Raw genomic sequence first — 72,089 nt, forward strand, 5'->3', positions numbered from 1 at the left:
ATATTTCCAAAATGGGACTTGCATGAAACGCGAAAATTTCCAAAAACTTACCGTAATGGTGGCATAAATTTGACGTTTTCACCTGGAATTAAGACGAAAAAGAAGAGATGAGAAGAGAAGAGAGAGAAATAGTATTTTCTCCCTCTCTTCTCTATTTCTCTAATATTTGGAGAAATTATAAAGAATTGGGACATTGCTGGAAAATCTATTTACCTCGCAAGAGAAATATGACCAGACGACGTCGTTTAACGGTTGCAGGTAAAGTTAACGGTGTGGTGCTACATTACGTGTTCCGTTAACTCCCCCGTTATAAATAACGGTAAAGTTAATGAGTGCCACGGTGCCACCAATAAGAGGATCGTGAGGGCTACTTCCAAACCCACATGGCATAGGCGAGTAATTGGTAAGGCCTGAGGTGACTTGAGAATAGATTTCTCAGCGTTGCGGGTTCGATCCTCGTGTGGAGCATATTCTCTGCTGAAATATTGTGGGAGTATGCTCTGGGGGTTGTGCCATGTTGATAACTCCTTAAGGTTCCTGTCGCTCGCACATCCTTTTATTTAACCTACGCATGACCCAATGAGCTTCTGACTCATGTGGAATTGGGTTCCCTTCGATGTCAACTCTTTTTCTGAGGGCTACTTCCAAGTTTTATGGCCTCTATACTTTTTTTTTTTTTATTATTCGCATGTATAATTTGTGTAATTTCACGCTAATGTAAATAATTATTCACTAAAATTTGTTAGAGTAGATGTCCTGCAAGCAAACTATTGACTAGAGATTTTATTGAATCAAATGTAATAAACAATTTTTATTTTAATATAATTACTCTTTTACTCAATTCTGGCATTTACTTTATCTGCAAACTCATGCAAGCTGCATAGATAAATACCTTGAATATACTATTGTAAATAAATATGAGGTTGTACATGTGATGACAATCATGAAACACATATTTTAATTACTGTATATTCTAAATTAAGTTCCTAGTCGATTGGGCCGTCCAAAATAAGGATAAGGATCGCTCGAACTCGAGACTAGAATTTGTGATGTTGTGTACCAAGTTTCATTGATATGGACATAGAGATGTTCAATCATACAGATTGGTGCTCATACGATGAGTTAACTGAACTACCCTCCCTCGGATTTCCCAAGTGGTTATTATTCATCGAGTGGATAAATCTATGGTTATGGTTGTACACCATTAGTCCTTACGACCCGAGACAACACTGAGGCTCTGCAAGCTAGGATTGTGCTTTGAATCGTTTACCGACTCCAAGAGGGTCATCAGGTGGCGAGATTGGGTACAGTTACAACACATGTAGGAGCTAGTGTATTGTAGTCGGGAATTCACCGCTTACCTATGGGTGTGGATATCCTATGTGATCTTATGAGATAATAGTGCATGGAATCTCTGGTCAGAGTATAAAATTTGCATTAGGGTAAAGTTTTCCTAGTTATACATACGATGACACTATGTATTCTCTTAGATGCATCACATTGTTGTCGAACTTCACATGCAACTCTCGATGAACCAATGGTTGCAGAGTCGATCGGGATATATGAGATGAAGGGACCGTACTGTACGATAACCATAATCGATTGGTTCTTGCAAGCACTATCAGTGATACTTAGGAAATCATGGGGCGATGCTACTAGACGCTCTTACCATGATTCGATGGATTCAATCAAAAATGAATTCTAAAATTCTTATGATCAAGGAGTTGATGATGCATAGAATGAGGCTAATAAGGGTAAGCCCGTATAAAGGACAATGTCCTGCATGATAAGTTATTAAAGTAATGGACTTTAATAAATTAATAATATTTTAGTTGGACTACAATAAGACCCATTAGTTATAATAATACATAGTATTAATTTATATAAGAAAATAATATTATACCATGATAAAACAACTTACACACAAAGGCAAAACTTGCAACGCATGTATATGTATCTTTCGAAAATAAATTTAAAAGGACATGCAGATTTCGAAATTGAATCTTGAATTATCGCTTGCAGATTTCGAAACTATCAATCTTTATTGCATGCATAATTTTGAATTTTATATATATATATAAGTTAGTGGAGCTAGTTTAAGAGACCCTTTTTGAATTGCAAAATAATTTCGAAGGTTTGCTGAAAATTTTGAATGCAACCTTGCGAAATTGCTCTCTCAATTTTGTTATAGGAATCGGCCAATCCTAATTAATAGGAACTCGTGTCATTATTCCCTTTTGTTTAATCTCAACGCAAAATTTTCTTTTTTCTCTAGTGCGAGTTAGAAGAGAAATATGTAAACTGGTCGTGGACTTGATTCGGAGATTAAAGAAGGAGATACTCCAGTTGATCGTTCGTAAAAAATTACAACAAGAGTTATATTCGCTAATCTCGGTATAGTTGGTGTCAAGTGAAATATTCACTAAACATATAATTTCGTAAACATCTTATGAATGTCAATTAAACCATACGAGTGTTCAAGAATGTTTTGAATGTCAAAACGAAAAATTTTAAACTTTCGCTGTGACTTTATTATTTAAAAAATTATATATTTTAAATTTATATATATTCTTTTGGTATATATCAAAATTTTTAATTTCATACTGTTGTCATACCATATCATTCTGAATTCTTCGGTATATCAAAAATTTTGATAAATTTTGTATTTTTGCGATCAGCAAACTCGGTATAGCGAACATTTCGATATTTTTTTCTCACCCATGTGACCTTAATTATAAGGCACAACTTCATTGAAAAGTATAATGTAATGATTTTTTTTTTTACATTAAATTCAAGTTCAATCCAACAATAATATGTGGATCTATCCCTAATTATTATTAGTATTATCTGTAAAATCCATAAATAAGTTCCTTATATATAATGAATAATATAATATTTAATTCTAAAACTTTAATATATTTTAAGAATTTATCTCGATCTGGTTTTTCTTTTCTTTTCTTTTCTTTTTCTTTTATTTTTTTTTTAAAAAAGATTGATAGTGTACAACACTTCAAATACTTGTGAATAAACGTCAATGTATAAGTTTATTTTGTTAACAAAATTTCTTACTCCTGTAAAACGCAAATCCTTACATTTATATTCAACACAAGAACTCTTTGTTGATCAATGAAATCCGGACATCTCCACAATCCTTACATTCATATTCAACACAAGAACTCTTTGTTGATCAATGAAATCCGGATATCTCCACAATGGTATAATATTGTCCACTTTGGACACAAGCCCTCATGATTTTGCTTTTGAAATCACCCAAAAAATCTCATATTAATGAAGATATCATTCCATATATTAATGCATGGTCTTTTCCTTGATCTTTCAATGTGGGACTTTGGTTGACTACCCAATAATCCTCCTCTCAAACGAAGTCTCACGATCATTCACATGGTCCGGGCCTCCACTCAATTCGTCCTCCAATCGAGGTCACTCCTCTTCACTGCGTTGAGACACACGTCTTATATGAATTCCTGAGAGCATCACACTCGAGAGCTTATCACGAATTTTTTATCGGGAGCCCTCACCCTCATTCGTTTAAGTCTCTGAGGATTCCACCCACAATGGCTCAATCAGACCATGACTCGTTCTCACGGACGGCGCCATTTCTTGATCAATGGAATCCGGATATCTCCACAATGATATGATATTGTCCACTTTAGGTACAAGCCCTCATGTTTTTGTTTTTGGAACCACCCAAAAGGCCTCATACCAATGGGGATATCATTCCATATATTAACTCATTGTCTTTCCCTTGATCTTTCAATGTGAAACTTTGGTTGACTACTCAACACCCTTAAAAAACCTGTTTTACAATTTAATTTTATAAAACACGTCTCATATGGGACCCAACTCATATCAAAATCATTTCTCCTCACAAGACCTACCCCACACTCAAATACCACCAGCGCCTAATTAGATGCACACAATACATAATGAGTTATTACTACAAATTAAAAAAGCACACCTAAAGTTTAAACCCCACTGTCCCACACACATCTTTAGTTTCAAAAGCGAAAGACATTGATCAAAAAAAAAAAAAAAACACGAAAGACATGACTATTTATTAAAACATGAAGCGTGAGTGCGTGACAAACGCCGGCGTTCTTCGGAAACCAGGACAACAAAAATTTAAGATTTCAACGGTTCAAAACTTTTGGAAAAAAATCAATTTGATTTCAATAAATATAAATAACCATTCAAAGATCCATGAACAAAACATTATGATGATATGTCTGGATGACGGATAATAGAACTAATACCGGAGGTTAATCCTCATACTATAGGTATCGTTTGGCTTGAGTAATAGGATAAGTAATCCATAGATAAGTAGTATAATGTAAATTAAAAATAAATAAGAAAAAATAATTAATACATTATTTGATTTCATGGATAGATTATAATTTATTTGATTTAATTGATATAAAATTATTAATTAATAAATAGATAAATAAATAATATGACGAAAATAAGGCGAAATTAATTGGGATAAGTTATACATAGATTAATAATACATCAAACCAAACAATGTCAATTGTCATTTTAACATTTTGGGTTAACATTCTTGTTAAGCCAAAAACATCAATTGCCCACCCCATGCATAAACCTCTCCGGCTTAATTAAGGAGAGGTATTTGCGTTCAAATACATGAGAAGATAAGGAAAAAATATCTCATCTTGATCAATTTAACATGATTTATTTAACTAAATAAACTCTGTTTGACCATGATTTGGAAATATAATCTTCTTAATTTTTCCCATTGTTTTGTTTTTGCATTTCTTTTGTATTTGAAGGTCATTTTGCAATTTTTTTTTGAAAGATTGTCATAAATAAAAAAATTTGGTTGATCAAGATCATTTTTCAAACTCTTCCTCAATTAACATATATGATTTAAGAAACATAACATATATATGCTTTTAAAGATGTGCTCGAGTTTATGAAATAGATGAAAGCTTAACATTTTGTCATGAGTTCGATTTTTTTTACAACACTTTTTCAGACAAACTGTCATACAAGACTTGACTGGCATGGATCGCAAGCGATCCAAAGGCTCGTTCGATGCTGGGTGTACAGGTAGTGCCGTGATCCATTAGTTGGCTGACACGTGGAAATGGGCCATGTTATTTATTTTGTGAATGTAATTCTATTTTTCAAACCCAACCCTAACCCATCCCCCAACCAGGGTAAACAAATCCCGTAAATAATTATCATTTCCCATTTCTCATATCTCATTTCCGAGTCATTCTTGGTGGAGCTATCGCCCAGATCTCAGAACTCAGCCACCGTCTACGAGTTCCAGTCTTCATTTTCGCCCCAGACTCCGGCTCCCATCGAGTTGAAGGTCAAGATTCACTACACCGAGGCCTTCATTGAAACATCGTGAACTCCGACTCCCTTCTTCTCAGACCCCGGTGCTGCCTTCCACGCCCCCGTTAAAGCTCCATTTTTGATTGAAGGTATTACTGAAATGTTAGCTAAAAAAATGTTTATTTTGTTTATTTGAATTTTTTGGGAGTTTCGAGATTTGGGTGTGTTTTTTTTAAAAAAAAAAAAAAAAAAAAGAAATTTGCGTGTCTTCATCATTTTTGTTTCGAGATTTTCTTGGAATAGAGTTTTGTGGTGGGCAAAGTGCAAAGTCTATGCATTTGGTTCATTAATTTTTATCATCAGGAACATATATTTGCCGTGTAGTTAATTTTATTTACCTTTTCTGAGATATGTAAGCAAGCACTGAACAATTGTGGGACGAAGTTTTACTATATGCTAAAATTAGATTATTGAAGCCGTGGGTACAATTACACTGGGGAATTAGTGCAGCCGGCTACGAGCTTCATAAGCCATAAAAGTATTGATCATTCCGTCTCAATTTGCTTGGTGTAATGATTTTGTAAATCAAGTTTGAGGAAAAGTAGGAACCATGATGCATTTCATTAAATATTCAGTAAATATGTTTACATGCTATACTTGTGTAATTTGTTTGTTTATATTTAAGAGTTAATGGGGATGTGTATTGGTTAGATTTAGCATTGATGTGAAGTCGTTTTTATTGATTGTTATGTCTTAATTTGCTTGGTACTATGATTTAGTAAATCAAGTTTGGGAGAAAGTGAAAACCATGAAGCATTTAATTAAATATCCAGTAAATGTGTATGTGTATGTGTATATGCAATAATTGTGCAATTTGGTTGTTTATTTTTAGGAATTAATGGGGTTGTGTACTGTTAGATTTAGCTACTAATGTGAAGAGCTTCTCTTGTGTAATATTTAGGGATATGGATGTGAGGTATCCTCAAACTCCGTGGTGTAAGTGCAACGTTAAGGCTGATATTAGGGTTGTCCAAACTGAGAAACCATCCAAAGGACGACTGTATTATTGTTGCTCTTTTCAGAAATGTGGGTATTTCTGTTGGTGTGTCCCGGAAAGTGTACGTGGTGTTGAGGTGTCATCTGAGATGGGAAGTGGGCAGCCATCGGCTTCAATGCCATGTCCAACAACCGAAAGATCGGGCAGTGGGCAGACATCGGCTTCAATGCCATGTCCAACAACGGAAAGTTCGGGCAGTGGGCAGCCATCGGCTTCGATTCCAAGCCCAACTACCGAGAACTTGAATGTCAGTGGCAATGAAGACGTGATATTGGAATTCAAGCTTCTAAAGGTTCGATCTAACCACCAATGTAGCTGCAGGCGTTGATGAAGTTATGTAAGAGTCCTTAGGGTTCTTTTTGTTAGGTTCATGTAATTTGGGGATTATGCAATTTGGGTTATTTGATGATGTTCTGTAATTTGTGGCTTTATGCCATATTGTTAAGAAGTTTAATGAACTATGAAGTTATGTTGAATGTATTTTTCTGTAATTCGATGTTAATGTTCTAAGTTTTAATGTTAATGAATTGGTTGTTAATGAAGTGATGTTGGCAATTTTGTCTTTTGAAAATGTTTAGTGATGATAACTTCATAATTGGTTGCTATTTTCTCGCGCGCGCCCGCCTTCATTAATGTAGGAAAAAAAGCATTTGATGAATATATAGAGAAACATCTGTTGCTGCTATGTGAAACTCTGAAACATCACGTTCTTGCGCCTACTATAATAGATTTGCATCAAGTGATGTTTTTACCCATTGAGATTAACATCCATTTTTCATTTTGTTTTCTACCTTGCGTTTGAATCAGCACAATGTATAGAGACAGAGTTGACCATATTTTTATAATTAAAGGATTAAAGGCGTCATGGCAGCACGTTTAACAAAACCTTAACGTGAATTGTTTATAACATAACTACAAATTGTATCAAAGACCGTCATTCAATTGCAAATGCATTGGCATATCCAAGAAAGCTTGCATCACTTACAATAACACACAAAAACCAGTACCAAAAGCATCAACCACAAAAACACAAAAAAAAAAAAAAATCGTGCAGCAGCATATCCACAAAAGCTAGATACAACAGCATCGTATCCACTAGTAGTTTAATCTCCAAACAGCATCAGCTTCTTCTACGTCAACTCTTCAAGTGATGGTGTGTTGTTATCTTCCATTTTTTGCACCATGCCATAATACAAAAATAAAAGCATAAGAACAAAACCATCAGCAACAAACCAATATTTAGTAATGTAATGTCTATGTAATAGTTTGAATTAATATACACAACTATAACTAATAAACAGGGAAAATATGAGTCAAAACCTGCAATAATATGAGTCAAAACCTGCAATTTATCGATGTTTTTTTGCACCATGCCATCAGTTTCCATGAATATTTCCCTACAAAATGTAGAAAAATTTAAGGACAAAACATATTTTTAAAAATTTTAATGTTATTTGATAAAATTGTTTACTTGTGACGAATGAGGACCCCCAAAATGATATGGAAAAAAATTCATCTGACCACTTGGATATAAATTTGGGTTACCCTGCAGTTAAAATACAATTGATGTAGGTCTGAAAAAAAAAATGAAATTATTTGCTCCAAAAAATAAAACTATGCAGTATATATATCATGAATATTACCATTCCATGGGAATATTGAGACAAATGTTGAGTGTATCCAAATGGAAATTGAATTTGAGATGAAACGAGAGGATATTGTGATATTGTCAAATTCGAGTTTTGTGACGAAATATTGTTCATTTCTTCTGTATTGGTTGCATCTTGGGAATTTTTCCCCTTTCTTTTCGATCCTTTTGAACCTAACAAAACCAATAAAATTACAAAAGTCGTGTTAGATTAACCGTATTACAAATATATGAATAATTTTCAAAACTTACATGAAATTTCAGCTTTTCCCTTTCCTTTTCCCTTTTTGCTCTTCTTTTCCCAGTGTCGTGTGATATTGGCATTTGTAACTCCTTTTGCTTTGGCAGTAAGTGGGTCACGTATCGGTTCTTCATTTACGTGACCATCATTTTGAATATCCTCACATGGTATCTCATCGTCTAAATTCAATGTCTGGACGAGGTCGGTGATTTCATCTTTCGCAGTGTCAACCAATCTAAATAATATTGTTCTTGCATCATCATGAGATTTGCTCAGTTGAGTTAGATCATAAACTGATCTTATTATTTGGTTGACAAAAACCAATTCAGATACGTGACCACCAATACCAGAACCACTATCTTCAAAAACAGATTTCTCTCTATTTCTCACATTCTTCGTCCATCTTTTCAAAATATAACGGTTGGGCAAAACAGTTACATCCATAGAGTTAAACACCATCAAAACATGCTTACACAAAATTCCCATTGTCTCAAACTTATGACAAGTGCACTTTATTTCTTTAGTCAGCTTATTGAACAACACACACCTCACCCTAGAGTGTTCATCATGAGATTTTACCTTTATCTCAATCCAATTCCAATCATTATCATAACAAGATGATGCCTCAACATTTTTGCAATTCAACGAATTAATCAATTCCATTTCAAATAACTGATATATGGAAATCGTATACACATCGGCAGCATGAATCAACAATGGATGATTTTTCAAAATCTGTCCTGGCTTACCATGACGACATCGGGTATCCTCAGCCTTCTCTTTCTCTCGCCATTTATTTTGAATCTTTGTATAATTCATCACAAATTCATACAAAGAAATCGTTTTATTACCTGCTTTTTTCAACGCTCTATTTGTGGCCTCGCTCCTCGAAGTAGCCAAAAGTCCAGCACTAAATTTTTCATTACTAAAAGCAGTGGCCCATTTGCTCCTAAGTTTATACATCCCATTCAACCATTTATGACTATCCAAATTATATATACAAATCATTTTTCTCCATGTCACCTCAAATTCATCCTCAGATTCACAATAATTCATGCACTTATACCACAAGTTTTTAAATGCTGAATTGCCATTTAAACTACCAAAGTGAGAAGGAGCATTTTGATTTATATGCCATTGACATAAACGATGATGTGATTGAGGAAAAACTGTTTCAATGGCATTCATCATGGCTTGACATTGATCTGAAAATATAGTCTGAGGTTGTTTCCCATTCATAGAATCAAGAAATGTAGTAAACAACCATTCAAAAGAACTTTCCGTTTCATCTGACAAAAATGCCAAGCCAAACATCACATTCTTCAAATGGTGATTGATACCAACAAAAGGAGCACATATCAAATTATACTTATTTGTTCGGTACGTTGTATCAATCGACAAGATATCACCGAAACATTCATAATCAACTGCACATCTATAATCCCTGAAGAAAAAGTTCATCACTCTATCATCATCATCCAGTTGCATATTCCAATAAAAATAATTCTCATTGTTCGTCTTATTCGTAAAGTATTGAATAAGTGTAGTGGCATCTCCATTCTCAACTTTGGTGTGTTTTTTCAACCGACTCATGTGATCATATGCATCCTTCCTAATAAAACCTAAGTTTTCAGGACCACATGCTTCATTTTCCATAAAAGAGACAGCACTAGAGACAGGAATTCCAGCATTCACCATGGCTTCTAAAGTAGACTTTTTTGCATGTGAAATATTTCGTGCTGATCTTAACAAGTAAGATTGATCATGTGCAAACATCTCATGATTATGCTCCTCCACAAATCTACTTACCCTCCATTCACCCTCTTTTTCCCTAGTAATTTTCAATTTGGCCTTACAATTAGTTCTAGTGATCGGTTTCTGATAAACTGCAACCTTTTTACTAGATCTTTTTTCATCTTTCGAACCTTCACATGAACAATTAAATTCCTTTGACTGAAGTTCATTTGTATGTGAAAAACATCGTTGATCACCCTTCCTCACACTAAATCCCTTCGCATGTGCGTATTGACAATACAACAAATAAGCATCTTCCACACTCTTCACAATCTGACCCACTTTTAATTTACTCTCTAAAACATCGGTAATAGAGTTTTCAATTTGTACCTCATTCTCTTGCACGGAAAAATCAGGAACTTCACCTTGCATATTTGGAATATCCCCAATTTCGACTTCTTCACTGTAGTCTCCCTCCAGAACTTCTAGTGAGTTATCATCTTCCATTTTCAAACAAGAATTGCAACTGAAATGAAACAAATAATTTAACCATTGTCATTTTGTATAGCCACAAATATTAAACAAAAAAATGTAATCAAATAATTTCACTGTTAATTTAAAAGATACGACATTCTTACAGGCCAAATGCTTCGAAGATATTAAAAAATCGAACCTGTCCATATACATAATATATTGAAACTTTGTTCTCAACATGTACATAAAAAAATTATTAGATTCATGATTGTGAAACAAAGAGATTAATTGCTTCAGTATTCACAGCAATATAAGTAATCAATAGGCTCATGTTCGCACACATAAGCAAAACCAAACATCAATTAAAAAATTGTTGATATCATAAGAAATTCAAATATCCATGTTCGCACAGATAAGCAAAGTTTAACAAATCTAAGCCATGCTTCGAGAATTATACAATCCTAGTCTTTTACTCCAAGACCCAAACACACATCATCCCGTTCGAGTTTGATACCAAGAATTTCACAGTCTAGATAAAACACAAAACTCATGTATTATACATACCTAAGAAAAGTTTAACAAATCTTGGAGATAAGGATGAGCTGACTTAATAAGAATCAATTAATCAATTCTAAGATAAATGTCACTGGACATCAATCCAAATTCCAACACCTAACCGATTTCACTTGTTCCCTGAAAATTTAAGCATTACAACGTATATAACTCTAGGGGCATAGAAAAGAAAAACCCAATAACCTATATTAATATTAGTCAAAACATTAATTTTTTCAAAGACTTGCCTTGATCTAGAACAGCAGCATGTACTGTGGGAGCAGCGGCGTGCCGACGTGCGTCGGCGTGGCGGGGGGCGGTCGTTCGTCGGTGTGGTGGCCGTGGGGCGAAGCTATGTGACGAGAGAAAAGTGTAGGGGGCCAAAGATATATAGTGCAATGTCGGACTCAGGGCGGCAGCGATGGGAGACAGTGTCGGACTCAGGGCGGCAGCGGCGGAGCGTCAAACTCAGGGCAACAGCGGCGGCGTAAGATGGTGTCGGAGACGAGAGATCTGGGCTGTGGGGAGAGAAGAAAAAAAAAGCGGCCAAAATTTGAATTGTGTGAAATATTGGTTCCCTTTTCACGCGTAATGTTTAACCATGGTTCATGTACAGTCAAGTTTTTATTAAAAAACAAAACAAAACCCACTTGCCACGTGTCAAATATTGAGTGGTTCACGGCACTACCTTTAGCGGTAGCATCGAACCAGCCCGATCCAAAGTGACAACATTACCTAATACATCGAAGGACTATAGTTGTCAATTCACACGTCATATATGTATGTGTGTGTATATATATATTATAGAAACGATAATGTTATTCCAGTTGAGCTCAATGAGCGAGCTTTGGAGCCCGAGGCGATGACATATTCGGAAGTTCAATTCAACAAAATTATTATAAAAGTCCTCTATTTAAGCATATTCATATATAAATTAACTCCAATAAAACTCCAGAGATGCACACACAATACATTAATATATGTATTTATATAAATTATTACAGCTTGAGAAGCTCAAAAACTAAAGTTATAGAAAAGAGTACACCACACACACATGTTTAGTTTCAAATTAAGTTAAAGTTATTGAAGCATGAAAACATGCACCGAATTAATTAAACACAAATTAAAGGGCTTATTTCTTCATGAAATCTCCGGCCATCTTCATGAAACCCGCAGCGCCGCCTTCCTCGCCGCCGCCTCCGGAGGGCTTGTGCAAGAAATCTCCAGCCATCTTCATGAAGTCGGCAGATCCGCCGCCACCATGTCCTTCGCCGCCAGACGGCTTGTTCAAGAGGCCCTCCGCTTTCTTGATGTAGTCCCCGGCGTCGCTCTCCGCAGCGTCCTTCACAGGTTCTGTGGTGACAGTGGTGGATGCTGCGGCGACTGTTGTGGTCTTCTCTCCTCCGGAATCAGCGACGGTGGTGGTGGTGGTGGTGATGGTGTGAGAAGTACCGTACTGGCGGAGGTAATCCTCAGCCTGGTCAACGTACTTCCCAACCCCCTTGGTCTCGTCCATCTTGGCGTAGTCGCATGCACCGCCGAGTAGATCGGCGGCGGCGGAGGCGACCTTGGCCTTGTCGTACTTGTCCGACTGCTCGTTGCCGAACTGGGCTTGCGCCGCCTCCGCTACCAGCTTGGCGCTGCCGAAGAGGTCGGGCTTCTGGTGGTGATCGGGATCGGTGGGCTTGGATTCATCAGATTTAGCTAAGTTTGAGAAGAAATCCATGGCGAAAATGGAAAGCAAAAGATGTATGTTTTGTGGGGAAGAGTGGAAAGGAGTGGGAGTGGATAAATAGAGAAATATCACAGTTGAAAACGTTGTTGATTTCGGACGCGATTATGACGCGTTTGGTCTGTAGGTTTTGGTTTTCTTTTTATTTTTTTTAAGATAAATTATATATTTTTTAAATATTTAATATTAATATAATATATAATAAGTTTTAATCTTTACATATTTTATTATAGAAATAATTAAGCTTTCATTTCCGTCACTCTACTTTAAGACATAAATAATTTTTTTTTTTTTTTTATAAATAATTTTGAGCTATGGGATACACCGCCGTCCCTCACGTGTGCATTTATTGATCATAAATGTGTTGAATTACTTGCTGCCTCCTAAATATATTTGGTTTCTTCTTTTATTTTTATTTTTATTTTTATACATATTAAAGATATAATTGGAAAGGAAATTTTACGAACATATTTTATATCTTATCTTGATTTTATTCATTAAATTATTGATTGCACATTTTTAAAAAACTTTGTTAATGTTAATATAGAAAAGAAGTATAATTTCAATATAAAAAGAAAATACAATTTAACCAACATAAATGACATAGGTAGTGTGGATTTTGAGATTGAGTCTCTTTTAAAAATATAAATAATTTATAGTACAAGAAAATCAATATTGGAGTGTGGATGGGAGGTGGGAAGTGTTGATATAATGATATATCTCGTGAGCTATATATATATATTAAATGCCAAACGCGCCGTTTGTGTATTTAGCATCATCTAATATTGTCGGCAAGAATAATACAGTGGTGGATATCAAAGGAGATCATGCTTAAGCAAGAATATGCGAATCATATTTTTTTAACGAATAAATATAGTGAAATTGTATTGTCCATTGGTTATATATATAATATCTAATCTATATTATAAAAGATGTGTAGGTTAAAATAACTACGTTGGGAACACCAAAATAATTTATTCCAAAATTATCATTTTTTAACCATTATTTTACTAAAAACTTCCCACTAACTCCATGATTTGTTTTTTTTTAAGACTTTTTTTTACACACACAATTTCACAATTTGTGTATGCATTTTTTACTAGTTATAATAATATTGTTGCGTAATAAAGAGCATATGCTATGAAATATTTAATACTTACTTAATATATACAAACATAAATTATTTTAATTCGCAACCTACTTCAATCCCATTCAAAGAATAGCTGGTCTCTTGTCAAAGAATTCAATGTTCCAAGAAACAATTTTAAATTTAAATCCATATGCAACAATATATGTTTGTATTAAAATTTAATATAATAGTAATAAAATTGTAATATCAAAATTGAAGTAAAATTATGAGAAAGTGAATTAGAATATGATGTTATGATAAAAATAAATGCATCTTTTAAAAAAAACTATATCATCAATACATATTTGATTATATTTCTACAATAAAAATATGAGGAAAAATACAATTTTGGTCAGATAATTTTGTCACATTGTAATTTTTGTCATCTATATTTTCATATTTTAGTTTTAGTCATACATGTTTGATTTTTTGTCAATTTTAGTCCTTTTTTTTATTTTCACATCAGTGTCACATCAGAAAAATGACTAAAATTACCAAAAAAAAAAATATAGATGATTAAAAATTAAATATAAAATATAAAGGACCAAAATCGCAAAAAAATCGACTTATAAGATCAAAAAAGTAATTTTCCAAAAAATTATTATTCAAACAACCCAATTATATATATCTTTATATCTTTTAGTCAAGCTACTGCTCATAGCGCATTAGTTTCTTCATATAGCATGAAAAGTCAAACTCCACACAGGACACAACTTTTAACAAGTTATTAAGACATGTTTGATACGAAAAAATGAGATAAGAGTGAAATGATTATTCATATCTCATTTCTTGTATTCTTATGTTTGGTACTCCATTCGTTTCAATTATATATTCTTGTTTTTCACACAGATTAAGAAATTTATTTAAATAGTACTAAATTATACACAAACTTCTCATTTTATCCTATTTAATGTATTCAAAAAATGATTGCATAATTTTCAAGATGTAGTCAATAGAGATATATTAGTAAAAGAGTATAGAAAATATTAATAAATATAGTGTAAGACTATATATATATTTGGGATAAACTAAAAAGAAAAGGTGATATACATAATCGGGACGGAGAAATTATGATATTGACATGAAAATGCTCATTTCAATACGAAGGGTTATTCAACTAATTTTGGATGAGGTTTCTCCTGTGTGTATGGGCTTTCCAGTGGTGTCTTCAATTTTTCGATCGGAGCTCCCGTTCGGAAACGCCCAATTTTCGATTGGGTTAGTGAGTTCGCCGTCCGAGTTGCCCCGATTCACACCTGTATTGACCGAGTCTGTCACGATGGCCACCGGTTCCGTGCTCCCCTCGTCGTCGCCGGTCGTCGGTGGTGCTCCGGTGGGTGACTAGCGGGTTGACTCGGCCGAGTCACTGAGTCAGCCCACTGTGGTTGACTCGACAGTCAACCCTTCGTGTTCGCCGTGTTTGATTGATCCAGTTGCTGGTTTGGCTCCTCCTGTGGTTCCTAAGGTCTTTTTTAGGGATATTGTGGCGCCCTCGTCTCCTAGTTCGCACAATTTGAGCTTTGATGGTGTTGCGGACCCGACGATTGAGGCCCTGTCTCCGACTTTACGTGATGGAATACCCGAGATTTTTTTTTCCGGATCAGGTTATTTCCTCTTTATCTGAGCCTTTTAAATTTTCTCTGGTTGGGAGGATTTCTGGGAACAGGGGTGTGACTCCGAATTGTGATGTAATTGCTGCTATTTCTCGTATGGGTTTGAAGGGTTCCCATACTGTGAAATTTCTTCCTCGTGGTTTTCTATTTATTAATTTTTCTGCTGAGGAGGATTATCTGTTATTTTGGGGTCGTCCTGAGATTGCTATCCGATCTGTCAAGATTCGATTTTCTAAATGGACTCCGGAGTTTAGATTTGAGGAGGAGTCTTCAGTGGTGCCTATTTGGGTCAGGTTTTCGAATTTGCCCCTTCACCTTTATGATAAGAAAAGTTTGTTTCCGTTAGCAAAGATCCTTGGTAAACCGGTAAAGATTGATGATATCACTTTTGACGGTTCACGGGGTTCGTTTGCTAGAGTCTGTATTGAGATGGATGTGCTACTGGATCGTATTGAGCAGATTTGGGTTGGATGGGGGGATTTCTGTCAGACAGTGGATGTGGTGTATGAGAATGTACCACATTTTTGCTCGCACTGCAAGTTGTTGGGTCATTCCCTAGAGGTTTGCTCTCGGAATGGCCCATCTCGCCGTAGGAGACGACCTAGAGGCAAGGGTAAGTCTTCTCAGGTTCCACAGGTTTCTGCCCCGCCTCCTGGGGGTCAGACTCAGGGTAGTCAGCAGGACTTGGTTCCTCCCTCCAGTGCTGGCATTTCGACTGATGCGGATGGGTGGTCTTTGCAGCAGGGTAGACAGCGGCGTCCTCAGGTACAGGGCCGTGTGCTGCCCCAGTCTTTGAAGAATTCATTTGAGGCCCTCCGGGATTTCAGTGAGGATTTGGGTCAGATTTCTTCTGCTATTGGTACTAGCTCTGCTTCCGACTCGCAGTTGATTATAGAAGGTGAGTTTGGATAGGTTGTGGTGGTGGACTTGGCTACACCACAACCTGATGTTCCTGCTGCTGTTCAGGGTTCGGATTTTGTTACTCCGGCTCCTGTTCGATCTCCCATGATTGATGTTGTTATTGATAAGGAAAAGAAGGTGAAGACTATGGCAGCTTCTCATGTCCCTGCGTCTCACTCTCCTTTCCTATCTGTTCGTACGCGCTCTCAGAAGCGCTATGGTTCGCTGACTCAGTAGCGCAGACGGAGTGCTTCTTCTGGACGGCCCCTTGAGTTGCTGTTTGATGGGAGGTATCGTAGTGGGCGTTCTCTGCAGGCTTCTCCTTGCTCATCGTTGTTTTGATTTGTTTTTCAGGGCTCTTGTAGTTTGTTTGTTTTATGATTTGATATGTATTTTGGACTCCTGTAGTCTTTTTTTTTTTTTTTATGTTTTGATGTACTTTTGCAGCCTTTGGAGAGGTCTTGGTCTAGTCCCCCTCTCTCTCTGGTGTTCTGCTAGTTTGTGTTTATAAAATAAGTGGCTATGCCACCTTTCTTCCAAAATATATATATATATATATATATATATATATATATATATATATATTATTGTGATTTAAATAATAACACTAATAAAAAATATTATTATTTATATATTACCATTATTATTAAAATAATCGTAAATAATAATAATTATTATTATTAATCATTATATATTATTATAAAATAATAACACTTTATAGTAGTTATTATTTTTATTTTTAATTAAAAAATCATTTGATTATTAAAATAATATTACTTATTTCAGTATCAATAATTGGAATGTAATAAAATTAAAGGTTAATTACATATACCTCCCATGAGATTTATCAAAATATTATAGTTTACGTTATGTTTTTAAAACTAAAATCGATAAAATTAACCTAACCTAAATATATTTTATTAGGATATCAAATATCTGAGTTTTAGTGTTTGACAAAAAGTACTTCTGAAACATCTAAGACTCTTTAAAATTAAATGCGGAATTTTTTTTTTAAAATAATAACAATACATATATGCCCATACATATATGTATCACATTTAAAATAAAATACTACTTCTTAGTAGTAACTTAAATAAAAATAAACAAATAAATAATTAAAAAGGGTTTCATGCATGAAACAAAAATAGTAAATAATACATGTTTGAAACTCTCATATGGGGAAATAATAAAATAAAAATATGCAACTTGTTTTAAAACTCAACGTCATAAAAATAAATGTATCTTAAAACATCATCTAAAAACTGCAACGGTCACGGGGCCACTGTTCCGTGAGCTCATACATCCTCACCACCGGTAGGAGCTACATAAGTATCATCTGACTCACCTGCACCATATAAGCGTAGTGAGCCTAGGGGATCAACATGTCTAAACTTGGATATCAAGGTTTAAAATAACGCATCACATAATCATACTAATATATATACATGATACATGAGCATGCATGAAAACATTTTTCATAACATAAATGCTGAATCATAAATCTTAAGCATAAACATCATCTTTCTTCATCATACATAACATAGTTGAGCATGATATTTTTGAAACAGTCTATGGTCCTATCCGTAAGTGTGACGCTTATCTCTGCCGACTGATCAGTCTCATGAACCAACGTACGTGGCGGTGATAAATCACCTCCTATGGTAGTAAACTACCTCATAAATCATATGGTGGATAACCACCCTTATGTCACACTACTTTAATTTCCATCATGAAAATATTTTATTGCTCAACACATTCATAATCATAAGTATGTAAAATTTCATGAATGCATGCACTGAAAATTTCTCCTTGATATATATTTAATTAGTTTGTCATAATATATACTTATACTTAAAATATTTTCATGCACTAAAATAATTAAATATATATTTCGGACTTAGGGATTTTTCATGGTTTCGGTCCAGTCTGCTGGTCTCTCTACTAAACCCCTTAACTGACTTAAAGCCCATTATCTAACTTAACCCCATAATTCATAAATAATTTTAAAAATTATAATTTTTACTAAAATAAAATACTTAAATGTTACTGGGCTTAAATAAAATATTTAGGCCCATTAACTAATTAATTCATAAAAATTCCTGGACTGGCCCAATAAAATCACTGACTGACCCAAAAATTCCTATGGGCCCACAAGCCCATAAAAATCATCGGGCTAACTTAAAAATAATTTTAAAAGCCCAAATAAAATTATTTGGAGGCCCAAATAATTTTATTTCTAATTAATTGGCCCAAAAGCCAATTAAAACATAAATTACTTAAAAATTAAAAGACTCGAGCCCGGCCCACCTATCCCAGACCCGGACTGACCTAACCCGACCCACTACACCCCAGACCCAACCCGGACCACCCAGACCCGACCCAGCCCAAACCCGTTACCCCCCTTTCCCCCTCCCTCTCGGCTGCGTGCAGCAGCCCTTGTAGGGCTGCTGCCGCACCAGTCCGGCCGCGACCAGCCGGACCGCCGCCGGCAGGACCTTCCCAGGGTCCTGCCGGTTCGAACCCGGCCCTGGCTCGGCTGGTTCATGGCCTAGCATGAACCAGTCGTGGCCTCTTCTCTAGAACCCTAAATCTGTCATGCCTTGACCCATCTCGATCCCAGCCTTGAACGAAGCCAACTCCAGCCCTTAGCCAGACCATGGTTCCCTTCCTAGGACCCTAACTCACCTCTGACCCGAACCCCAAGCCCCTGGACCGAGCCATGCTGAATAAAAACGTGAGCCATGCCAAGTAGACACTCAAACATGCATCAAACATCCATAAAATTGCATAATTTCAAAATAACCATATGAAATCTGAAAAAAAAACGTCATGCATGATTAATAGCTTATATGGTGGCCAAAAGAAAGATTTAAACATGCCTTTTTAATTGATTGACGAAGGTTGATGCGTATACGGGTCTCCGGAACGACGAACCGACCAAAATCTTCACGAACGAGGTTTGATCGGCTATGGGGCTGTGATTTTTCTGAAGAAAGCGTAAAGAAAGGTTGGAGAGGAGGATGGAGCCGGCTGTTAGGATTTGGAGTAGATTAGGGATTGATTTGTTTTAAATTTTGGTAGATAATAGGTTTTAAAAAAAGATATTACTAATAATATAAATATTATTCCATAAAACTAATATTTAAAAACCCCTAATAATAATAATAATAATCTGATGGGAAATGCTAAATCCCGAAATATTATAATAGGGAATTTTTAAAATTTAATAAAGGTCATTAAAATTACTTATTTTGGCTAAAAATCAACCCTTAAATAAATATATAATTAAATACTAAAATTTTCCTGACAAAATACCTTAAAATATTATTTTAAGGCTCATAAACTCATAAAATATTTTTGGCTAAGAATTTTGGTATCTCGTCCGTCCACGGTCCCGTCTACGCGATCAAAATAATAAATTCCTTAAAAATCTAGAATTTCCATAATTATGGGTTAAATGCTAAAATAAATTAAATCATGCATATAAATCACATAATATCACATAAATATATTTAACCCTTAATTAAAAATTAATTTCTCCTAATTATGCATGCGAATTTACGTTTTAAAATTTCCGGGTGTTACAACTTCAAACATCAACTTGATATATAAACAATTGGAAGCAGATTAAGAAGCAGAAGCAGAAGTAGAAGAGAGAGCATATCAGATCAGAAGAAGTAAGAAGAAGAGCAAATCAGCAGATGCTCTCCATGAACCAGTTAAAGCTATTAACCAAAGGTCTCTAGTACACTGATTAGACTCATATCTACGCAGCCAAAGTGTACCTTCTTACAGTGAACTAAAAGAAAAGAAAACAGTTAGTTACCAACGGATGTATTTGAATCAAAGATGATCGTTATATTGCACTTATAAATAGATACCACAGCCAACAGAAGAACGATTCGGCTCACAAAAACTCACAATCACATACAATATCAAAGAACTACTGAACACTTTCAGCTGTTCATATTCACACAAGAAAAGTTCAAACGCTTACATAGAAGATCATACAGAAGCCGAACAGCACCAGCACGCGCATCAAGTCTATCAGATCTTTTAGGATCAGCTAAGTGTTGAGTTGTACAAATGTTGTATTTGTTACAGTTGAGTTACTGTAAATCTCTGTAATCTGATTTCAGTTGAGGCTGAAACCAGTAGAGTAACTAGGAGTCTCAGCAGTAGACAGTGGGGTAAGTCCTAGCTGAGGTGGGCCATTGTGTCAAAGTCTTCTAGTGATACCTTTTGGAAACAGAAGAAGAGGTGACGTAGGAGCAGTTGAGTCTTCGAACATCCAGAAACAAATTGTTGTGTTGATTACTTTCTGTTGAACACACACACACACACAACTAGTAGAGTCATCTGATGCAAGTTCAATCTCCCAGTTGACCTTTTTCCGCACAACCGTATATTTGTTGGTTGACTCTCGAAGATCTAAGAGAAAAGTTGACCTTTTTTCGTACAACCGTATATTTGTTGGTTGACTCTCGAAGATCTAAGAGAAAAGAGAGTTCAACGCACAGCTAACACTATTGAACTCACTAGTAGTAGTCAGCTACTGCTTCATGCAACAAGTTCTAGAATAGTAGCAGCTCACTACTCGTTTTACCCCAGCAGCAGCAGCTTTTCGATCTTGATATATTTATAATTTGATTTTTTATTTTTAAAATTAACCAAAATTTTATCGATTTGTTTTAAAAAATACATCACATAAAATATAATATTTTGAGTTTTAACATTCAAAACCAAAATAAAATTTTCATTTTTGGTTCAATTTTATTTTTATATTATTTTTGTATTTTTTTCCTTAATGTTTTTTTTAAAAAAATTCGTACATTTAAATTTTAATGCACAAAAAGTGGTAATTGTAAGGTATCTAAAAAACGCTGGGGAGGTATATGTAATTTTTTAAAGCTAACAGATGTAAATGTATGCTTGATATAAACATGAGGGGAGGTATATGTAATTTTCAAAGTTAGATAGGGTTTTTGTAATTCTGATAAACCTCAAAGGAGATATATGTAATTAACCCTAAAATTAATTATTATCACAATTCTATTTTTATTTTACTTCAAAGTTGATTTCATTTCAATGTATCAATCATGCTCTTAGTTTCTTATATGAATGGTATCATTGGGTTATATAGGGATTTTCAAAACAAGTGTTAGGTAGTAATAATTGTCGGAACGAAGATCAAATATTGATATTTGGGTTTGTTGTATGATTCATAACATTGAGTTATATTATTTCTACTAGTTATAATTTTTGGCAAAGTGAAAAACACTCGAATCTACAATTGGTTTCATCGACAAGACGAGTTCAATTCACGTGGATTGCAAGAATTGTAATTATTGAAAATGAGATAATTGGAGTGCAATAAATATTGCCCCTGCCGAAAATATTATCAAACTGAGGCACCTAAGTTGCTGCACAAATTAAAATATTTTAGCTTTTGAAAGTGCAAGGGATAAGTGTCATAAATATTCTAATTAACTAGGTGTTTAGTAGGATCAAAAATTAAAAAACAATGCTTCGAAACTACCGAAGAGTTCGGAAGGTCTGAACTACAGTTCGGAAACACCGAAGTGGCCATTGTTGAGTTCAGAAGCCAAGGGAGGTTCGAAGGTCCGAACCCAAGATCGAAAGTTCTGATCAGAGTTAGGTCATGCAGTGTGTGAGTTGTCAACCCCACACGGACACGTGGGGATCTCGAACTAGAGTTCGGAAGTTCCGAACTCAGGCTTTCTCTTAGGTGTCAAGACGCACAAGACACGTCAATACATGCATTATATTGGAATGTCCGAAGGAAAATTCGGATCTTCGGATCAGAGCAGTTCAGAACGTGGTATGCACGCGCAGTTCGGAACGTCCGAACTAGGGTTCGAAAGGTCCGAACTTTGCCTATAAATATGCCATCCGAGGATCATAATTATTGCCAATTCACAAAGCTTCTCTCTCAATCTTGGTGTTTCTTAGGGCATTTCCAGCCTTATAATCGAGGCTTAGGCAGCAGCGAGGTGCTTCCGGGGTAGCAGCGGAGCCGTCTCCAAGAGTTGGAGCCTTCGACAGCAAAGAGCTGACGACAAACACATGTGTAGTTCAAGATACCTATTTGAATTTGAGAGTATATATTATTTTAGTTAAGGTTTTTAGATCAGTTTTAGTGATATGATAATTATTGTCTTGTAGACTTGGATCCTAGACTTGTTTTGCTAGGACTGCCTTAGAAACGTACGTAAGTACTGACACAGATAGCCAGCGTGTATGTATGCTTATATGTTGCATTTATGTGCCTTGATCCATGTTTTAATGTTTTATTATATTATGTTGCATGTGCATATTTATGTTGACCCATATCTCATTTGAGATAGTCTTTCGAGTAGGATAGCTCAGCCCTATACCTTTATTATATTGTCGGACACCGGGAGGTGCCGTGATGACAGGAACTGACGCTACAGTGATGTTGACGAGTGTGGGGAGCTACACAGGAGAGTTGACCCCAAATTGTACTGCACACTCATTATCGCCTAGACCGAGTAGGACTTGATAGTTGACTATTACCCAGCCATTTGGTGCATCATTTTGGTTTGTATACTCGTACTTTATGTTCTAAGTCTTAGTCGCTCACGTCTTTGTTGTTATTTTTTGGACACCCTATTCAACGGGGCAGATCTTAGGTTGTACGAGGCCGGTAGTGATCCGTCCCAGATCACTAGTTAATCAAAGCTTAAGCATGCAAAATAACTTAAGAACAATTTATCAGAAAATCCAGTGGAAAAATAATACAACTAAAAACTATCGGCAAGTATACAACCGGTCTCAAAGCAATTACTACAATGTTATACAACCCCATCGAATAAAATACTAAAATCCCATAATGGAAACCTGATACAGTACAATCCTCCCTGCTGAAGTTCAACGACTGCTACCACTCGGTCCGTCCAACCTAAGCTCTGTCCCATGGAATGGGGTGTCCAGAACAAACACCGAGGACGTGAGCTAACAACACCTAGTACAAATGTATGACTATACACATGCTATGAATATTAAATGCAAGTGAAGGTTACCGGAAACCTATCTATATAGAATCCTGCTCAATCAAACGCGCCACGGTATGTAGTATGCTGGGCCGTCGCATCAGAAAGCACTCCATATCATAAACCGTGGACATAACCGAATCCAAAACCATGGCATCCATCCACAAAATATAATGGGGCTGAGTGACCTCTATACAGGTTATAACAATGGTAAAAGTCTCAACATGATAATGCATGCAACATAATATCCGTGACATAATCAATGCATATATCAATAATTCCACATAAAACATGCAAACATAGAATATGCATACTCAACCAGAGTATCTCGGATAGTACGTCCGTACCTCAATATAAACAACCTAGTGATATTAGCTCTCTAGTCCAAGCCTATAGACAGATAATCATCGTATCACTAATCGTCAACTAAAACTTTAATTAGACTAATAGCTACTCGCTAAAGCTAATCAGAGTCTAGCGATATACCTGCATTCGTCAGACCTTTGATGGTGATGACCTCAAAACCTAGGCACAACTCCGCTACGATCCTGGTAGCGTTTCGCTATCAACTGACGTCTGAATTAACGCCCAAAAACCCAACGAGCTAGAAACGAGAGAGAAAAAATAGGAATGAGCAATTGAAATGAAACACTCGGCCTCCTATTTATAAACGATGATCGGAGCTTCCGATCCCAAGTTTGGAACTACCGAATGCACTTCGGATCTTTCGATCGTGCTTCCGAACTTTCTCCTCCGAACGCGTATCTCTGATTGGACAACACGGCTGCCGACAGTAGTTCGAAACTACCGATCTCTAGTTCGAAACTTCCGAACTTCCTCAAGTCCAATCACCCAATCAAAACACATACCTTGTCTGAATGTCACAAGATCGGAACTACTGATATCAAGTTTGGATCTTCTGAACTACCCGGAGCTTCCGAACCCCATCTCTAGCTACAGAAGGGATCAGAACGTCCGATCGTGCCCTTGCTCAAGTTCGGATCTTCCGAAGTCCCAAACACTTGACATATTTCGGACCATTTCCGAGCGTTCTTAATCCGATTTTCAACTCCTTAAGTTCATTTGATGATCTCTTAATCGTATTTAAGCATTTGGTTAATTAGTTAGATTAGTAGTCGGGCTATTACAATTATTGCACCCTAATAAACATGAAAATAGTGGATTTGAAGTTTATGATGTTATTTTTCTAAACAACAAAATACATTTAAATATATTTGAAATTCTTATGTCCATGCATAACCTAAATTCATTCGGTTAATTCGAAATCCAAAATTTTATTACATTAAATCATTTCTATCTTTAGTGAAAAATATGTTCATCCTTAAATTTTATTATAGTTTTATTTTCTTAATTTTTTTTATTAGTTTTAAGATTTAACATCATCATCATCATTTTTTTTTTTTGAGAGAAATCATTGTTATTAGGCTAATTTGCCTTAATTTATTTCATATGAATTTTTTTATTCATATGATTTATTATCATTCTTTTCTATCAAAAAATATTATTTAATTAAAAAATCCTAATTTTTCGTTGCTAGTCTTATCGCTTACCGCTTCACAGGGGAGACCACTCTGTGAAGAAACCATGGCTTCCTCTCTGCTAGCGTCTTCTTATCTGAAACCATCCCCTCCGTCTCCGAACGTCGTTTCTACCACCAAATCTACGGCCCCTTTCAAGCCATATCAAGCAAAGTTCTTGCCATTCGTTTCTTGCAGGAGAAAACTCGAGCAGCAGCCAATTTTCATTGTAAATGCCCAAGAGTTGGTACACTCTCCATCCCTCGTTCAAATCATGCTTCAGAAGTCTGTGATCGCTGTTGCAGTATCTCTTGCTATCGTTTTCTGCTCCGGAACAGGTGATTGTTTACCCTTATATCGTGTCGTTTTTATGCACTTCGTTTATGCTACATGGGTTTTTTTAAAAAAAATTGCATCGGGTGTGTTTGTAGAAAGTTCCAAATGTATAAAGTGTATGCTATGTGGAGTGTTAGTTGGCAGCGAGCAATTCTTTGAACTTCCTGTCTAATTCTTGTTTTGGAAGAAATTGAAATTTGAAGGTAATATGAATCGAATGCAGTTGTTCAGTTTGTTTGAAATACGTAGGGTGAAATTTTGAATATAATGTGCAAACCAATTACTCTATAGATAGAACTTTTCACCTCCAAAATAAGAAACTTTAAATCTCCCCTCCTAAATTTCGAGGTTCTATAATCTATACTGAGCATCGGTTCACCAGGATATTTGAGTTTGTGAACAAAACATTGTGATTGCTTATTTGCTTCACTTGATATCAATAGATGCCATGTCCGTGCGGTGATTAAACTGTCTGGTATTTGCATACAAGAAGTTAGCTTTAATTTCAGATAGTACATTATGAACATGTTCCCACGAGTGCCAGTAAGTGCTAGCTGATCATGTTCTACTCTTGACGACAACATTTATTGAAGTTGAATTTGTTTGTCTGGCGGGCGGGCGGATGATTGTTTCTCTCTTTCATTTTTATCAAAGTTTTTGTTGAACAAGATGCCAGTTTTCTTTTCACTTACATATGTTGCAACGATCCTGGCGTAGGTGCCAGCAAATAATAAAATGTGTAGTTTGCAGCTCATGCTGGAATTTTTTCGGGACTCTCTGGGATCGAATCAGTTCCTGGTCCTCAGTTGCCTTCCATTGATTTTTTATCCCGCTATAACGGTATGTATTGTCACATTTCAGTCTCATTCCAATGGAGCTAGTAGCTACATAAAGCTTTGTTCATGAATTTACGCCATCTTTTTCATTATTTCAGAGGAAAATCAGAAGAAGTATGCTGAAAACGACGCAAGATTCAAAGAATCTCCCATCCTCAAAAAATTACTGGAACAGACCAAATTAAACAAAGAAAAGTGAGCATTCTTCATCTCCTACCTAGTCTTTTTACATTTCAACAACTACAAATGAAGATACCAAAAGTAATCAAGATCGATTGCTTGTACATAATTAATGTAATTACACACGCATGATTGATTTCATCAAATCACCACTACCAAGATTATCCCTTTTTAGGGACTTCACTTTAATCAGTGAAGGAGCGCTGAAGATAAATCTTGGTGTCGGATTTTGCAAGATAAAGGATAAATGGGTTCAAACCAAATCCGATAAATTAAAGGCGCCAGCCAAATATGAGCATTTGCATTAATGGCAATCATATAATATATATATATATATATAAATTTGATCATGGTGTTATTTTTCAGAAACCGGCAACAAATTCTGGATAAGTATTGTGTTCGAGGAGCTGAATGGGGAGTTGGAGATTGCTCTGCGGATGCTATGTCTCCGGAAGAACGAGACGGGTTTATTTCCATGCTGAAGAAAAGGGCTGGAATGGAATAAAACATAGCAGTTGTATTTACACATGTAAATTAGGTGAAGTGTTAACAGGCTGTGCTAGATCAGAACAAACATGCGAACCTTCATTATATTGCATGCATCTGAATGATATATATACCATTCAATGAACAAAGATTTAAAGAGTTGGACTTGTTCTTGCTAAAATTGTTGCTACATGATTCACTTAGAATTGCTATTTCGACAGAAGAATGAGATTTGGCATGCACCATCGGATTTCAAACAGGACGAAGCTAGATACTTTTTCGACCGGGGAGAGTTTTTTTCTCAAAACTAATAATCGTTAAAAAACCGAAAATATAATGATAGTATTTCCACAATAATACAGTAATACTAACTAGTAAGTTTGGCACATGCAATGCGTGTGTAAAGAAATATTTTTTGCCACGATCATTTTTTTATTACTTCCGATCAACATGTTATTGGAGAAAAAAATCATTTGAAAAATTAGAAGTCAAATGAAAAATACGATGAAATTGAAAATCCGTGAGGATAATTGGAGTTAGTGCCTAGTGGATTAGTTAATTTATGTAGTTTTTTTGTTTAAAAAAATGTGGAAGAAGACGTGGATGGGTAGTGGGGTAATAAGTGGAAAGGTGTGAGATTGGGGGAATGAAGAATAAAATATTAGATAAAAACAAATACAAATGTGCGAAACCAAAGGGTAAAATGGTCAAGAAAACATGGTGTCCCCATATTAGATTAAGAGAAACGGTTTCTAAAAGGCTCTCAACTTTTATAAGATAGTGTAGATAATGATACGTATTATATTCGATATATATTAAAACTCGATTCTAAAAAAATATAAATTACAATGAATTGTTTTAAAATATTGGAAACTGTTGGTTTAAATTAATTATACAACAATCAGAACTCCTAAAACTTTAATTATTTTATCAATGACAAATTCTTAACAACCATTATCTTCCATATCATTTCTAAGAATCAATTTTCATATAACTCGTAACCAAGCGGATCTTATGCAAGAGCAAGCCTATTAGATTTTTTTTAAAATGACTTGATTTATATGTAAACAGAGACGGAACCATGATTTTTTTTTTCAGTGGCTAAATTTTATATGCAGAAAATTTATAGAATAAAAGATTTACCAAAATATGAACTATACATATTATGAAATCTTTTAGTCTCTAAATTTATATATCATTTAGTCTTTTCATATATTTTTAAATGTATCAAATATCAATATCATAATAATGATATTTTTATTATGTTATAGTTTCCTAAACTTAATAGAATATTATATTATATTACAATAATTTGGGTTTTTTTTAAAAGAATTAAGCACATGAGATCTAATGTACCAATGAAAAAATTTTATGTTATTTTTAATTAATTATATTGAAGAGTTAACTTGTTTATATTATTTTAAAAATATGGTATTTTTTATAATTCAATACACATTATTTTCGCTTTATTATGAATCAAAGATGAAATTAGTTCAATAAATAAATAAATTTAATAGATTTATTATTGTAATGTGAAGAGATAAATCTGCATATTGAAAATTAATTAGAATAAAACTTATATAGATGTCTAATTTAAATACCGAACAATTCATACCATAAGAAAATAACTACTTCACTAGTTGTGCTATGATAATTAAATATTATTAATTTTATTTCTCGTAAAACTTACTATTATAAATTAAATTTATATGTATTATATAATTTACTATCCATCACAATATAATTGCTAGACTTTGAAATTTTTAAAACTTCATATGAAATTGTAGTTAGCCCATATCAAACATTTGGATGAGCCCAACAGTAGGTTCGTCCCTGCATGTAAATTTTTTTTTATTTTGTAATGATTTTTTTACAAAATAATAACATATATTTCATTCAACATTTTTTAAAAATATATCTGAAAATTATTCAAAATCAATAATTAAATACGAAAATATTATTCGAGTATTTTTTTTTTTGAAATAACCAAGACATATAACATTAAACCAAATCCGGCAAAATTACAGAGGAAATCAAAGTAGGATAGGGTGTAGCCCTTCCTAATAGACCTGACATGAAAATCGCTTTTCTAGCCAAAGCATGGACAGCCTGGTTCGCTGATCTAAACAAAAAACAAAATGACAAGATGAGAAATCCATAGCTAGGATTTTACAATTTTATACTATTAAGCTTAAACTAAAAGAATCAGGCTCCGAATTGTTCAACGCTTCAATCACTAGCAGTGCATCGAATTCCACAATGATATGCAAATATTCTAAGCTTTTAAGACAACTATGAGCTTCTCGGATACTCAAGGTTTCAGTCACCGTGGAGTCGAAATGTCTCTGCAATTTACTATGTGAAGCAACTATCACTACGCCATTATAATTACGAAGAATGCAACCATAACCAATATGAGGTTGTCTTTCAATCACAGCCGCATCGACATTACACTTCAATTAATACATGATCAGGAGGCTTTTTCCAATTTCGGAACCCAATCTATGTAGGAGAAATAGAGGGTTGTGCGGAAACCTACTTAGCCATTAACAATTGAGAGTGGATATTAAAAGCTGATTGAAAAATAACAGTAGCTAACTTGCACCTTCCATTTCAAACCACGTCATTTCAATTTTTCCAAACACAACACAAAATAGTTGCTGCTAAATCAATCTCGTTATGCTCACAATGGTTAACTAAATGGTTCCACCAAGATGATATGGACAACAAAGAAGAAAGATTACTAACTAGTGAAGAAAAACACCAGTCATTTCTTACAAAAAGACAAGATAACAAAGCATGAAAATCGTCCTCTGGTTTATTATGACAGAGTGGGCACCACTCGACCCATCGCCACCCTACGACGTTGTAACGTTTTTTATACTCACTAAAATTTGATGGTCCGGATTCGATTCAAGCCCAAAGCTTCAAAACGAGAACGAACATGAAATCAAGCAAATATATTAGAGGGGCCGGGAGGGTATCTCGGCGTAGCCCCTCCAATGCTCAAGTCAGAGACGTGAACAAATAAAATAAAGAAGAGCTTGAACGGCCCTAAAAAATGAGAGTGAATTAACTACAAATGAAGAGAGCAAACCTGTATTTATAATAGACAAAGTAGGAGACCACGAATACTTTGTAGGGGACCACGAGTGTGTAGTTCACGCGCCTTTCCTTTAGAGCTCACCCTCGAAAGACAACCCAAGATTCAAAACCAAGCTTACCATGGTAGGGCTCGTCCACCCTAGGGGTCGCCCACCTTAGGGGTCGCCCACCCTAGGCGAGCCTCTCCTCTACTTCCTTCATCTACACTCTCTATATATAATTTCACATCTCCATTCTAAAGCTTTTGACTCACCTTAGAGACCCTATGCTAGGGTCCAACTTGATGGGTCTCTCCCTCACCCCTGGGGAGCCAACATACACCTTGTTCAACACTTCCCTCATGTGCCAACTCTACCCTTTAGAATGAGACTCAGACTTTAGTCTTTGGTTATGAGTTTTCATTGGGCTCAAACATCTGATGAGCCCACTCATAGGGTATCAGCTTTCAAAGTCGGCAAAAAAAAAAAAAAAATTCTCCAAATGAAGTTTCTGATCTTTGTTAAATTCTAAATATATTATATTAAAATATAAAAAAGAATATATTTGTATAAAACATTTTACTATCCCAATTTGACATAAATTCTTAGGGATTCTGAAACTATTACTGTGTCAAAAAGGGGAGAAAACTGTAATTTTACTTTATCTTTAAATATAAATATTTAAAAACAAAAACAAAATTGTTGAAAAAAGAAATTGAGGGGCTGGTGGCAAATAGTCCCCACCCCAACCCCCTTACTTAACCCGGGAAGATACCAGAGCATATTATGATCATATCAATAGCCGCTCCCAACAAGATTTTTAACTCTGTGCTACTAAAATAAAAATTCAAGAACATATTTGGTTATGTTTATATATAAGATAATAAGAAGCACGACATGTGATGGAACCAAAAAGTGTATTATCTTATATTAGAGAAAATGTGAGTAGGTTGTGGAGGTCCAGAAGACCGGTTAATATCCGAATACGTCCAAAGAGTTAACTTCGTGGGCCGATTCTTATATCACAAATCAAAGCGTGTTGAGTCGAGAGTTGACCGAAGAATACATTTCGATGCTCAAGTCAGTATCCACGAAGCAAAAATTTCAAAATATTAGACTATTTAATGTATGTTAAAATGAGATGATTTAAGCTATTTATAAAATAAATAATATTTAAATAAGAATTAATCCAGTTTTATGTGCTCAATAATAACATGATATCATAAATTCGCAGCTGTTTTATTTTGATTCACACTAAATAAATTCTCATATAATAATATGTAAACTATGTAAAATAAATTGTACTGAACAAGTCACCCGATAAAAAGTTGCGAAAGACATGATAGCATTAGTTAGGCTTGGGAGTTGGGAGTGTCTTGCTATATCGATAAGGTACAACCAGAAAATTCCTATATGAGAGTACTAGTGGACACCAATTACATCCAAGGGCAAACATGTCAAATCTGAGATTAAAACGACAAAATTCCACAAAAAAATGGCCAAATTAATAATTCCAAATTACACCCCACACCCCTCCGTTCTCGGCCCCAAGAAAAATTCCCGTCTAATCATTACTTCTAATCTCTGGAGCTCTTTCCTCCCTGTGGATTTCGTTGCGTTGCTACACAAATCTCAAATCCATTCCCAGGTATGATCATTTTGAATTGTTTTTTTCATGATTTTTAGTCATTTCCGGAAATCTTGTTTTTTTCTTTTTAATAAGTTCTCTTCTTTCGAGTATCTGTATTTGCAAGGTAAATCTTATGTTAATTGAATTTGTTGTTAGGGTTTTCGAATTTTCTATGATTTTCTTTGAATTGTTCATTGAATGATGCAAAAGGTTTCAGAGCTGTTTAATTTTGTTATAATGTGGATGATCGAGCTTTCATTGAGGTGACATCTGTCGGACATAGCATGTAAAGATTGAATATTGATTGAGATTGAAAGAATAAGCGTGTACCATCTGATAGTTTTGATGCTATTGGGGCTTGTGCTTTACTTTTATTTATTTTTTGGTTCTATTTGTTTTATTTCCCTGTGCGTACCTTTGTTGAAATTGAGGTTTCTGTTTGTTTTTGTCAATAAATTTATTGTGAAGGGGTTAATTTTGGCTGGTGAGCGATGGCGGTGAAGCTTGGGGCATAAACTATGTATCGAGCCGGGTCTGTGACAACTAACAGAGGTGGCATGCCAACGGATAACGTGGATTCTGTGGTGACACTAGATCAGGTTCCACGCTGGAGTGATTCAGAGTATCGATACTCATACGAGAACGAAGATCCTGCCTTTTCTAATTCCTGTTTTCCGGACCCTTTGACATCTGCCACCGAGGGAGAAAATGGTGGAAATGGGATGGTATCTAGGTTTCCCGTGGATCACGAAATCAACTCAAAGATTTATCTCTGGAGGGGGAACCCTTGGAATCTCGAGGTGGATGCTGTAATTAATTCAACCAACGAGGTGAGTGGTTGATTCTTTATGGCTGTAACTCTTTATATCTGTCATCGGGACCTTCATGATGTGATGGTTCTTTCAGATGCTGACCCAAAACTGCTGTTTTTGAATGTATGATCTGTCCGTTCTTGTTCATGAATGATAGTCACTGGCAAGCTTATTTGTGTACTTATGTCTGTGAGAACTAGCACCTCTACTTCGATGTTTATTTAGTGTTTGCTCATCTGTATGTGTAACTGCATTAGTAGTTATGTTAATGGTCGTGCAGTTAGGGGATCGTCTCATAATCTCATTATTAGTCCTGTAGGATAACTGTTAATGAATACGATGTTTGCTTTTTTCCAGAACCATGATTACATCTGTATCTGGGAAGTGATCTTTATATGCAATAACTTTCCTGCTGAACTCATAGATATGTTGTGTTTTATTCGGGTATAAAGTTGTGATTTTTTTTCTGGATTGGAAATTAATATTGACTGACTGTCATTTAAGAATATTTCATGCCAAAACTTATAAATTTGTGACCTTCACCGTTCAATCACTGCTTATGCATGTGACCATCCCTATCAAATCTTAAAAACTGTGAAATGTGTTTTATTTAATTGATGTGATACAGTTGTCTTCACGATTACCTAAGTTGCTTCCTTCTTATCTGTTTAAGTAGGTATTTGAGACGTGAGACTTTTACGCCTATGCCATTGGTTGTTTCTTTCTTGATTGCATTTCAGTTGGGTTTCCTCCCACCAACTTCATGTTTTATGGATGTTATACAGAACCTAGATGAAGCACACAGCAGTCCTGGTTTGCATGCTGCAGCTGGATCTGGTCTTGCAGAAGAATGTGCTGCATTAGTAAGCTATACTGAATTACCTATAATTGTGCATCAGCACATGTAATGTTTTATGAAATCATTTTTTGAAGCACTTGTTTTTGTTTTTGTTTTTGTTTTGTATTTTTCCCAGAAAAGGCATGCAATGTAATTGCATTTTATGTGATTTTTGTATCATAGAGAATTTTCCTCGACTAGATGACTTGGTCTAGTGCACCTATGTTCCTTTACTAAATACAGTGTTGAACATTAGCGGGAAATCTAATCCAAAAGTTTTTGTTTTTTGGTCAAAGTTGTTCTTGACATGGACATGTCCAGGGGTAGACCATGTACCCTAATAATACTGGGACGTCCAAAATGTTTTTCATAACTTTGACAACTTTAAATTATTAGAAATATTTAATCACTATCAAGGTTATATTTAATAACCTTGGAGGATAGCCATTGCTTTCTTTGTAGAATTTATTAATTAGGGATTTTTCACTGGTATGGATCACGACAGTTTATATGGCGTTGGGGTTTTTTCTGCTGAAATGGGTGCATCTGGTAAAACTCAAGATTCAGGGGATGAAAAACCTGGAAAGTTGATCATGTACAAATAGTCAAATACACACTCATAGTGATTTATTTACCTTTGCAGGGTGGCTGCCGAACAGGAATGGCAAAAGTTACTAATGCATATGACCTTCCAGCAAGGTGATTATGTTGGAATATATTTCTTCAATGTTATACCATGTATTAAGATTGTAATTTATCTTTCACAGTTCTTGTGGAAAACACTGTATACACCTGCACTTATACTGTGTGGAAATTGAACCTTCTGAATATGAATGAAAAATATTCCCATGCATATTGGTGATTGAAGATGGCATTAAGCATTGAAGAAATTAGCCGCACATCTCTATCAAAATATGGATGAATAATTTTTACCAATAGACATCTCCTTTTATTCTGGTGTATGCATAATTTAATAGGAAATTGGCCGTACTTGAGTCATTAGTTTATTATGTGGATAAGCACGTACGTTACCCTGTTGCAGTCACTGTCTCTTTTGGTATAGGTGGTAGCTGTATCATGGATTCATGATGAGAAAAGTTTGAAGTTTTGTACTTCATTTTTCATTGTTTCTCACTCTTGTAGTTACATCTTGAACTTTGGAAGTTTGAGGTGCATAAGATGGGGAAGTAATCTTTTCCATGTTATACTTCTCAGTTGCTTCTTTAGATTTCATCTTTAAAATTATTCGCCAACTTCTTACTCAATAGTGTAGTTGCACATGATATGCAGGAGGGTGATACATACCGTTGGTCCCAAGTATGCCGTAAAATATCATACAGCTGCAGAAAATGCTTTGAGTCATTGCTACCGCTCGTGTCTTGAACTTCTCATTGAAAATGGACTTCAGAGGTAGTTCGATCTCCAGACATTGCACTTAGTAATTTTGATTTCTTGGTTTAAGTTATTTTATATTTTGAATATAGCATTGCTATGGGATGTATTTATACAGAAGCCAAGAGTTATCCTCGAGAACCGGCAGCTCATGTGGCAATACGTACGTATCTTTTCTTTTCTTCCCAATATGTGACCTCTTCTATTAAAATCTCTTTTCTATGTGTGCTTTCTACCTTGCTATTTTTGTTATGTTACATATGTCCGGAGGTTCAATTTATGTTTGTGAGCACGCTTGTGACATGCTGTTCCCTTCTTATATGTCTTGCTACGACCAAATTTTGTTCTCTTTGGCTAGGAACTGTGAGACGATTTATTGAGAAACAGAAGGATAAAATCCATGCAGTTGTATTTTGTACTACATCAGCATCTGATACAGAGATATATAAGAGGTTAACTGATGGAACTCTCACTTTGTCATATCTAGGGATGCATATCTTATTTTTAGCTGATGCAAATGCTGTCGTTGTGGTTCAAGATTGCTTAATGCTTTGAATTTGGAATCCCTTTGTTACTTATTGTAGATTGCTTCCACTATACTTTCCACGAGATAAGCATGAGGAGGAAATAGCTATTTCAAAGCTTCCGGCAGACGTTGGCGATGAAAATGGTGAAACAGTCATCGATGAACGCAAAATCAGAATCAAGCCCTTACCCAATGTGAGGACGAGTGGTCCAATATCTACCCAAATCTCGACTGATCTTCCAGTCAGTGATATTGGGATGGCTAGACAGTAAGTAACTTCTTGCACTCCCTTTGTTGTTTCATTACTGTGCTTATGCAAAACAAAGCATGATTGAGATTTTTAAGTCATTTGTAGTTTTCTCCAAAAACAAAAATGTTTTTTCCCCATTTATTTCTGGTCTCTGTCTCAGCTTGTTCATATTGCTTGGAAATTTTAGAAACTTTCTTATTACCTTCTTGCACATTGTCATGTTCTTGTTTCGTAAAATCACTTTTTTCGGTCATTTCTCTGCTTGTTGATACTATCACAGATGTGTTGCAAGTATGCTATCCATATAGTTTATAATGTTCTTTCAATAAATTTCTCAAGATTCCTTGATTTTAGGATCCTGCATGTAACTAATTATATTATGTCTATTCGGTATCTGATTTGTGTCTTTTATGCATCTAATGGAAACCATTAGTCAGCTTCTTGTTTCTCTTGTGGAAAGAGGCTTGGCTTTTGCTTTTTCATTCGTGGGTCATGCTAAAAGCTATTTTGAAAACAGGGATTCGTCGTACTTGGATTCATATTTAGACCCTGCCTTTATGTCCTTAATCAAAGATCCAGATCAGAGACGCAGAGAACAGTGGCAAAAGGCAGCACAGGCACGAAGTGGTTGGAATTTTGCCAAAATGCTTGGATATGGTGATCTTGGGGGTCCTCCTTTGTCTGCTGCTGAAGAATATTCGCTTCACTCTAGATATCTGGCAAAAGCCAATTCACTCAATCTTTCTGAAATTGCCGAAATGAAAATCGTGTAAGTGATTGTGTACTTTACGAATTTGGTGTTGATATGCATATGCTGTGTTTTCTTTGGCCTCCTTATCAGAGCTGTTATAGAGCTCCTGCATGTGGATTTTGAGTGTCTCGTATTTTCATTGTCCACACAGCAATTTAAAAATAAAATAAAATGAAGGAATATGCTAAAATAGATGTATCGGGTGCCTCTGTTCAATGTTGATTCTGCCTGTTTTTGGTTGTCATTAAATGCATCAGCTTGTGATGGATGCACATCACGTAAGAACTAGACTTGTATGATATGGGCTGGTAATAAATTTATTGGTCTGGTTATGCAACACAAATTCTGACTTCACTTATCAACATCATGATCTTACTATACCACTTTCAACTTTATTTCAGTTACCGAGGTGGTGTTGATAGCGAAGGGCGTCCAGTGATGGTGGTTGTTGGAGCACATTTTCTACTTAGATGTCTTGATCTGGAGCGTTTCGTGCTCCATGTAGTAAAGGTGAACAAGTATCAACTGTTTTTAGTTAGTTTTGTCATAACTTTGAAGTATCATGTGCTCATGATGTGTAATGTCTCAAAGCCTTGTTCTTGGATCTATGTTTACCACTTTTGAAGTTTATATTGAATACTGCTTTTGCATTTTCAGGAGTTTGAGCCCTTGATACAGAAGCCTTACACCATAGTTTATTTCCACTCTGCGGCATCCTTGCAGACGTGGGTACTTTCTCAACATTTTATGTTTTGCACATATGTTCGCTGTAGCCCATACTGATTTATTACTTCTTTAATTTAAAATCTATATGTTGCTTTGATTCATTTGTGCAATTTTGGAGACAACTCTAATTTGTCTTTCAAATGGGAAAGGGGTTTAGGCAGGATCGTACCTGCAACCACTCTCATTTCGAGCAGTGTTTGGTCATTCAATAGAATAGGCAGAACAATTCTGACTTTGATGGAACCATTCCCTTAACTTTTGGTGGCCATTAAAAAAATTCTGTACGTATGCTCCATTAAGGTTGCAACCCACTGTGCCTAAAATCTTCTTGTTACAATTTTGCTTCAAAATTTGGTATCCCTTGGAATACACGAACTTCGCTACTGAGGTGGTTAGGAATTTGCAGAATTCTGCAGTTTACTAAACCAGTTTCGACCCAAACTCAATGTTATTGATTCTGGCGTCACTTCTTGTTTTTTTCTGATTTGATTTACAGGCAACCGGATCTGGGATGGATGAAGAGATTAGAGCAAATACTTGGTCGGAAACACCAGCGTAATCTTCATGTATGTGGGATTAGTCTTCTTCTCTTCTCTATACCCCTAATTAAAAATTTTCATTAGCGAAAAAGCATTATCTCTTCTATCCTGTATAGTTGTCTAGTAACCAATAAACGGCGTTATCGTACGATTTAGGAAGTTGTGAGTTGGACGTTTACCATGAGTTATAAGAGTCCTACATTTTCTCATACTGATTTGACACACTTGTGAGGTAATGTTTGTTTCTATCATATAGGCAATATATGTCCTCCATCCAACCTTTGGGCTGAAAGCAGCTATATTTGGTTTGGAGTTAATGGTAGATAATGTGGTATGCCTGAATCAATCCCTTTCCACTCTTTGCAAGTTTACGACTCATCGCAAATACAGTTTGCTCCTCTTGAAAGCTTATGAAATTGTGATTGACCCTTTTAGGTGTGGAAGAAGGTGGTCTATGTTGACCGTCTTCTGCAGCTATTCAGATACGTTCCACGTGAACAATTAACCATACCAGATTTCGTGTTTCAGTGAGTTTACATGCCTTTTAAGTTGATAACTTCTACTCTCGGTTTCATTTAAACAATTTCTATGACGATGAGTCATTACAGTTTTGCTGAGGCCATATAATATTCGAAGGGCGCAAGTCCTTTTTTTAACACCGTCTCATGGATCATCAATTTATTGAGTCCTACTTCGTGAAAATCATGAATCCCAATAAGTTTTTACATGTGAAATCTGATGCAGACATGATTTAGAAGTGAATGGAGGAAAGGGAGTCATTGTGGATCCAAGAACAAAATATGTCTATCAACGGCCATAGATGTATGTTGCATTATATCATTGACACTTCAAATTCAGCTCTGGAGAAGACAAAAACAAGTCTGCAAGATTGTGTTTTTTCGTTAATTCATTTGTACTTCAGGTTTGTATCATTTTTCAGCATGTTCTGTATCTATTTTTAGGTATGCTTCTTTGTATATCGAATAAATTTTTTATGCTGTCATTTATGTAAAATCCCTGTTGTTTAATCTAATATTGTTTGAATTTTTCTTTTCTTTTTTTAATTGTTTTCTGTATAATGAATAGTATTTGAAAACCTGGCCATTAATAAGTTGATGTGAGAGGATTAGAGGTTCAAATGAATCGAATCGAGTCGAATAATTGTAAAATTTTAAAGTTCGAATTCGGCTCGATATAAGTATATTCGAGTTCGATAATTTCAAATATTTTGGCTCGAGCTCGGCTCGAAATGAAGTTCGAGTTTGAGTTCGGCTCGAAATATTTTAACCTATTCGTGAACTATTGCTCGGATATTATGGTACGAAAAGCTCGAAATGTTCGAAAATGTTCGAAATGTATATATATTTATTATATAATTATATTATATTAATTAAATATTAAGGGTCGCGAACTATTCGTGAACTATCGAACAAAATAATTTTGGCTCGAGCTCGGCTCGAAAAAAAGTTCGAACATGTTCGAATTCGACTTGAGTTTGATAAGTTCGAATACGAATCAAATATTTATCGAGCCGACTCGAAAAGCTCATGAACAAGTTCGATTCGTTTGCACCCCTAGAGAGGATAATGACTAGGGGTCAGTATACTGTATCAAAAATATTGGTATGAAAAAAATTTATACCGATACTGATACCGAAATTCTGAAATTTTGGTACGGAAAAAATTCATATTGGTACCGTATAAATACTGAAAAAAAATTCGGTATACCGAAAAAATGTCTGTATATCGAAAAAATTTCGATACGATAAATGACCTCCATTTTCTGTTCCTATTTTCTGGATTTTAACTAATTATACCTATAAAGATTTAATGTGTAGAAAGTTTTGGAAACGTTCCAAAAAGTCTGCCTAATGACTAATGAGTAGCGAAGAATATGTAAGGAGACTTGGTAAATAAATATAACAAGAGGCATGAGACCCGTTGACACGATCCATAATCATAATGAAAATTAATAATTTCGATACAAAACGTAACACATTTTCATGGGTTGGGGTCGAATAAGATATTAATCTCATAAAATTGATCTATAAAACCGTCTCATGTGAGTTTTTATGATATAACAAAGGTTGAATTGAACCATTGAATTATTTTTTGTACGATTTACAAAAGTATACAGTATATTGATATCTAATAGCTTAAAGCTAAGTATAATCTAATCCATTGTGGAAGCAGCTAAATTATATGTATTAATGTATATATATAATGTTTAAATATGTGAATGGTCCAAAATATTCAATACTAATCTGGTAAATTTCACAAATAATTATTATTTAAATACTTTTAGATATTTTGATTCAATTAAATTATATTTGGAGATATAGTATCTATGTTTAATGAGGCATTGAGTCGTTTGAAAATTTATATTACGAGAGCTAGTTCAAAGATTTTTCCGACCAAAGCAAGGTTTTTATCTTTTATTTAATAGGTATTTTTAAATGTGAAATTATTATTATTATTATTATTATTATTATTATTATTATTATTATTATTATTATTATTTTGATAATAATTATTTTTTTTAAGCATTTATTGTTTAAAATTGTTTTTTATTTTTCAAAAAAATTATTTTATTTTTAATATTCAATTTTGGCTTCCAGTAATCGTTTTTATTGAAATTGTAGTAACCCGGTCTATTTTTCAGGATTAAATTGATTAAGTATGGATTAAAGACTTAATTTGGATTTAATTGAGAAAAATTATGATTTTTAGTTAAGGAGAGTTCGGAAGGTTCGAACCCAAGTTCGGAGGGTCCGAACACTTCGAAAGCACATTTCATAGTTCGGAGGCTACGTTTGAGATCGGAACGTCTGAACGTGATTGGAGCTTCCGAACAGAGTTAGACCATGCGCATTATCGACGTGCCAAGGAGTTCGGACACGCAGGATATCGGAGCTTCTGAAGAGGAGTTCGGAGCTTTCGATCTGAGTCTATAAATAGGCCCTCCGAGATTCACATTTTCACACCAAAATCACAAGTTCTTTCCTCCTCTTTGTGTATTTGAGGACGTTTCCAGCTGTAATGTCCCAATTTCACAATCGAAACGTTACTCAAACATACATACTTAAATTTGGTAAAAATAAAAATTTTGCGGAAGCATCATCTTCTTTATTAAAAGGAGCATATAAAAATTTCACATAATAAAATAGTATCTAAAAATCTTTGCCAAACATGACCAACAACTAAAGAAAATTAAACTTATTTGCCTCTCATCAAATAAAAAAAATGTTTTTAAAACATCTCCCAAGCTAAAGCGTTCATACTCATGCATTGCCCGTTGGACCGACCCCGGCCTCTTCTTCATGCCCGGTCACATAGTCATCAATATAAGCATCCACATCATCGTTACCTGCACCATTCAAGTATAGTGAGTCGAAAGACTCAGCAAGAACAGGCAGAAAAAAGGATTTTCTACTTTAAAAGAAAAACATTAACTTAAACTTTCATGCAATAAACATAACTTTGATGTAGCCATAACATAAAAATATTTGAGGTGATGAAGTATGAGTAGTGTGGTAACCGTCATAACGAGCCATTCATGGTTTTCTGTTGATCAACAAGCATATGACATTACGCCCGTAAACTTTCATTCTTTGGATAGCCGCTTCGACGCTCATCCCGAAGTGCATACCCCATATAACCATCCCATGAGCCATGTTTGGATAGCCGCTCCGGAGCTCATCCCGAAGTGCATACCCCATATAATCACCACAAGACGCATAATTCATCAAAATATTTTTCATGTATCATATCATTCATCTTATCAAATCATATCATATCATTTTCATAAACCTCGTAACATGCTCATAAAATTTCTCGTGATGCTACATGCTTAAATTCCTTCAAAACATTTCATGAGAAATTAGCTTTCGTAAGAAAATCACATAATCATGTAATACATAACTTGACCGATCCACGTGAGGCATTCCGTCCGTTTCGGACCTTGAAAACTTTAACATTCTTCATGAACATTCTTAAAAATAATTAAAATACCTTAAAATATCAAAATCATGATTTTTAGGACTCAAAAACTCGTAAAATGGGGTGGGAAGTTTGAGCCTGCGGCGCGGCCGTGCTACCCCTGTAGCGTGGGCGCGCCGTCTTGGCGCTGCCACCGGCACGGGCGCGCGCACAACCAGCGCGGGCGTGCCGCACGCTCGCAAAAGTGCGGGCGCTCGGCGCGGGCGCGGCTCCTCTGCGCAGACATGCGCGACTCAGGCGCGGGCGCGCTGCTTGGCAGCGCTGGTGCGCCGTCGCGACTCCTTTTTTCGAAAACTGATCTTTTCTGCACTTTTTCAAAACCACATTGCTTAGGGATGATTTTTCATCAAAAATATCATTCAACAACATCAAAATTTCAAAATAACTTGTACCAATACATCAAACATTCAAAGATTTTGAGTCAAAAACCTTCATAACTACTTTTACCAAAAAATCTGATATATTGCATTCAAATCTTTCAAAACTCAATAAACATGAACCGAACACCTCAGGAATGCTTCACGTATCACAATCAAGCAACATACTCATAAAATTTTCAAGAAACATTCATAGATCATCAATCAACACCTAGGATTTTATCTTGAAAATATCTATATTCTTAAATGAGTTTAAAAACAGTAAAAACTTGCCTGAATCGTCTGATTGGGATTAACTTGGACGGCGGAACGATCAAGCCTTGAGAAGTGGAAGAACCCTAGCATGAAGATCGTAGTATTCGAGAGAGATTTTGAGAAAAAAAAAGTGAGCGTTCAAAATGAGTGTTCAGAAATAAATTCTGAACGCTTTTCTTTTGTGACTAATGGGCTCCAACACGGCCCATTAGTTACTCTTAAAATCCTTTAAAATTTTTTTCCACTCTCCCACTTAAATAAAAATACACTGCATCCCTTTAAACTTAATTTAAAATATTTTTTAACTCGTTTCAAGGCTAGACTCGTTCCTGCGATCCAAGATTAATTCCAACATGAAAACTTTAAAATCATATATATGCTTACAATTTCAGGCATTTAAATTAATCACATAATTAAACATAACAATTAAACATTCTAAATAACATGCATTAAATCATATAATTTAATCAATTAACCGTGATTAAGCTAGTGGACTTTTTGGACCTTACAACTCTACCCTCCTTAAAAGAATTTCGTCCTCGAAATTCGACTTACCAAACAGTTCAGGATAGCGTGCTCGCATATCCTGCTCGGTTTCCTAGGTAACTTCCTCAACCAACTGGTTGCGCCATAAGACTTTCACCATTGGAATCTCTCCGTTTCTCAACCTACGAACTTGTCTATCTAAGATTTGAACAGGCATCTCCTCGTAGGACAAGTCTGGCATCCAATCCACTGGCTCATGGCGGATAACATGAGAAGGATTTGCCACATACTTCCTTAGCATGGAGATATGGAAGACATTGTGAACACCCTCCAAGTTGGGTGGTAGTGCCACTCGGTAAGCTCGAGCCCCAACCTTTTCTAGGATCTCAAAAGGTCCTATATATCTTGGACTCAATTTACCCTTTTTCCCGAATCTCATAACACCTTTCCATGGTGACATATTTAAAAATACATGGTCACCTACTTCAAACTCCAAATCTCTACGTCGCTAGTCGGCGTAACTTTTCTGTCGACTTTGAGCTGTCAACATTCTGTCTCTGATCTTGGCTATCACATCTACTGTTTGGGTCACTATTTTCGGTCCCAAAACAGCTCTCTCTCCAACTTCATCCCAGTGTAGGGGAGTTCTACACCTTCTCCCATACAACGCCTCATAAGGAGCCATGCCAATAGTTGCTTGATAACTATTGTTGTAAGTAAACTCCACCAAAGGCAATTTCGATTCCCAATTACCTCAAAAGTCGATCATACAAGCTCTCAACATGTCTTCGAGTATTTGGATCACTCGTTCTGACTGACCATCTGTCTGAGGGTGGAAAGTTGTACTGAAAGCTAGCTTCGTTCCCAATCCTCTATGTAAACTTCCCAAAAAGTTTGAAGTGAATTTAGGGTCTCTGTCAGATACTATCCTCGCTGGTACTCCATGCAATCTGACAATTTCTCGAATGTACAGCTCTGCATACTGATTCATCGAGAAGTTATTTTTGACTGGGATAAAGTGAGCTAACTTAGTTAACCTGTCAACTATCACAAAATCGAGTTCATCCTTCGCGTTGAAACTGGCAATCCTACCACGAAATCCATGGTGACATCTTCCCACTTCCATGTGGGTATTGGCAATGGTTTCAGGAGTCCTGCCGGTCTCTGATGCTCGATCTTCACCTGCTGGCAAGTCAAACATTCATTCACAAATTTAACAACATCCCTCTTCATTCCTGGCCACCAATATAAGGATTGCAGATCCTTATACATTTTCGTACTTCCTGGATGAATGGAATACGGAACAGTATGGGCTTCAGTCATCACTTCAACTCTCAGTGAGTCTACTGCTGGCACCCACATTCTACCTCGGTGATGAACAATTCCATCTTTGACAGTGTACAATGTACCACCCTTAGCTTCATCTCTGTTCCTCCACAATGTCAACTGTTCATCAGAAGCTTGGCCTGCACGAATTCTCTCAAGCAAACTAGGTACTACTGTTAAGGCTGCTAGAGTGCATACCTCCATTGGTTCGAATACCTCCAACCTCATCCGTTCAATTTCAGCAATCAATTCCTGCTGGACTGTCAATTGGTTCAATGTCGCAGACTTGCGACTCAATGCATCTGCTACAACATTAGCCTTACTCGGATGATAGCTAATGTCACAGTCGTAGTCCTTCACCAATTCCAGCCATCACCTCTGCCTCATATTCAACTCCTTCTGAGTGAAGAAATATTTTAGGCTTTTGTGATCAGTGAAAATCTGACACCTTTTGCCGTACAAGTAGTGTCTCCAAAGCTTCAAAGCAAAAACCACTGCCGCCAATTCAAGATCATGAGTCGGGTAGTTCCTCTCATGAACCTTTAGCTGTCGAGATGCATATGCTATTACTTTATTATCCTGCATCAAAACAGCTCCTAATCCACTCTTAGATGCATCGGTATAAACCACAAAATGACCCGTGCCTTCGGGAATTGCTAGCACTGGCGCTGACATCAGTCTTTCTTTCAATTCGACAAATCTCTTCTCACATTGATCTGACAACACAAACTTCACACCTTTTAGAGTTAAGGAAGTCAGTGGTAGAGCTATCTTAGAGAAGTCTTGAATAAATCTCCTGTAGTAGCCTGCTAAACCCAAGAAACTTCGTATTTCTGTAGCATTCTTCGGAGCAACCCAATTCCGAACTGCTTCCACCTTAGACGGATCGACCTCAATCCCTTTAGCTAAAACTATATGACCCAAAAATGAAATCTGCTCCAGCCAAAATTCACACTTACTGAATTTAGCATACAACTGCTTTTCTTTCAAAATCTGCAACACTATAGTCAAGTGCTGACGATGTTCCTCCCTACTGCGAGAATAGATCAATATGTCATTTATGAAGACTATGACAAACTGATCCAAGAAAGGTTGAAACACCTTGTTCATCAAATCCATGAACACAGCTAGTGCATTGGTCAACCCAAACGGCATTACCAAAAACTCGTAGTGGCCATAACGAGTCCTGAATGCTGTCTTCTGCACATCTGCATCTTTTACCTTCAGCTGATGGTAACTTGATCGTAGATCGATTTTTGAGAACACCTCTGCCCCTTGCAATTGGTCGAACAAGTCGTCTATTCTGGGCAAGGGATATCTGTTCTTCACTGTAACTCGGTTCAGCTCTCTGTAGTCAATGCACAATCTCATTGACCCATCTTTCTTCTTGACGAACAACACCGGTGCACCCCAAGGCGATACACTCGGTCTAATGAATCCCTTATCTAGCAACTCTTGCAACTGATCCTTTAATTCTTTCATCTCGGTCGGTGCCAATCTGTACGGTGCCTTAGAAGCTGGCTTAGTTTCAGGCAACAATTCTATCCCAAATTCGAATTTTTTGACTGGAGGCAATCCCGCAACATCATTGGGAAAGACTTCCGAAAAATCTTTCACTACCTCCACTTCCCCAAGTTTCGGTCGCTGTACCTCCAGATCACCAATTAGACTCGCAAGAAATCCTATACACCCATTACTCAATAATTGCCAGGCTATTCCTGCAGAAATCATACCTGGTGCACTCTTCTTAGACGTAGTGCATGAAAGAGTGGGTGCCCGGTTAGCCAACTTGTGGCCAAGGGCATTTATGACTCTATGTATAAACAATCTTTGTTTAATATAATTTACATTCATTAATAACATTTTCTTTATCTTTCTTCATATTGTTATATTATGATATACTTATGTTGTTTTGATAAAAACCTTGAGTATACTAAAGTGTAAGTAAGATGAGATAGTGAATAAAGAGAGATCACTATCATGAAACACATCTTATAGTCACTGTATATTCTAAACAGTTCCTAGTCAATTGAGCCATCCGCAAATAAGGATAAGGATCGTTCGAGATTGAGACTAGCATTTGCGATGCCAAGTACCACATTTCATTGGTATGGAACATAGAGATGTTCAAAGCATGCAAATGGATATTCATATGATGAATGATCGAACTACCCTATTCGGACTTTCCAAGTGGTTATTATTAATTGAGTGGATAAGTCCGCGGTTTTGGTTGTACACCATTAGTCCTTACTACTTGAAATATCATGGAGACTCTATATGCTAGTACTATACTTTGACTCGTTTACCGACTCTATTGGGGTCATCAGGTGTCGGGATTGGGTACAGTTACGAAACATATAGGAGTCGATACTTTGTTGTCAAGGATTCACCACATGCTTGCGAGTGTGGATATCCTATGCGATCTGAGGAGATATTAGTGTGAAAAATATTTGTCCAGAGTACTCGATGTGATTTAGGTTACTTGGTTTCCTAGTAGCACATGCGATGTCACTATTTGATCTTCAAGATGCATTGCATAGTTATCGAATCTCGAATGACTCTCGATGTACCAATGGTTGTTGATTCGATCGGGATATATGGATGAAGGGACCGTACTGTACGCTAACCAAAACCTACTGGTTCTTGCAGACACTATCAGTGATACCTAGGAAATCATGGGGCGATGCTGCTAGGCGCTCTTACCATGATTCGATGGGTAAGTCGAAAATTGTTGTTCCGAGTCACAAGGAGTTGTGAGCCCACGGCTAGCTGTATCCCTGAACCATTGAGGGTCACACAAGTAATGGATTACTAATCCCCGTTGAGATAGTTAAATTTAAAGAGTTAAATTTAGCGAAAGAGAAGTTGGACTTCTTAACTAAAGGAAGTGAAATTTCCTAAAATGACATAGGGATGGACATTTTTGAAAATCACTGAATTCGGATTCAAAAAAATTATCTTGACTTTAAAAGGTGCAGAAATGGTTTCTGTGCACATTGGTGAAATCGGTTTATCAATCAGAGTCAAGATGAATTGTATATTAATTTCTATAATAACAGGCTTGGCTTGTTGGGCTTAAGTTATGGATAATGGGCCCTAAGGAGTTAGTGTCCTATTAGACATATAACTTAATCCAGTACATAAATTATATATAGTAGATGGTGCAGTTTTCGAAAATCACTAATTGATTGTCTTGCAATTTTCGAAAATACTGCAACACACACAACCTCATAATTGACAGAGCAATTTTCAAAAATCCTAGAAGAGTTCTAAGGAGAATTCGAAAATCCTGTCTCCCTTTTGAGAGAGAATTCAGTCTGTGATTTTTGGAAAATTACATTCTGAATTGACAGATCAAATCTGTAAATCTCTTCGATAAACATCTGATTGATTTCTAGTGCAATCAATCAGAGGGTTTTAATTTTCTGTTCGTGGACCTAATTCAGGAGATTGATCGAGCGAGTCATCAGTTCCTGGGATTTACAACAAGAGCAAATTAATCTATTGGTGTCCATAATCAAGCCTTAGCTTGAAGAGGTAAAATATTAATTGTTATTATTATTTTACATGTTGATTTTAATCGTTAGGATATGATACCCATAATATGGAATTGTTCCATATAAGAAAATAAAAATTTTTAAACTTCCGCTGCTCCGGGTATCATATCATACTGATCTGAAAACGTGATCCAACAGTGGCGTCAGAGACAGGTTGCTCTCAGATCAAACGATTAAAATTTATCGATTGTACAAAATTTTTAAGCCTCGGGTTTTTAGAAACAAAAAAAAAATTTAAAATAAATTTGAAGGACAACACGGGCAGCGATGTGATCGCTGCCCAGGGCGGCGATCGGCGCTGCCCTTGGGCAGCAACTTGATCGCTGCCCATGCCCGGGCCCCATGTGGGGGCGGGGCTGCCCGGGAACGTCTCGGGCAGCCCGGAAAATTAAAAATTATTTTTTAAGAATTTTAAATTTTTGAAATTTTAGTTTTTGGTCCGATCGAAAATTGTTTTTGATTGGTCCACGAGGCATCGGATCAAATTGTTTGAGTCCGAAATTTTTAAAATTGATTTTTGGATAAATTTGAATTTTTGGAAAATTTATAAATTTTATCCGTTAAATTAAATTTTATAAAATTAATTATTTTGATACAATTGATGATAAGATATGATCTTATGAATATATTAGATAAAATTTGATTTTATCTTTTTAATTAAATTGACATTGCATGTTATCCAATGATTTAATTATTGAATTAAATATTGGATAAAAGGATGATCGATTGCCATGACCAATTTGATAGGTGTATGTTAGGTTGTTTACATTTGGTTTTATTATTATTGTTGGGTTTTATTAATGGGTTTGATTTATGGCCCAATTTGATTTGTCATTTGTAATAAAAAGTGGGCCTGGTTAATGGCTCGTTCCCACCCTTAAATATGTATTCCCTATTTGTCATCGAAATTTATTGTAAATTTATTAGACTTAGTGGGAGATAAATATTTGAAGACAATGATGGGCCCAGCAGACAATAAAGACCGAAAAAATATAAATTGGAAGCTCAATGTAATAGGATTGCATTGCATACTTGCATATTACCTAGGATTGGAATTAGACTCGTGATTGGCAACCATTGGTCGATTAGTTATTGGGGTCAATCATCCTTTATATAATATATGATATTATTGTTGTATGCATGTTTAGACTAAATTGCATGAATCCCGCAAGCATACAAATTATTTAAGGATGAGACAATTTTCAAAATTAAAATCTCTCATTTTAAATATGATTTAAAATTGATATCAAGATAAACAAAAGGAAATTTAAATATTGTTTAAATGTTCCTACCTTCCATCAACGATCAATGTATGAGATGCTACCCGCGGGCACGGTCCGACTCATATTATTGGGGGGGGGGCCCGTTCGTCGGAAAGCTGTACATTAGATCGACACATGTTGTAAGTTTGATGGAACTCCCATGGGATTGGCTCATATTATTGGGGATCCACATGGCGATCGTCCATCACAACTTAATATTGATGGGTCATCTTGACATGCCACAATAAACGGCGTCATATTATTGGGTCCTTATTGGACATGAGGTAAAAGCATGGGGGTTGCTTTGGAAGCAATTGGGCTCTACCTTTTGAAAATTATGGTTGGCTGATATTATTCGGGACTATGATTTGTCAATTGGACTCCATGTTTCCACTAAGGAAACCAGTTTCTCGTTTTCACTAGAGGGTAGTGAAATCGTTAAAATAGTGGGAGTGAAATTCATAAAATAAATCTCGCCATATTTTATGTCTTAGTAAATTAATTAAGAAATCACTGATTATTGTCTGTTTCTTTTCAGTATTTCATTACAATGAATTCGCGCAATCCACTATTCTCGATTCTCGAACAAAACAAACTGACTGGCGCAAACTATACGGAATGGTTCCGTAAGTTAATGATTGTTCTAAGTTCGGAAAAGGTTTTCTACGTGTTAGAAAAGCCTCCTCCGAAAGAAGCCCCGGCTGATGTGAGTCCGGAAGAATTGGCCAAACTTGACAAATGGTGGGACCATGATGTCAAGGCCAAATGTTACATGCAGTCTTTGATGTCTGATGAACTTCAGAGGCGATTTGAGAATGCAGTGAATGCTGCTGACATTCACGATACTCTCAAGGAACGTTTTGGAGCTCAGTCAAGATCGGAGAGGTATGCCACTGTCAAAGAGCTCATGACATGCCGCATGCGAGATGGGACTTCGGTCCGTGAGCATGGGGTACACATGATTGGGCTCATTGAAAAGTTGGTAACACTCGATTTGACATTGGAGCACGAACTGAATGCGGACTTGTTACTTCTTTCACTTCCTTCGTCGTTTGACGGTTTTGTGATGAACTTCAATATGAACAAGATAGAGGCCACCCTTGAAGAGATGGTCAATATGCTTGTCACATATGAGGCCACATTAAAGAAGGATAAACTGGTATTTTTTGTTTGTTCCTCTTCTAACTCTAAGAAGGGACCAAGTGAAAAGGGTAAGAAACGTTCTGCCCCACCCAAGAAAACTGTGCCAAAGAAGAAGAACAAAACAAAGGCTTCAAACGTGAACAGATCTGAAGACGTTTGTCATCACTGCAAGAAACCCAGTCATTGGAAACGTAACTGCAAAGAATATCTCGAGCAGTTGCTAAATGCAAAGGGTATGTTTTACATTGAAATAAATGATTTCACTTTATACTACTTCTTGGGTATTGGAAACCGGATGTGGATCTCACATTTGCAATGATTTGCAGGTGATGACAAGAAGTCGTAAGCTTAGGATGGGTGAGACCCAGTTAAGGCTTGGAAATGGTTCTAGAGTTGAAGCCAAAGCTGTGGGAGACATTTATTTAGTTTTGCAGAACAATTTTAAGTTACTTTTGAGAGATGTTTTATTTGTGCCAGATTTGGTTAAAAACATTATTTCTGTTTCTATGCTTGATAGAGATGGTTTTTCTTGTAATTTTGTGAATGAGATTTGCAATATTTACAAGAATGAATGTTTGATTGGATGTGGACAACTTGAAAACGATCTATATAACTTAAAATTAAAAGACGTACCAATTAATTATGTTGATAAACCGGCAACAACAAATAAAAGAAAAAACGATAGTCAAAACCCGGCAAACCTTTGGCATGCTAGGCTAGGTCATATTTCCTCAAGGAGGATGAACAAGCTAGTGGAAGAGGGCATGTTTGATATGTCTGATATTAACTCTCTACCAACTTGTGAGTCCTGCCTAAAAGGAAAAATGATTAAAACTCTTTTCAAAGGAAAACCTGAGCATAGACAAAACCTGTTGGATTTGATCCATACAGATGTTTGCGGCCCATTTAGTATTGATACTAAATTTGGTCACACCTACTTCATTACCTTTACTGATGATTATTCTAGGTACGGGTATTTATATTTGATGAAATATAAGTCTAAATCATTTAAATAGTTCAAAGAATTCAAGGCTGAAGTAGAAAACAAACTAGGTAAAAGTATTAAAGCACTTCGATCGGATCGAGGTCGAGAATACTCAAGTACCGAGTTTTTGGGCTATCTAAAAGAGAATGGGATTCTCTCTCAGTGGACTCCTCCTATGACACCTCAGCTAAATGGTGTTTCGGAGCATCGCAATCGAACATTGTTGGACATGGTTTGACCTATGATGAGCTTCACTGAGCTTCCACCTTCGTTTTGGGGCTATGCACTTGAAACGGCGGTATTTTTGTTGAACAATGTCCACACTAAAGCAGTGAACAAAACTCCATATGAATTATGGACTGACAAAACTCCTAAGTATTCGTACTTGAGGATTTGGGGATGTAGTGACCCTGCATGGAATCACCTACTAACTGGAAACTAATAGCATGCATTAAACTTAATACAGCAAAATACTTAACAGAGTAAAAATGTGCGGAAACCTAACCATAATTACATATCAGCTTAGTAACATAATCCAGGCTTAAATCTGTAGTGATACAACCAAATCGAAAACTTAAACAGTAAACATTATATAGCTATATCGAATCCTGCTCTATAATAAAATCCTCAAGACTCCTGCTCCCTAGTCCTGCCTTGAACTACCAGCTCCATCCATCCTGCGACCTGCCCCATGGAATAGGGTGTCCAAGATAACAACTAGGACGTGAGCGCTAACGCCCAGTACATAGACATGAGTACACGTAAATATATGATGCATGCAACATGATGACTGGTAACGGGTCATCTGAAAAATCATGCTCAGTACCGGCGCCACATGAGTTCTGCCACCGCACGGATCAACCTCTGGGTGCAACCACACTCGTCTAGTACACCAGAGTAGACAGACATAAATTCCCCCGCCGTCGCGGTACTCTCAGTGACAGACTATCGAGTATAGAGCTGAGCGGCTCTATAGTCAGGTATAACAAGGTATAGGCTCAACGTGTATATGCACATGACATATGAATATAGAAAACGGTAAATCATATCTCATGCCATATAATAATGCCAAATAAATGCAACATATAAACATGTATACTCGCTGGCAATCTCAGTCAATGTGTACGTACCTCTAGGCTAGTTCAAGTATAGTAAGATCCTAGGTTCCAAGCCTATATTCAAAAGTTCACCGTATCACTACATAAATTCTATAAGCCTTAACTAAGCTAATAAGTACTCCCAAAACTTAAATAGATTCCCGGACCATACCTTCATCCGTAGTTAGCCCTTTGAAGTCGCTAGTCCCGGATGACCATAACCACACCTTGGTTATTCCAGAACCTCTATTATAACCGATAGGGCCCTCAAGTGTATATCTCACACTATATAACTGAAGAAAGAAACTCAAGAATTCGTAATTCAAAATGAAATCGAACGAGCCCTATTTATAGGCAAAATTCCCAGCCAGGATCGGAACTTCCGATTTTGGGATCGGAGCTTCCGATCCAGCTCATTGCGTGCATGCAGGACACGCCAGGATCGGAACTTCCAATCCGACGATCGGAGCTTCCGATCTCACCCCTGATCAATACTTGTCAAAACTCGGTGCTGAGTCATCGTGCATTGCTGGCAGCTGGAGATCGGAACTTTCGTTCCAAGATCGGAGCTTCCGATCTCGGTGCTTCCGCTGAGCTTTCGAAGTGGCTGGGATCGGAGCTTCCGATCCGGCCCAAAGTCAAAAGCCCAAATTCTCTTCCGAAGTCCAATAACACTCCGAAATTGGTTAATTACCAACCCTTAATCATGTTTAACATATTATTATCTTAAAATGGTTTCTGGGTTACTACATTCTCCCCACCTTTAGATATTTCGTCCGCGAAATAACATCTAAAGACAAATTAAGATAACAATATGAAACATCAAACCATGGTTTATTACAACAACTGTAATTACATCTTACATGGTAAATCAAAAGTACAAAGCAAACAACTCAGGATATTCCGCTTGCATATGACTTTCAGTTTCCCAAGTTGCTTCTTCAACGCCTCGGCGCTGCCACTGTACCATCATAAGTGGTATAGTCTTGTTGCGAAGAACTTTCTCCTTCCTGTCTAGGATACAGATTGGTCGTTCAACAAAAGACAGATCTGGCTCTAGCTGAATATCAGTAGACTGAATCACATGAGATTCATCAGCTATGTATTGTCGAAGTAACGACACATGAAAAATATTATGTATACTGGAAAGATTTGGCGGTAAAGCCAAACGATATGCAACATCCCCGATCTTCTCCAGTATCTGGAAAGGTCCAATAAAACGAGGAGACAACTTGCCTTTCACACCGAATCTCATCACCTTCCTGAAAGGTGATACTCGAAGGAACACATATTCACCAGGCTCAAACTGAAGTGGCCTGCGACGAATATTAGCATAACTGGCTTGTCTATCTTGAGCAACTTTGATCCTATGCTTGATCAAATCTACCTTGTCTACAATCTGCTGCACCAATTCAGGACCCTCGACTTGTCGTTCCCCGACTTCATCTCAGAATAATGGAGTACGACACCGTCGACCGTACAATGCCTCGAAAGGTGCCATATCAATACTACGATGATAACTGTTATTGTAGGAAAATTCGATCAAAGGTAACTGATCCTGCCAAGATAAGCCAAAATCCATGACAGAAGAACGTAGCATATCCTCCAGCGTACGAATTGTCCGTTCTGATTGCCCGTCAGTCTCCGGATGATATGCAGTGCTCAAACTTAGAGTGGTACCCAACGCCTCCTGAAAACTACCCCAAAAACGTGAGGTAAATCGCGGGTCTCTATCACTGACTATGCTCACTGGAATCCCATGCAATCACACTATCTCCTGGATGTATAAACGTGCCATGCGATCATAAGAATACTCCCGGTTATAAGGAATAAAGTGTGCTGATTTCGTCAAACGGTCAATGACAACCCAGATAGCATCATACTGACGTGTAGTCATAGGTAAGTGGGTAACAAAGTCCATAGTCACGTGCTCCCACTTCCATTCGGGAATCTCAAGATTCTGTAGTAATCCACCTGGTCGTCGATGTTCAGCCTTGACCTGTTGACAAACCAAACATCTTGAAACAAATTGATACACACTCCTCTTCATCCCTTTCCACCAGAATCTAGTTCGCAAGTCCTTATACATTTTCATGCTACCAGGATGAATAGATAATCGACTCCTGTGAGCTTGAGAAAGAATATCGTTCCTGAGCTCCGCAACCTTAGGTACAACCACTCGATTAGATAGGCACAATAAACCATCTGCCTGAAAATGGAATCCAGATGTATTAACTCCATTGGCTAGACGTGCCAAACGCTGAGTCTTAACATCAGATATCTGAGCATCTCTGATTCGAGAATACAATGCTGGCTCAGACAAAATAGTATACAACCGAATCCCATTTCTCCCTTTCTTGTGCTTGAGCGTAAAACTCAATGAACATCACTCTTGAATCATATGAGATACTTCACTAGTCTGAAGTGCAGAAAGTCTCACCTGCCGACTCAAGGCATCAGCAGTAAGATTGGCATAACCTGGATGATATTTGATTTCACAGTCATAATCCTTCAGAAGATCCATCCAGCGTCTCTGTCGCATATTCAACTCCGCTTGAGTGAATAAATACTTCAAACTCTTGTGATCCGTGAATATCTCAAATTTCTCGCCATAAAGATAATGCCTCCAAATCTTGAGTGCAAATACAATGGCGGCTAACTCGAGATCATGCACTGGATAATTATTCTCATGCATCTTCAACTGTTGAGAAGCATAGGAAATAACATGTCCATGCTGTGTCAGAACACATCCTAATCCCTGACCAGAGGCATCAGTATAGACAACATAACCTCCTGATCCAGAAGGTAGAGCTAGCACAGGTGCAGTAGTAAGACGTCCACGCAGCTCGTGAAATGACTCCTCACAATCCGAGGACCATATGAAGGCAATATCTTTCCGTGTAAGCTGTGTCAAAGACCTTGCCAACTGTGCAAAATTCTCAATGAACCGACGGTAATATCCAGCTAGACCCAAGAAACTACGAATCTCAGCAACCGTCGTCGGACGAGACCAGTTCAGCACTGCCTCTATCTTACTAGGATCAACAGATATCCCTTCATTAGAAATCACATGACCGAGAAACACTACCCGATCAAGCCAGAATTCACACTTGCTCAATTTTGCATACAGCTTCTTATCTCGTAACGTCTGTAAAACAATCCTTAGATGCTGTGCATGCTCATCCTTGTCATGAGAATAGACAAGAATATCATCAATGAAGACGATGACAAATCTATCCAGATACTCTCGAAATATATGATTCATCAGATTCATAATGACTGCCGGTGCATTCGTCAAACCGAATGGCATCACCAGAAATTCATAATGCCCGTATCTGGTCCTGAAAGCAGTCGTAGATATATCTGAGTCTCGTACCCGCATCTGATGGTATCCAGATCTCAGATCTATCTTAGAATAAATAGAAGTACCCTGTAATTGATCAAACAGATCATCAATCCGCGGAAAAGGATACTTATTCTTGATGGTGACACGATTCAACTGTCTATAATCAATACATAATCGCATCGATCCATCTTTATTCTTGACAAATAAAATAGGTGCTCCCCACGGAGAAACACTCGGATGAATATATCCCTTATCAAGCAGATCCTGTAACTGCTGTTTCAATTCCCTCATCTCTGACGATGCTAGAAGATAAGGTGCTCGGGATATAGGCGTAGTTCCTGGTACTAAATCAATACCAAATTCAACCTCTCGCACCGGAGGAAAACCAGAAATCTCATCAGGGAATACATCAAGAAACTCGCTGACAACCGGTAACTGATCAATACCCGTACTACTCGTGGACATATCAACTGCATAGATGAGGTAGCCCTCCCCACCTGACTCCAAGACATGACATGCCTTCAGAGCAGAAACAAGTGGCATCAGAGGTCGCGCACCCTCACCATAAAAATACCAGCTATCACCCTCAACCGGATGAAACTGTACCAGATGCTGATAACAATCCACAATAGCATGATACAAAGTCAGCATATCTATTCCCAAGATACAGTCAAAATCTGCCATCGCTAATATCATCAAATTAGCTGCTAACACATTACCCTCAAACTCCAGAAGGCAACCCATCACTAGACGCTTAGTTACTATCTCTTGCTCCAACGGAGTAGATACAACTAAATCCATATCTAATGATACATAAGGTAATCTATGTCTCTTAACAAAGCGACTAGAAATAAAGGAATGCGATGCTCCAGTATCAATTAATACAAGTGCAGGAATGCCACATAACAGAAAGGTACCTGCCAACATGCGATCGCTTCCCTCTGTAGCCTGCTCCTGAGACAGAGCAAACACCTGCCCTTGAGTCTGGGGATGATAACCAGAAGAACTCTGTGGTGCTGGCTGCTGACGTGGAAAAGTAGAGGCCTGAGATCCAACCTGTGATCCCGATCCACTAGCAGAACCCATGCGCTGAGGACAATCTCTCCGCAGATGTCCCTGCTGACCGCAAATATAACAAGCACCAGTAGCTCTCCGACATGAAGCTGCAGGATGTTTCCCTCCACAGTGACTACAAAACTCCTCCTTCTTCTTCTTTTTCCCAAAATGGAACATACCTCGTGAACCACGAGATCCAGATGAAGTAGTAGGAGTAGAAGAAGACGTAGGTCCAGATTGCACAACGGATTGAGCTCGAGGCTCAAAAGATCCACTAGGCTGTGCTGGCATCAACAATTGTGCCCGCCTGTTGCTAGTCTCCACAAGACGGAAACGGTTCACCAAAGTCTCAAAAGATACCGGGTCATCACAGACGACAACCTGGGAGTAGATATCTTGGTTCAAACCTTGTAGAAAGATATCATACTTCGACGCATCACTCTCATTGATATGAGGACTGAAAGGTAGCAGATCAAGAAATCGTTGCTGATATTGATCAATAGTCATTGATCCTTGCCTCAGAGTAAGCAACTCCATCGATCGTGCTTGGCAAACAGCCGGAGGAAAATACAATTTCTGGAACTCCCGACAGAATTCCCCCCAAGTCACCTGTTCTCTCTCAGTACGTGCCTGAGCAGCTTTGGCATCCCACCAAAAACGTGCTCGATCCTCTAGCACAAATTCTAGAACTTCCAATTTCTGATCCTCAGTACAATCAAAAGCACGAAAAGTACTCTCGAGTTTAGACATCCAACTCCTCGCCTGTTCAGGATTTTTTCCTCCCACCAAAGGTTTCGGTCCTACTTGCATGAACTTATTGATAGAGTAGCGACGTCTACCCTCATGATGACGATGTTGATCATCATGATGGCGGTGACGATGATGATGACCACCTCCCTGGCCAACACTACCGTGACTCTCGTCAGCCATATCCTGAAAAGAATTGCACATTAAAATCCCAAATGCGCAAGAATTACTCAAGACTAAACTAAATCCCAAGTACTAATCCCAAAATCTATGCATGCTCTGATACCAAAAATGTAGTGACCCTGCATGGAATCACCTACTAACTGGCAACTAATAGCATGCATTAAACTTAATACAACAAAATACTTAACAGAGTAAAAACGTGCGGAAACATAACCATAATTTACATATCAGCTTAGTAACATAATCCAGGCTTAAATCTGTAGTGATACAACCAAATCGAAAACTTAAACAGTAAACATTATACAGCTATATCGAATCCTGCTGTATAATAAAATCCTCAAGACTCCTGCTCCCTAGTCCTGCCTTGAACTACCAGCTCCGTCCATCCTGCGACCTGCCCCATGGAATAGGGTGTCCAAGATAACAACTAGGACGTGAGCGCTAACGCCCAGTACATAGACATGAGTACACGTAAATATATGATGCATGCAACATGATGACTGGTAACGGGTCATCTGAAAAATCATGCTCAGTACCGACGCCACATGAGTGCTGCCACCGCACGGATCAACCTCTGGGTGCAACCGCACTCGTCTAGTACACCACAGAAAACAGACATAAATGCCCCCGCCGTCACGGTACTGTCAGTGACAGACTATCGAGTATAGAGCTGAGCGGCTCTATAGTCAGGTATAACAAGGTATAGGCTCAACGTGTATATGCACATGACATATGAATATAGAAAACGGTAAATCATATCTCATGCCATATAATAATGCCAAATAAATGCAACATATAAACATGTATACTCGCTGGCAATCTCAGTCAATGTGTACGTACCTCTAGGCTAGTTCAAGTATAGTAAGATCCTAGGTTCCAAGCCTATATTCAAAAGTTCACCGTATCACTACATAAATTCTATAAGCCTTAACTAAGCTAATAAGTACTCCCAAAACTTAAATAGATTCTCGGACCATACCTTCGTCCGTAGTTAGCCCTTTGAAGTCGCTAGTCCCGGATGACTATAACCACACCTTGATTATTCCAGAACCTCTATTATAACCGATAGGGCCCTCAAGTGTATATCTCACACTATATAAATGAAGAAAGAAACTCGGGAATTCGTAATTCAAAATGAAATCGAACAAGCCCTATTTATAGGAAAAATTCTCGGCCAGGATCGGAACTTCCAATTTCGGGATCGGAGCTTCCGATCCAGCTCATTGCATGCATGCAGGACACGCCAGGATCGGAACTTCCGATCTGACAATCGGAGCTTCCGATCTCACCCCTGATCAACACTTGTCAAAACTTGCGGCTGAGTCATCGTGCATTGCTGGCAGCTGGAGATCGGAACTTCCGTTCCAAAATCGAAGCTTCCAATCTCGGTGCTTCCGCTGAGCTTCCAAAGTGGTTGGGATCGGAGCTTTCGATCTGGGTTCGGAGCTTCCGATCCGGCCCAAAGTCAAAAGCCCAAATTCTCTTCCAAAGTCCAATAACACTCCGAAATTGGTTAATTACCAATCCTTAATCATGTTTAATATATTATTATCTTAAAATGGTTTCTGGGTTACTACAGGGGATGTCCTGCTTATGTGAAGCAGACAGTGGGAGATAAGTTGGATAGTCGATCCACCTTATGTTATTTTGTAGGGTATCCAAAGAATTCAATCGGATATTATTTCTATCATCCTACTAAAACAAAAGTGTTTGTTTCGAGAAATGCCACCTTCATGGAGAAGGAGTTCTTACTTGATAAGAAAGACAAGATGATGGAACTTGAAGAAATTCGAGAAGAACCTGAGATACAAAATAACGATCCCACACCTCAGGAACCATTAAACGACACGCCTCTTTCTAGAAGATCCGAGAGGACTTCTAGACCTCCTATTCGATATGGTTTACTTCTTGAAGGAGATCAAAGTGAACCCGACATTGGATGTGATCCAAGAAAATTTTTTAAAACGGTGTTCAGATCAATTAGAATTGATACCCGGTGCAGCGGAAGTTTAAAAATTTATTTTTATTAATATGGAACGATTCCATATCTGGGTATCAAAACTTTTACGATTAAATTGTGTAAGTAAAATAAATAATCACAATTAAATATTTTACCTTAAAATATCGAAGCGAGATTATGGACACCAACAGAATTTAATCTGCTCTTGTTGTATATCCCCGGAACTGATGAACGAACGTTTCTTCAATCAGGTCCACGAATAGAAAACAAAACCCTCTGATTGACTGCACTAGAAATCAATCAGAAGTTTGCGTAGAGAGTAAACAGATATGATCTGTTAATTCAGATTGTAATTTTTCATAAAAATCACAAGCCGAATTTTCTCCGAAAGGGACAGAGGATTTCGAAAATCCCCTTCAAATATTTAGAGTGTAATTTCGAAAATTATAAGACACAATGTATGTGATTTTTGAACCCAACACCTCTATTTATAGATAATTTCTAGTTATAATTGTATCAGGACTCTAACTCCTTAAAGCCCACAATCCATAACTTAAACCCAACAAGCCAAGCCCGTTGTTATAGAAATTAATATAAAATTCATCGTGACTCCGATTGATAAACTGATTTCACCAATGTGCACAGAAACCATTTCTGCATCTTTTAGAGTCAAGATAATTTTTCTGAATCCGAATTCAGTGATTTCCAAAAATGCCCATCCCTATGTCATTTTAGGAAATCCCACTCCCTTTAGTTAAGAAGTCCAACTTCTCTTTCATTAAATTTAACTCTTTAAATTTAACTATCTCTACGGGGTTTTAGTAATCCATTACTTGTGTAACCCTCAATGGTTCAGGAATACAGCTAGCCGTGGGCTCACAACTCCTTGTGACTCGGAACAATAATTTCCGACTTACCCATCGAATCATGGTAAGAGCGCCTAGCAACATCGCCCCATGATTCCCTAGGTATTACTGATAGTGCCTGCAAGAACCAGTAGATTTTGGTTAGCGTACAGTACGGTTCCTTCATCCATATATCCCGATCGAATCAACAACCATTGGTATATCGAGAGTCGTTCGAGATTCGATAACTATGCATTACATCTTGGAGATCAAATAGTGACATCGCATGTGTTACTAGGATAACAAATTAACCTAAAACACATCATGTACTCTGGCCAGAGATTCGTCAAACTAATATCTCCTCAGATCGCATAGGATATCCATACTCGCAAGTATGTGGTGAATCCTTGAAAACAAGGCATCGACTCCTATATGTGTCGTAACTGTACCCAATCCCGACACCTGATGACCCCAATAGAGTCGGTAAACGAGTCAAAGTACAGTACTAGCATATAGAGTCTCAATGATGTTTCAAGTAATAAGGACTAATGGTGTACAACCAAAACCGCGGACTTTATCCACTCGATAAGTGATAACCACTTGGAAAGTCCGAATAGGGTAGTTCGATCATTCATCATATGAATATCCATTTGCATGCTTTGAACATCTCTATGTTCCATACCAATGAAACGTGGTACTCGGCATCGCAAATGCTAGTCTCAATCTCGAGCGATCCTTATCCTTATTTGCGGACGGCTTAATTGACTAGGAACAATTTAGAATATACAGTGACTATAAGATGTGTTTCATGATAGCCATCCCCATGTGCTACCACATCTTACATACACTATAGTATATTCAAGGTCTTTATCAAAACAACAATAGTATATCATAATATAACAATATGAAGAAAGATAAAGTCAATGCCATTATAAAAGTGTAAATTATATTAAACAAAAGATTGTTTTACATAGAGTCATAAAAGCCCTTAGCCACAAGTTGGCTAACCGGGCACCCACTCTTTCAATCTCCCACTTGCCCTAAAGCCAACTAGTCATACTACGTAATCCCATTGCTTCGCGATGTTCGTCAAACAATGGTCCTGGCAAGGGCTTAGTAAGCGGATCAGCGATATTGTCTGTAGAGGTCACTCTCTAGAAACTGATGTCTCCTCTTTCCATAATCTCCCGGATGATGTGGTATTTCCTCAGTACGTGTTTGGACTTCTGATGAGACCTTGGCTCCTTTGCCTGAGCAACGGCACCCGTGTTGTCACAGTACACCGGGACTGGACCAACAGCTTCAGGAATTACACCCAACTCTTGGATGAATTTCCTTATCCAAACCGCCTCTAGCAGCAGCTGATGCTGCAATGTATTCTGCCTCAGTGGTGGAATCCGCTGTGGTGTCCTGCTTGGAACTCTTCCAAGAGACAGCACCGCCATTGAGCACGAATACAAATCTAGAGGTTGATTTCGAGTCATCCACGTCACATTGGAAGCTAGAGTCGGTGTAGCCTTCCAACTTCAATTCTCTTCCTCCATAAACCATGAATACATTCTTAGTCCTTCGCAAGTACTTAAGAATATCCTTCACGGCTTTCCAATGCATTTGACCGGGATTGACTTGATATCTGCTCGTGACGCTCAGAGCATAGGCCACATCTGGTCTGGTAGATATCATCCCATACATGATACTACCAATGGCTGACGCATATGGTATGTGTGTCATCTTCTCTATCTCTTCGTCAGTCTTGGGACACATAGACTTGGATAAAGAAACTCCATGACACATAGGTAGATGTCCTCTCTTGGACCCATCCATTGAAAACCTTTTCAATATGGTTTCGATGTAGGTTGATTGAGTAAATCCTATCATTCTCTTAGATCTATCTCTATAGATCTGTATCCCTAGAATATAGGAGGCCTCACCCAAATCTTTCATCGAGAATCTACTTGATAACCATATCTTTGTTGACTGCAACATCCCTACATCATTCCCCATGAGTAGAATGTCATCAACATAAAGTACTAAGAATGTTACTGCATCCTTAACTACTTTCTTGTACACGCATGGTTCCTCCGGGTTTTTGATGAAACCAAAATCCTTTATTGTTTCATCAAATTTCTGGTTCCAACTTCTTGATGCTTGTTTGAGACCATAGATTGATCTCTGAAGCTTGCATACCTTATGCTCGCTTCCCATGGATGTGTATCCCTCAGGCTGCGTCATATAGATCTCTTCCTTAATGTTTCCATTAAGAAATGCAGTCTTTACATCCATTTGCCATATCTCATAGTCATACCATGCTGCTATGGCAATAAGGATTCTTATGGACTTGAACATTGCAACTGGTGAAAAGGTTTCATCATAGTCAACTCCTTGTCTTTGAATATAACCTTTTGCCACCAATCGTGCCTTGTAGGTCAATACCTTTCCATCAGGCCCAAGCTTTTTCTTGTAGATCCATTTGCACCCAATTGGAACAATTCCATTGGGAGGATCTACTAAAGACCAAACTTGGTTAGAATGCATCGAATCTATTTCCGATTGCATAGCTTCAAGCCATAAATTCGAATCCGCATCAGGAATTGCTTCCTTGAAGTTTCTTGGATCACATCCAATGTCGGGTTCACTTTGATCCCCTTCAAGAAGAAGACCATATCTAATAGGAGGTCTAAAAGTCCTCTCGGATCTTCTAGCAATAGGCGTGTCTTGTGATGATTCTTGAGGTGTAGGATCGTTATTTTGTATCTCGGGTTCTTCTCGAATTTCTTCGAGTTCCATCATCTTGCCTTTCTTATCCAATAAGAACTCCTTCTCCAAGAAGGTGGCATTCCTTGAAACAAACACTTTTGTTTCATTAGGATGATAGAAATAATATCCGATTGAATTCTTCGGATACCCCACAAAATAACATAAGGAGGATCGACTATCCAACTTATCTCCCACTGTCTGCTTCACGTAAGCAGGACATCCCCAAATCCTTAAGTACGAATTCTTAGGAGCTTTGCCATTCCATAACTCATATGGTGTCTTATCTACTGCTTTAGTGTGGATGTTGTTCAACAACAATACTGCCGTTTCAAGCGCATAGCCCCAAAACAAAGGTGAAAGCTCAGTGAAACTCATCATGGATCGAACCATGTCCAACAAAGTTCGATTGTGACGCTCCAAAATACCATTCAGCTGAGGTGTCATAGGAGGAGTCCACTGAGAGAGAATCCCATTCTCTTTTAGATAGTCCAAAAATTCGGTACTTAAGTATTCTCCACCTCGATCCGATCGAAGTGCTTTAATACTTTTCCCTTGCATGTTTTCTACTTCAGCCTTGAATTCTTTGAACCTTTCAAATGCTTCAGACTTATATTTCATTAAATATAGATACCCATACCTTGAATAATCATCAGTAAAGGTAATGAAGTAGGTGTTGCCACATTTAGTACCAATCCTAAATGGACCGCAAACATCCGTATGGATCAAATCCAACGGATTTTGGCTACGCTCAGATTTCCCTTTGAAAGGAGATTTAGTCATTTTTCCCTTTAGGCAGGACTCACAAGTAGGTAGAGAGTTAATATCAGACATATCAAACATGCCCTCTCCCACTAGCTTGTTCATCCTCCTTGAGGAAATATGACCTAGCCTAGCATGCCAAAGGTTTGCCGGGTTTTGACTATCGTCATTCCTTTTAATTGTTGTTACCGGTTTATCAACATAATTAATTGGAACGTTTTTTAATTTTAAGCTATATAGATCGTTTTCAAGTTGTCCATTTCCAATCAAACATTCATTCTTGTAAATATTGCAAATCCCATTTACAAAATTGTAAGAAAACCATCTCTATCAAGCATAGAAATAGATATAATGTTTTTGACCAAATCCGGAACATATAAAACATCTCTCAAAAATAACTTAAAATTGTTCTGCAAAACTAAATAAATGTCTCCTATAGCTTTGGCTTCGACTCTAGAACCATTCCCGAGCCTTAGCTGGGTCTCACCCATACTTAGCTTACGACTTCTTGTCATCACCTGCAAATCACTGCAAATGTGAGATCCACATCCGGTATCCAATACCCAAGAAGAAGTATTAAGCGAAACATTTATTTCAATGTAAAACATACCCTTTGCAGTTCGCAACTGTTCGAGGTATCCCTTGCAGTTACGTTTCCAATGACCGGGTTTCTTGCAGTAATGGCAAACATTTTCATCTTTTATTCCAATTGAAGCCTTAGCCTTTCCCTTTTTATTTGGTACAATCTTCTTGGGCGGGGCAGAACGTTTTTTACCCTTTCCACTTGGTCCTTTCTTAGAGTTAGAAGAGGAGCCAACCAAGAGTACCAGTTTATCCTTCTTTAGTGTGGCTTCATAAGTTACAAGCATATTGACCATCTCTTCAAGGGTGGCCTCTATCTTGTTCATATTGAAGTTCATCACAAAACCGTCAAACGACGAAGGAAGTGAAAGAAGCAACAAGTCCGTGCTAAGTTCATGCTCCAAAGTCAAGTCGAGTGTTACCAACTTTTCAATGAGCCCAATCATGCGCACCCCATGCTCACGGACCGAAGTCCCATCTCGCATGAGGCTCGTCATGAGCTCTCTGACGGTGGAATACCTCTCTGACCTTGACTGAGCTCCAAAGAGTTCCTTGAGGTTCTTGTGAATGTCAGCAGCATTCACGACATCCTCGAATTTCCTTTGAAACTCATCAGACATCGAAGCCAGTATGTAGCATTTGGCCTTGATATCATGGTCCCACCATAAATCAAGTTTGGCCAACTCTTCCGGACTTGTATTAGCCGGGGCTTCCTTCGGAGGCGGCTTCTCTAACACGTAGAAAGCTTTTTCCGAAGTAATAATAATCTTTAACTTACGAAACTATTTCGTATAGTTTGCGCCAGTTAATTTGTTTTGTTCGAGAATTGAAAATAGTGGATTGCGTGGATTCATCGTAATATAATACTGAAAAGGAAACAGAAAATAATCAGTGATTTGTTTAATTAATTTACTAAGACATAAAATATGGCGAATTTCATTTTATGAATTACACTCCCACTATTTTGACGATTTCACTACCCTCTAGTGAAAACGAAAAATATTTTCTTTAGTGGGAACATGGAGTCCAATTGACAAACTATGGTCCCGAATAATATCAGCCAACCATAATTTTCAAAAGGTAGAGCCCAATTGCTTCCAAAGCAACCTCCATGTTTTTACCTCATGTCCAATAAGGGCCCAATAATATGACGCCGTTTATTGTGACATGTCAAGATGACCCATCAATATTAAGTTGTGATGGACGGTCGCCATGTGGATCCCCAATAATATGAGCCAATCCCATGGGAGTTCCACCCAACTTACAACATGTGTCGATCCAATGTACAGCTTTCCGACGAACGGGCCCCCCAATAATATGAGCCGGACCGTATCCGCGGGTAGCATCACATACATTGATCGTTGATGGAAGGTAGGAATATTTAAACAATATTTAAAATTCCCTTTTATTTATCTTGATATCAATTTTAAATCATATTTAAAATGAGGGATTTTATTTTGAAAATTTGTCTCATCATGCAAATATATGTATGCTTGCGGGATTCATACAATTTAGTCTAAACATGCATTCATCAATAATATCATATATTATTAAAGGATGATCGATCCCATTAACTATTCGACCCGTGGTTGCCAATCACGAGCTTAAGTCCAATCCTAGGTGTTATGCAAGTATGCAATGCAATCCTATTACATTGTGCTTCCAATTTACATTTCTTCGGTCTTCATTGTCTGCTGGGCCCACCATTTCTTCAAATCTTTGTCTCCCACTAAGTCTAATAAATTTACAATAAATTTCGATGGCAAATATGTGATACATTTTTAGGGGTGGGAACGGGCCATAAACCAGACCCACTTTTATTACATATGACAATCATATTGGGCTATAAACCAAGCCCATTAATAAACACCAACAACAATAAGACAAATGTAAATCACCTAACATACACCTAAAACATTGGTCATGACAATCGATCATCCTTTATCCATTAATTAATTCAATAATTAAATAATTGGATAAACATGCAATGGCATCATAATTTAAAAGATAAAATCATATTTTATCTTATCCATCCATAAGATCATATCTTATCATCAATTGTACCAAAATAATTAATTTTATAAAATTTAATTTAACGGATAAAATTTATAAATTTTCCAAAAATTCAAATTTATCCAAAAATCAATTTTAAAAATTTCGGACTCGAACAATTCGATCCGATGCCTCGTGATCTAATCAAAAACAATTTTCGATCGGATCAAACACTAGAATTTCAAAAATTCAAAATTTTTTAAAAAATTAAAATTTTAATTTTCCGGGCTGCCCGGGACAATCCCGGGCAGCCCGTGCCCCGACTGGGGCTCGGGCTGGGCAGCGCCGTGCGCTGCCCGTGTTTTGCCCGTCAAAATTTTGATTTTTAAAAAATTTGTTTTGTTTCAAAAACGAGGCTTAAAAATTTTGTACAATCGATTAATTTAATCGTTTGATCTAAACAACCTGGCTCTGATACCACTGTTGTAAAACGGTGTTCAGATCAATTAGAATTGATACCCGGTGCAGCGGAAGTTTAAAAATTTATTTTTATTAATATGGAACGATTCCATATCTGGGTATCAAAACTTTTACGATTAAATTGTGTAAGTAAAATAAATAATCACAATTAAATATTTTACCTTAAAATCTCGAAGCGAGATTATGGACACCAACAGAATTTAATCTGCTCTTGTTGTATATCCCCGGAAGTGATGAACGAACGTTTCTTTAATCAGGTCCACGAATAGAAAACAAAACCCTCTGATTGAATGCACTAGAAATCAATCAGAAGTTTGCGTAGAGAGTAAATAGATATGATCTGTTAATTCAGATTGTAATTTTTCATAAAAATCACAAGCCGAATTTTCTCCGAAAGGGACAGATGATTTCGAAAATCCCCTTCAAATATTATTTAGAGTGTAATTTCGAAAATTATAAGACACAATGTATGTGATTTTCGAACCCAACACCTCTATTTATAGATAATTTCTAGTTATAATTGTATCAGGACTCTAACTCCTTAAAGCCCACAATCCATAACTTAAGCCCAACAAGCCAAGCCCGTTGTTATAGAAATTAATATAAAATTCATCGTGACTCCGATTGATAAACTGATTTCACCAATGTGCACAGAAACCATTTCTGCATCTTTTAGAGTCAAGATAATTTTTCTGAATCCGAATTCAGTGATTTTCAAAAATGCCCATCCCTATGTCATTTTAGGAAATCCCACTCCCTTTAGTTAAGAAGTTCAACTTCTCTTTCATTAAATTTAACTCTTTAAATTTAACTATCTCTACGGGGTTTTAGTAATCCATTACTTGTGTAACCCTCAATGGTTCAGGAATACAGCTAGCCGTGGGCTCACAACTCCTTGTGACTCGGAACAACAATTTCCGACTTACCCATCGAATAATGGTAAGAGCGCCTAGCAACATCGCCCCATGATTCCTTAGGTATTACTGATAGTGCCTGCAAGAACCAGTAGATTTTGGTTAGCGTACAGTACGGTCCCTTCATCCATATATCCCGATCGAATCAACAACCATTGGTATATCGAGAGTCGTTCGAGATTCGATAACTATGCATTACATCTTGGAGATCAAATAGTGACATCGTATGTGTTACTAGGATAACCAATTAACCTAAAACACATCATGTACTCTGGCCAGAGATTCGTCACACTAATATCTCCTCAGATTGCATAGGATATCCATAATCGCAAGTATGTGGTGAATCCTTGACAACAAGGCATCGACTCCTATATGTGTCGTAACTGTACCCAATCCCGACACCTGATGACCCCAATAGAGTTGGTAAACGAGTCAAAGTACAGTACTAGCATATAGAGTCTCAATGATGTTTCAAGTAATAAGGACTAATGGTGTACAACCAAAACCGCGGACTTTATCCACTCGATAAGTGATAACCACTTGGAAAGTCCGAATAGGGTAGTTCGATCATTCATCATATGAATATCCATTTGCATGCTTTGAACATCTCTATGTTCCATACCAATGAAACGTGGTACTCGGCATCGCAAATGCTAGTCTCAATCTCGAGCGATCCTTATCCTTATTTGCGGACGGCTCAATTGACTAGGAACAATTTAGAATATACAGTGACTATAAGATGTGTTTCATGATAGCCATCCCCATGTGCTACCACATCTTACATACACTATAGTATATTCAAGGTCTTTATCAAAACAACAATAGTATATCATAATATAACAATATGAAGAAAGATAAAGTCAATGCCATTATAAAAGTGTAAATTATATTAAACAAAAGATTGTTTTACATAGAGTCATAAAAGCCCTTAGCCACAAGTTGGCTAACCGGGCACCCACTCTTTCAGAAACTTCAAGGAAGCAATTTCTGATGCGGATTCGAATTTATGGCTTGAAGCTATGCAGTCGGAAATAGACTCGATGGATACAAACCAAGTTTGGTCTTTAGTAGATCCTCCCGATGGAATTGTTCCAATAGGGTGTAAATGGATATACAAGAGAAAACTTGGGCCTGATGGTAAGGTATTGACCTACAAGGCACGATTGGTGGCAAAAGGTTATACTCAAACACAAGATGTTGACTATGATGAAACCTTTTCACCAGTCGCAATGTTCAAATCCATAAGAATCCTTATTGCCATAGCAGCTTGGTATGACTATGAGATATGACAAATGGATGTGAAGACTGCATTTCTTAATGGAAACATTAAGGAAGAGATTTATATGATGCAGCCTGAGGGATTCACATCCATGGAAAGCGAGTATAAGGTATGCAAGCTTTAGAGATCAATTTATGGTCTCAAACAGACATCAAGAAGTTGGAACCAGAAATTTGATGAAACAATAAAGGACTTTGGTTTCATCAAGAACCCGGAGGAACCATGCGTGTACAAGAAAGTAGTTAAGGATGCTGTGACGTTCTTAATGCTTTATGTTGATGACATCCTACTCATTGGGAATGATGTAGGGATGTTGCAGTCAACAAAGATATGGTTATCAGGTAGATTCTCGATGAAGGACTTAGGTGAGGCATCCTATATTCTAGGAATACAGATCTATAGAGATAGATCTAAGAGAATGATAGGACTCACTCAAGCTACCTACATCGACACTATATTGAAGAGGTTCTCTATGGATGAGTCCAAGAGAGGACATCTACCTATGCGTCATGGATTTTCTCTATCCAAGTCAATGTCTCCCAAGACTGACGAAGAGATAGAGAAAATGACACACATACCATATGTGTCAGCCATAGGTAGTATCATGTATGGGATAATATCTACCAGATCGGATGTAGCCTTTGCTCTGAGTGTCACGAGCAGATATCAGGCCAATCCCGGTCAAATGCATTGGAAATCTGTGAAGGATATTCTTAAGTACTTAAGAAGGACAAAGAATGTATTCATGGTTCATGGAGGAAGAGAATTGAAATTGGAAGGCTATACCGACTCTAGCTTCCAAAGCGATGTGGATGACTCGAAATCAACCTCTGGATTCACTACAACAAATTTGATGTACAACAACATCTAAAGGACAACGGTTTTGTGAAAAAATAGTTGTCTCATGAGCTTTCACAACGGATTTATTAAAATCCGTTGTCGTTTGCCTTATTTTGTTAAAGAACGACAACAGATTATGACCTACGACAACGGATTTTAAAATGCGTTGTCTATTAGCACTTTTTTTATGGCCTACGACAACGGATTTTAAAATTCGTTGTCTATTAGCATTTTTTTTATGGCCTACGACAACGGATTTTAAAATTCGTTGTCTTTGAGCGCGTTTTCTTTGGCCTACGACAACGGATTCTACAAAACCATTGTATTATTATTTTATATATTAATAAAATTAATTTTTTTAAAATATGTTATAATAAGTATTATAACTTAAAGAGAAACACACTTTCATTCTTCGCTTTTAATCTCTCGTTTCTTTCCTCATCACTCTCACCATCAATTACCAAACCCTAGCTTCCATAGCACTCTTTCCGACTTCAGATTAGGGGTTGATACAGGGCTTTCGGTCACTCTCACTCCCGAGCAATTTCCAGACGGCGGCTCCTCTGTCATTTATATATAATAATCAAATGACCCAGATTCGGAGGACACGAGTGAGTACAAATACTCGCCCGCAGCAAAAAGAAGGAAGAAATGTGAAGGAGGGAGCGGCAGAGAAGGAAGCAGCGGCGCCGCCGCATTGGGAGACTGCAAATCGAGGAATCGAAGGCGGATATCAAAAGACAAGGCATGAGTAATTTGTTGGACGCCATTAACAAGCTCGCAGATTCTATTCAAGCTCTGCTTTGGGTAACAAATAAAGAAAGCGGAGCCACCCATTCTTAATTGATTATTATTATTATTATTATTATTATTATTAATATTTTGAAAATTAACCCCTATAACTCCGATAGTTTGATGTGGCACATGGACCTCAAGCCTCACGCCTCCTGTGACTTCTCCATAGCTGTGGTTTAGGCCAATTCCAGCCTCGAGGATCAGAGCCAGGTCTTTACATCGCCGCCTGCCACCTATGTTGGAGTTTAAGACGGCCACGGTGGACTTGAGGCTTCCCGCTTCGTCAATCGCCACCTCTTCCCTTATCTCCACAGTATACTATTTTTCTCTCAATTTTGTTTTTGTTGAATAGGGGATTCTGGGGGCTATGTTTTAATTTTGTTAGTTGGGTTTTGGAGTTCTTTTTTGTGAGTCTCTATTCATTATTATTTTTTGGTTCTTATTGTTTTGATGGGAAATTATCTTCTTTTTTGTTCGTGTTGTGCGAAAAAACGAGTTATTATGATAGAATTTTTCAGTGCAAGATGATAAGTTAGAAACAAAGTTTGTTTATTTTTACTCTCCGTCCTGTAGAATTTGCCGCAGAGCAAGGGGGATTATCAGCGGAGGCAATAAAGAAGGATTTTAATGCGACCAAGGAAGATTTTACTAACTTAGTTAAGCGATCATTGCCGCTGAATACATAGATTTCTTCGGTGGGTTCATGTTGCCTTGTTGGTGCAATTTTAGGTGGTGAATTGTATGTGGCAAACTTGGGAGATTCAAGAGCTGTTCTTGGCAGATAACATTCCTACTTGATGTCCTGGATCTCCGTTGGAGCTTTGATAATTCTTGCTGTCATTTTACAGTCACCTGAGCTAAGCGGAAAAACATGGTTCAACCTTTCAGCGGTTCGACTTTGTTTAATGGTTAGCTTCAATTTTTATTGCATGTCCCTTGCTATTTCTTCAATTGTTTTTTAGGAGGGTTTGCCTTGAAAAGCTGCATTGAACGCTATGCAACACTCTCCTGCTACGATTGAACCCAGGCAGAAATCCCGAACGTCATATGCATCCTTGGTCATGTCTGTACAGTCCGTGAGATCGCCGGAGGAAAACATGGGTACAAGAATCAATATAGTGAAGGTTATCGAGAGTGCCCTTTGATGAAGTAGTAGTGCCATATTTAATTTAATTAATTAATTAATTTGGTTGTGTTTTTTCAGTTTTGGGGAGGTGGGGGTTTATTTATAGAAAAGGGTAAGATTTAGTTTCAATGTTTTAATTATTTCTTGATATATCATTTGACCATGATCTCGTTGTTAAATATATTAATCCGTTGAATTTTGCAAATAAATCATCATGTATATTTAATTAACACGGTGAATTTAATCTCTTTCCTAGCTCAAGGAACACAAAATAACTGAATCTATCTTCAATTTGCAATTCATGGATTTTCAATTATGTGCTTTGAAGCTAGCTAGAAGCAAAAGAAAGAAGAGAGCAGAGCGTAGAAGAACAATGTTTTGGTCAACTTTCTTTCTTAAATGTTATTCTTGATTTTGAGGTGTCTGGGTTTGTAATATTGGTTCTTAATGTATTTGATGGTTGTATTTTGAGGTGTCAGAGTTGTGCTTGGTTCATTCTTCGAGACGCATGCTCCGCTTCTGCTCCCAGCAAGGGTTTCGGTTTTACGCTGTCTCTTTGCTCTTCTGCGCATCAAAATCAGAAAGG

General features: G+C 37.1%; 6 protein-coding genes across 9 annotated transcripts in view; 3 read left to right on the forward strand and 3 right to left on the reverse strand.

Moving 5' to 3' along the window:
- The window catches only part of LOC140875241 (uncharacterized), a 2,301-nt gene extending 2,124 nt beyond the window's left edge, over positions 1-177 (reverse strand). Inside the window, exon 1 of one of the 3 annotated variants that reach the window (XM_073278876.1) lies at positions 52-177. The gene's annotated coding sequence lies outside the window, so the exon portion shown is untranslated. The remainder of the gene's footprint in view (positions 1-51) is intronic. The other 2 variants (XM_073278878.1, XM_073278877.1) reach the window with 2 other exon arrangements.
- Positions 178-7,752: 7,575 nt separating this feature from the next.
- On the reverse strand, positions 7,753-10,506 carry LOC140873932 (protein FAR1-RELATED SEQUENCE 5-like). Its single transcript, XM_073277213.1, has 4 exons — positions 8,277-10,506; positions 8,020-8,198; positions 7,848-7,922; positions 7,753-7,773 (listed from the first exon to the last, which is right to left on the reverse strand). Exons 1-4 carry the CDS (start codon positions 10,504-10,506, stop codon positions 7,753-7,755), a joined length of 2,505 nt encoding a protein of 834 aa, XP_073133314.1.
- A 1,477-nt stretch (positions 10,507-11,983) lies between these two features.
- LOC140874604 (uncharacterized) lies at positions 11,984-12,804 on the reverse strand. The gene has a single exon (XM_073277920.1). The coding sequence runs from the start codon at positions 12,749-12,751 to the stop codon at positions 12,158-12,160; it is 594 nt and encodes a 197-aa protein (XP_073134021.1). The 5' UTR covers positions 12,752-12,804; the 3' UTR covers positions 11,984-12,157.
- Positions 12,805-25,005: 12,201 nt separating this feature from the next.
- On the forward strand, positions 25,006-26,974 carry LOC140876057 (uncharacterized). Its single transcript, XM_073279912.1, has 4 exons — positions 25,006-25,309; positions 26,058-26,147; positions 26,242-26,338; positions 26,690-26,974. Exons 1-4 carry the CDS (start codon positions 25,039-25,041, stop codon positions 26,826-26,828), a joined length of 597 nt encoding a protein of 198 aa, XP_073136013.1. The 5' UTR covers positions 25,006-25,038; the 3' UTR covers positions 26,829-26,974.
- A 4,413-nt stretch (positions 26,975-31,387) lies between these two features.
- Positions 31,388-38,407, forward strand: LOC140881675 (uncharacterized). The gene is made up of 15 exons (XM_073287172.1): positions 31,388-31,540; positions 31,991-32,352; positions 33,120-33,197; positions 33,816-33,871; positions 34,463-34,582; positions 34,657-34,727; positions 34,923-35,016; positions 35,149-35,358; positions 35,858-36,109; positions 36,493-36,601; positions 36,749-36,816; positions 37,314-37,383; positions 37,613-37,687; positions 37,792-37,883; positions 38,101-38,407. The coding sequence occupies exons 2-15, from the start codon at positions 32,041-32,043 to the stop codon at positions 38,174-38,176; spliced, it is 1,683 nt and encodes a 560-aa protein (XP_073143273.1). The 5' UTR covers positions 31,388-31,540; positions 31,991-32,040; the 3' UTR covers positions 38,177-38,407.
- Positions 38,408-71,471: 33,064 nt separating this feature from the next.
- The window catches only part of LOC140875966 (3-epi-6-deoxocathasterone 23-monooxygenase CYP90C1-like), a 12,089-nt gene continuing 11,471 nt past the window's right edge, over positions 71,472-72,089 (forward strand). Inside the window, exons 1-2 of one of the 2 annotated variants that reach the window (XM_073279802.1) lie at positions 71,472-71,501; positions 71,983-72,089. The exon at positions 71,983-72,089 is cut by the window's right edge and continues 2 nt beyond it. The gene's annotated coding sequence lies outside the window, so the exon portion shown is untranslated. Of the gene's footprint in view, positions 71,502-71,810; positions 71,885-71,982 lie in introns of those variants that run through there. The other variant, XM_073279801.1, reaches the window with a different exon arrangement.

Source organism: Henckelia pumila, chromosome 1 (genome assembly GCF_033568475.1).
Source record: "Henckelia pumila isolate YLH828 chromosome 1, ASM3356847v2, whole genome shotgun sequence".
Taxonomy (NCBI): domain Eukaryota; kingdom Viridiplantae; phylum Streptophyta; class Magnoliopsida; order Lamiales; family Gesneriaceae; genus Henckelia; species Henckelia pumila.

Bases quoted from the DNA above. Each gene is read 5' to 3' on its own strand.
- LOC140873932 (XM_073277213.1), bottom strand. From the start codon at position 10,506: ATGGAAGATGATAACTCACTAGAAGTTCTGGAGGGAGACTACAGTGAA. The intron at 8,199-8,276 runs GTAAGTTTTGAA...TGGTTTTGTTAG, and splicing joins GGGAAAAGCTGAAATTTCAT to GTTCAAAAGGATCGAAAAGA. The intron at 7,774-7,847 runs GTAAACAATTTT...TACATTTTGTAG, and splicing joins GGGGTCCTCATTCGTCACAA to GGAAATATTCATGGAAACTG.
- LOC140874604 (XM_073277920.1), bottom strand. From the start codon at position 12,751: ATGGATTTCTTCTCAAACTTAGCTAAATCTGATGAATCCAAGCCCACC.
- LOC140876057 (XM_073279912.1), top strand. From the start codon at position 25,039: ATGGCTTCCTCTCTGCTAGCGTCTTCTTATCTGAAACCATCCCCTCCG. The intron at 26,148-26,241 runs GTATGTATTGTC...TCATTATTTCAG, and splicing joins TTTTTTATCCCGCTATAACG to AGGAAAATCAGAAGAAGTAT. The intron at 26,339-26,689 runs GTGAGCATTCTT...GTTATTTTTCAG, and splicing joins ACCAAATTAAACAAAGAAAA to AAACCGGCAACAAATTCTGG.
- LOC140881675 (XM_073287172.1), top strand. From the start codon at position 32,041: ATGTATCGAGCCGGGTCTGTGACAACTAACAGAGGTGGCATGCCAACG. The intron at 35,017-35,148 runs GTTAACTGATGG...TACTTATTGTAG, and splicing joins GATACAGAGATATATAAGAG to ATTGCTTCCACTATACTTTC. The intron at 37,384-37,612 runs GTATGTGGGATT...TCTATCATATAG, and splicing joins AACACCAGCGTAATCTTCAT to GCAATATATGTCCTCCATCC.